The sequence below is a fragment of the Pholcus phalangioides genome, unplaced genomic scaffold (assembly GCF_987345545.1).
Source record: "Pholcus phalangioides strain wild (caught in Gottingen) unplaced genomic scaffold, Ppha-v1.0 ptg000004l_1, whole genome shotgun sequence".
NCBI classification, from domain to species: domain Eukaryota; kingdom Metazoa; phylum Arthropoda; class Arachnida; order Araneae; family Pholcidae; genus Pholcus; species Pholcus phalangioides.
In genome coordinates, this window is record NW_028301597.1 from 25,334,050 (window position 1) to 25,406,138 (window position 72,089).

The window sequence follows — 72,089 nt, forward strand, 5'->3', positions numbered from 1 at the left end:
GCAAAGAAAGGGAGAGCAGGACTCTGTTCGTTTTTGAATGAAGGAGGTAATAAAGTCATTTGGAGTGTCGGTAGGAAAGTTTCAGAGAGAGTGATCAATTGGTTCACACCGATACACCATAAAACAGCGTTTCTCAATCTTTCTGAATCCAAGGACCAGTAGAATGTCTGAAGCGATTTGACGGACCACCTATGTCCCGTATTACGGGACATTCCTTTAATTTTGGTTTTGTTCCGATTTTTTTATACAACAAATGCTTCCTCAATGAAATATGATCATGTGAACATTTGAATATTTTTTTCCCGTGAAATACATTTTCTTTACTACGATTTGTAGCAGTCCTTCATTTCTCTCACTCCTCAGCAATTGCAGCAGCAATTAGCAAATTCTATTTCAATCAATAAATTGAATTTTTTTCCCCTAAATTTAGCGATAACCCTATTTATTGCATCTTCGCGTAGGATCACAATTCCCGATATTTCCCCACGATGATGTATTTTGAAATCAAGTATGCAGGTATAATTTTTATTTGAACCCTATGGAAAAAAACTAACGGTAATTGCAAAGGTTGAATAACTTTTCATTCAATCCGAATTAAATTTTCTTAGAATTAATTATATCAAATCTGCTAGCGGAACACCTCTGGTTCGCGGATCGTTATACTATAACTACCATAAAACATTGTGCTGTCCGTATGTCAAGATTTCAGTAAAGAATTACTAATGGTAAAGAAGTTACTTCAAGTTTTGCCCTGTCTTGAGAAGCAGAGAATGGCAGGCCGTCTGGAGAGAAAGAGTTTTTTGGTTATCTAAAAAGTGACAATTTGATAAAAATGTTCGACGTGTAAAAGACAAATTGCTATAAAACTGGGATTACACACCATAAAAGTTTAAGAAAAATTCATTTACAAAACTTGAAAAATTCAACCAATAAGGTTATCGGTTACATTCGAGCAAATGCAACCGATGCCCTTACTGGTTGCATTTTTCAAGAGTTTTTTATAAAAAAAATTTCAGCAGACTTTTATAGTGTAATGCCGGCCTTAGGCCAGAATTACACTATAAAAGTTCTTTTGTAAAACTTGAAAGGTAGGGTGTCCTACTTTTCTTTTATTGAATAAGATTGTTCAATCTGTAAATGTGTTGAGAATTGCTGGTGAAGAATTTTTGTATCATTTGATTGCGATTCGAGTTTAAATGCACGCGCTCCTAGAAATTTTCTAATCTTTTGGAATTAAATTCAGTGTGAGAGAGCTCTCGCAAAACTGACATGTTTACCGTTCGTTCTGTGTTATTTTTCATACAGGCTTAAAACACGTAATGAAAGAGTTCTCTCTAATGCGCTCTCATTGCAAAAGTCGTCGGCTTTATACCGGAATGGCAACCATCAATCTATCTTTTTTCTTGTTTTAAATCCTGTTTCTCTCTGAGTGCGTATACTGATTCACAAACGGTCTTAAAATATTTAGAAAGTGATGAGTTTTAAACGTTAAGCTTAAAAACGTCCAACAGTATTGCGGCAAGGGGGTGGAAGATGATGGCAAACAACCGCCTGGGCAGACAGTGTTTGTGTCGTGCTAACTTTGACAGTGCTAACTTTGGATATAAGTTTTTCCCGAGGGCTTTAATAACTCGTGGTTCACGCTAGAGTTCAACGTTATAAATGGTTTACTCACGTGGAAGCAAACACTACTACAGAATAGATGGGATGCGTCACAGTGACGTCACAGACATCGGTCGATTGAAGTGAAATTTCTTTAATCCCTTCGTATGGTTCAAAGATGAGTATCGGCAGTGCGAAAATTTTGCTGAATAACGGGAAAGATGTATTCAATTATTTTATCTCAATTATTTTTCTTAATCCCTTCATTGATCATTTATTCGCAATGAAAACATTTAATGAACAAACATGTAGGGTTAGTCACCATTTGCAAGTTTATACTAAGCGCATTCCTTATATACAGGGTGATTATAACTAAAGTTTTCCGTACTGTACTCTGAATAGTTTTTCCCAAAAACTGTTTATCCGAATACAGCCAAATTTGCAGAATATCTTAAAGGGGGGGGGGGGGAAGAGAAAGATTTATTAAATAAATAAATTTATTTATTTATTTATTACGGGACCAAAAGGGGCCGTTCAAGTATTACGTCATCATCGATGGTGGGGGGGGGGGTTTGATAATGCTTACGTCATCAACCACCCTTTATGAAAATATGAGTTAGGATTCAAAGGGGCAGAGCTGATGACGAAATTTTGCTGACAAGGGGGGGGGGGGGTCAAAAATGACTAAAAATTTGCTTACGTAATACTTGAACGGCCCCAAAAGAAACCAAAAAGTTTCCAAGCGCAATATTCGCTGAGATATTCGAATTCAAAAATCGGAGGAAAGTTGGGAAAGGACAGCAGAAATGAGAGAAAAGGAGCGTTATCCGTTAGTTTTGGACGTCTTTTCATAACTTTTCTTCGATTTTTGAATTCAAATATCTTAGCGAATATTGCACTTAGAGACATGGATTTTTTATGTTGGCCTCAGAAGAGACAAGGAAACAACTTTCTAATTGGAGGTTAGAAGACGGGGAATTATATAAAAATTCAGATTTTTTTAAATTTTGTTACACACTGTATTTTCACTCTCGAAACTGGTACAGGATAATTTTTGAACGCTTTTTGAGCATTTTTTTTTTTAAGTTGGAATCATACTTTTATGATGGACGGTTGATGAGCTAAAAACCGCATTAGCACTTCCAGGACACCCTGTATAGAGAAAACAAAACACAATCACCATGAATGTGAATTTTCACTGATCCAATTTCGTTGGTTTCTTCGTAAGATGAATTATACCGAATAAATATTTTCATATGGTGAACATCAGATTTATGAGAAGGCACATAAAAAACACTTAAAGCTCAGCTATCGCTGAACACGCACATTGATCTTTAATACACATACAAAAAAAAGAAAGAAAACGAGAAAAAAGATTCGGGATCAGACACAAAAAGTGTTTAGCTTTGCATGCACGTACTAGTACATGCCGCGCAAGAAGGCATTAATGAACCATTTTCTTGAGCAATCACGTTTGCTTCTCTTCATGTGATCATGATCTTCTTCATTAAGAACGAGACTCGGATGACGTCTCCAGGGACTTCTTTTGCGGCGCCATCAAATATTTAGGATTTGTCCCATGCTTCCTTGATGTTCGTATTATGAGTCGAGATTTTCATTCAATATTGATCGAAAAATGAATGTATTTATGATACACAAGTTACACATCATGTGTATAGAGCACAGCCATTTCTTGAGAGTGGTTTTTTATTTACTTTACTTCTTTGTATATTTTTGTATGAATCTCATAATAAATTTCACGGAAATTTTCCTTGATATTAGAGCTTTACTTTTTCAAAAGCGTGGGGTTTTTTTTGTGTTTTATGTAGAGTTCCGTGATTCATTAAAATTTAATTTCGGAATCAGATTCAGGCCACAGACTGACGTCATATCCGTCGAACATATGACGTAAATTTCTCATTATTAATAACTCAGATAATTACGCACAAATATTAGTTTGAAAATTCCACTCAATAATGCCATTTACTAAAACGAAAATCCCATCTCATGGAATCGTTGCTTTTCCCATAATTCATTAAAGAAATGTATTCAAGCTCGAAGAAGATTTCACTCACATGAGTTTTGATTTGAACTGACTGCATATCTTTCATGAGAAATTTCATTTTTTTTTGTTAAGGAAGAATATGATGAATACACATAATTAAATTAAGATATTTGCCATTTCACTTCAACATAAGGGAGTCAGATGGCAGCACGAGTATAACGCGAAACAGGCATAACGTTGTCAGAGTTACGCACGCACGCACGATTTGCAAGTACGGTCAAGTAGTAGCAGTGGAAGGAATTTACAGGGTGGTGTGAAATTGATGGACCCATTTGGAAAACTGTCGAAAAAAAGAACGGACGAGAAGTGATAGAAAATCTCCGTTTGCTGCATCGTGCTTCGGAAAACAGTTAATTTTCAGTCAGAATTTCAAAATTAGTTACAAATCTCTGAACAGATGTCACTGCAGTCTGAAAAAAAATATTTTCAAAATATCCACCACTTACAGAAACAACGTGGTGAAATCTCGGGACAAAATTCACTGAAACCCACGCGAACGTCTCAGCCTTAAGAGAGTTTAGACAAAATTTCGAAATGAGTTCGAACCTGAGTTGTTCTAAGTTCCTTAGCAGATGGCGCTTCAATCTGGAAAACTATAAAATACAGTACTGAAAAAATCCCGGCTGAGACATATGCACACACAGGTATCTGCAGCTTTCGTAATGCGACTACACCATTTACATTGCTGCAAATGTAGTGAATCTGAAAATATTGTACTCGAGTTTTTAGACTACAGCGTCATCTATTTCAAGAATTAGTAACTAATTTCGAAGTTCTGTACGACTGAAAATACACTGCTTTCCCAATCGTTTACGGTGCATTTCTACCGCTTTAGCTCTGTTTTTATTCATTTTTTTAAATGGACCTGTGAATTTCGGGACACCCTGTATTTTCCATTCCAGCGACAATTGCGATTTATCAAAAAATTGTATTTTTTATCTACAATTATCAATATCATTCCTATTTTCCCGTAGATTTAGTAACTTTTACAAATTGTGACAAGTTAAATCACTATAGTGATATTGTTTCATCTCCTGTGGTGTAGTTGGTAGAGTATAGGACGAAAAGGTCATAGGTTTGAATCCCGTTGAAATTAAGCCAAACCTATCCTTTATTTTGCATGATGAGATCCTATATTTTGCAAAATTCACCTTTTGTTCTTAAAAAGTGTGTTTCTTTGTCGCACCCCCTTCTGGTTCACGGAAAAAGAGTGTGATCTTTATATGGCAAAGAAAAAAAGCATTTAGGAAGTATAAAAGTGGAACAGATGACCTGTCATCATTTATCGTAAAAATAAAAAAGCATTGAAGAAGGTGATTAGGGAAAGTAAAAATAGGAAATTCAATCAAAGTTGGAGATAACATTGGTGCTGACCCAAAATCATTTTTCAAGTATATCAACAATGGATGTAAGGAGACACTTGGCCCTCCCCTCTCGATAGAAGAATCTAAGGTAGAGAGCAATGTAGGCATGTGTGGTGCTTTCGATGGCCTTTTCACGTCTGTTTTAAATAGGGAAGATGATATCCAAAGTACGGGTGTATAATGGGGTGATAAAGACCTCAACCTCAACGATATTCAAGTGGAAGATGTGGAAGTCCTAAAACTTCTAAAAATGTATTTGCAAGTAGAGCACCGGAACCAGATGATATTTTTCCTAGGGTCCTTAGGGAATGTGCTAATAAACTGTTCGAGCCAGTTGCACAGATTTTCAAAAGTAGTGTCGCAGAGGGTATTGTCCCCGGGGATTGGAAGGATTAATCGTCCAGTGAGTTTCACGAGCTCCGTCTCGAAAATTTTGGAAATTATTATCAAAAAAGGAATTTGTGAAGTGGATAGGCGGGAATAACGTGCTGTCAGAAGACCGGCATGGATTCAGGAAGGGGAAGTCACGTGTAAACTTTGCTTCTGTGATCACGTGGCCAAAACCTCGAGAAATGGCTAAAACGTTGATGTAGTTTATTTGGATTTCCAGAAAGCATTCGATCGGGTTCAACATGTTAAACTCTTGAAGCATTTATATGAGAAAGGGATCGGGGGCAACTTTTTAAATTGGATACAGCCGTGGTTAAGAGATAGGCCACAACGGGTTATGATGAACGGGGAATTCTGTGATTGGACAGATGTCACAAGTGGAGTCCCTCACGAATGTGTTCTTGGCCCCATACATTTTTCACTTTTATCGATAAAGTCAATCAGGGTATCGATGGGATTGTTAACAAGTTTACAGATGACGTGAAGCTAACGGGGGCAGTCGAGAATCCAAGCAATAGGGAGATGCTTCAAACAAACTTCAATATGATTGCAGTATGACCTTTAGTGTTGATAAGTGCATGGTCTCTGATTTTAGTTCGAAACACCCACGTTTTCTTTATGAATTGAATGGTTACGCTATCCCGGGTGCAACTAGGGTTAGCAACAGGGTCACCGATTTGGAAATTCTCATTGACGAGCGGCTTAGGTTTTTTGAACATTGTTCAGCGGTGGTAAAAAAATCGAATGGAATGCTCGGTTTCATTTTTAAAAATATTTCTGCGCGTTCTCCTAAAGTCTTTCTTCCGTTTTCCGAGGCTTAGTTCGTCCTGGACTGGACTCGTCGTAAGGTTTTGTAGTCCATACCTACAGAGGGACATAGACGTGGCTGAATGGCTGCAGAGAAGAGCTACGCATGCACTTGTTAGCACACAAGGATTGATCTGTAAGGAAAGACTTGATCTCTTTAATATGTTTACACTGGAGGAACACAGGTGTCGGGGAGGGGGGGGGGAGGCTATGATCGAAGAGTTTAAAATTTTCCACGGGATAGATAGGATGAGTTATTAATTATGAGTTATTAATACACCGTCGATCAACTGCTTCAAGAAGGTGCCACCAGTATTGTTTAGTAAGGCACAATTCCAGCTTGTGGTGGTGTCTCATGGAGTTTCTCTCTAAATGATTTGTTGGTCTTGAATTCTAACACAATTGATACGTTTAAAAAGAGGTACGATAAACACAGTGGGATAAACCGAGAAGCTGTCCATACGTTTGATAAGACAAAAATAATCTTTGTTATGGGTAGTGTATTATATAGTATTAATTATTGATTTTTTCTTCCGTGGAATATGCTTTTACATTCTGTTGCTGTATTTTGGTAATACTTGACATCCATATTTTTTTATGGGTATCTTTTTTCAGTCATTTCCTTGGGAATTTTGCCTGTTGTGTTTGTATTTGTATTATTTAATATTGCAGTAGTGAGAATATTTATTTAAATACATTTATTCACTGAACTGATTAGTGTAAAGTATTGATGACATGACATAACATATAACATAACATAAATGCGAGGATAACGTCACTCTCCTCTACCATACAAAGATTTAACAACTGGCTGTTGCGAAGATATATTTTGGAAAGAGAGAAAATTCAACGGCCCATGTACGGTCCCTTTCAGTGTACACGAGCTCCAAGGAAAGTGAAAGGACGTGGGTTCGATTCCCCGCAGGGGCAGTTGAATTTTCTCTCTTTCCAAAATATATCTTCGCAACAGCCAGTTATTAAATCCTTCATAACATAAATGCTCTGCAAATTCATATAACTATTTTGCAACCTTGCACCGTGGCTTATTTTTGTTTAATATAACTACCAAATGTTCAACCTTATTCATGCCTGAAGAAGAGGGTTTTATATAACATATAAAAGTCACCAATGGCTATTTTTAAACTACCATCTTGCCATTGACTGATCAATATCTCTACGTAAGTAGAGAAAACCAAGACGAAGAGGACGAGAGCTCAATGCCAAAGGCAACAGCATACAATTTTGCGCATTTTTCTCTAGATTTTAGCATGAAGTTCTAATTCTTATATTTTAAACTTTTAGGATATTTTTAATAACAATTTGATAATTTTTATCGATTACAATTAAATTATCAAGTCTGCTTGTGCCCCCCCCCCCCGTAAATCGAGGAACGCTGCTATAAGGAAATGGAATTTAATTCGTTTAAGAGATTAGAGAGAGATTCGACCCTTTGAAATACCATCATATTCGTGAATCACAACGCGTCAAATTCAAATCGACAATCCTTTAGGTGTGCATGAATGGGTGTCATGGCCGCTGCGTTACGTCTCCGAACAAGCGGAAACGTTTTCCAACTCGCGAAATCCCCTCCTCGAAATATAATAAGAAAAGAATTGCGTTATACAAAGAGGGAAAATAAGAAGTTCTGACTACAGCAGATGGCGTGTGCTGTCAAAAAACTCTCTTCCGGCATTTTATTTATTTATTTATTTTCTATTTGAACTTGGGAATAGAAAAATAAAATAAACGGAAGTTTGAGGGTTGGCACAAATATGGACTGTGCTTTGACATTCTGATGCTCCAGAACCCATGAGTCTTCCAGTTGAATGAATGGCTCTTGATGATTATAATGTCCAAGCCAGAGAAAATCGGGAAAATACGGATTTTTTTTACACGAGATTGTGAGTCAGTTTTTCTCCAAATTTTGGAATCACGATTCCATTGTGGTTTTATCACCCCCCCCCCCTTCCCAGTTGACATACTTGGTGATCATTTACCAAAAAAAAAAAGCCCTTACCCTAGGAATTATTTACCCATGCTCACTGGGCCTAGTGGTAATTTAATCATGTCTTAATTTCCCAAGTAATCATAGAGTGGCCTTAGTGACGGACTGGCCACCGAAGTTGGTTTCCTGTGGTTACCAACTTCCAGGCGCGAATGCGGGTCGATCTCCCCGTTAAAAAGTCTCGCCACAGAGAGCAACACACAGGCCTCTACAACGATACAATTATTCAATCATTACACTTCGTTCATAGTTAAAAAAATTTACGACAGATTGCAACACTACACACAGTAGTAACGGACTTGCATCGCGGCGGGGACCCGGGTTCGAGCAGCACCTCCTAGAGATAGAAGGTCTCCGCAGTCTAGCATGGCGCAAAGCTGCATTAAGTACTCTTAATGCAGCTTTGGCTGCCCTGCTTGCAACTTGGATTCTTGTGCTCTGGGAATTTCGACGGTGATTGGTCAAAGCGTGGAAACATATGGCATATATATGGCGAACGGAACCGTGCAATGGACGGTGAAACCGATCAGCTAATAGCTCATGGACGACGAGCCACCGGATGGCTATATATATGACATGAATGTCGCTCTTCACTTGTTAATATAAGATATATGGAAGACTGGATGTTGTGAAGATATTAGTAAATTATAATTTAGATATTATAAATATCTTCACAACATCCAGTCAACTGTATATCTTGTATTAACAAGTGGAGAGCGACATTCATGTCATATATATAGCCATCCGGTGGCTCGTCGTCCATGAGCTATTAGCTGATCGGTTTCACCGTCCATTGCACGGTTCCGTTCGCCATATATACGCTCTAGCGAAGGAAAATCTCTATCTCCTCTGTAGCTTAGTGGTCAGAGCACTCGTCCGGCAATCGAGGGACCCGGGTTCGACTCCCGGTAGAGGCAGAGATGAGTTTTTTCCTTCCTTTAAAAAAAAAAAAAAAAAAAAAAAATTAACATCTAAAATAATAAATATCTTCACAACATCCAGTCAACTGTATATCTTGTATATTTTTTAATGACCCTCAAAAATAATTATAAACAGTGGCTGGTCAAGCCGTTAACAAGACCCGTGAAGAAATCTCAATGCTATGAATGATTTCGCGCGACCCAAGGAAAGAGAGAGGTTCTTCTATTTCCCCAATTCGAAGTCGGCAATCCTATTGACGTAGACGAAGTCTGAGCTTCTGTATCTTTTCTTTTCATGCAAGGTATGTTCAACCCTAATCTCACGTATTAATGAATATTTTATAAGTATATCAGTACGTTTAATGAGATCTAAATCTCATTATGAAACGCATTCATTGTGAATCTCATATGGTAAACAAACCCCCCACCCATGTTAGCGTAATAAATTTCAGGTTAGGAAATGAATCAAGCCTTTAAGCGTCTCTGCTATCGAGGATCTAGATATAATTGCAGTCAAACTCGGCTATAAATGACATTGAGGATACGGCGAAATTTTGTCGTTATAACAGAGTTTGATGCTTTGACGAAAAATATTATTAGATTCAATCAAATATGCGCAAGAAGTTATTTTACTGTGATTATTAGGTTGGCTATAATCGATCAAGAAAAGTATGCAAATTAGGATGATAAAATATGAGTCACCGCTAATTCTTGCTAAACCAAATATTGGTTATAAATGTTGCTGCCAAAGACCGAAGTGTGGCCACGTCGCGAGTTGCCCGAGAGTTTTAGCCAAAGTCCGATCTACAGAAATGAATCGTCTGATTCGCGAAGTGTCTGGAGATCCTTGGCCAATTTTCGATATGCTGATGTAACACGGTCCGGTAGGCCTCGAAGCCATGTTTTTTCATCGCCAACGTGTGATTTACATGGCTACATAGATAGTAATTGTATTGGGTGAGCTATATGTGAGAGAAAAAGAAAGGAAAAGAAATTTGAGACAAAAAAAATATTGAAATAATTAATATAGTTAATAATAATAGCTAAATAATATATATTTTTTTGTCAAATTTTGGAGGAAAAAAAAAAGATTACCGCTCATTGTGATAGCGATATGATTGGTTGCCATAGCAAATACAAATACAATACAAATACAAATACAACGCCACAACAGGCAAATTGCCCAACGAGGTGGCTGACTTAAGAACATCATGGATCCCCTACCTACTACTGCTACACCACACATGCAACCCCCCCCCCCGCGGAACCCCCCAACGAATCGGTACATGCGGGAATGTGCGTGTACGTGTAGTGCAACCTGACGTAAAGTGTGTTTCTGTGTAATGCTTGTTATGTGTAGTGCTGTCATCTGTCCCCAGTTTTACAAACTATGAGTGAAGTGTTATGGTTGAATGATTCGCCGTTGTAGGACTGTTGCTCTCTGTGGCGAGACTTTTTAACGGGGAGATCGGCTCGCATTTGCGACTCGAAGTTGGGAACCACAGAAAACCAACTTCAGCCGACCACCACTGTGGGGTTCGAACCCGGATCCTCGCATCACGAGTCCGGCACTATAACCACTCGACCACCACAGCGGCAAAATGTGGACATAATTATCACAAAAAATACGCCAAATGGCGATAAACCCACGAATCAGGCTTTTTCTTTTCGGACTTTGGCCAGGGATCTTCAGCCACTTCGCGAACAGGTGGGCCAAACCCAAAATTCCAACACTGGCTGGGTCAATTAACAACGAAACTGGCACCTTCGCTATTTGGCGGATTGCGGGCTTTGGCAGTAACATAAGCAACTCTGGCGAAAAATACGGTGATACAACGAATCTAGGTAGTGATCTAACGGTAGTGATTTTAATCATGTTTCAAGGGAGAATAGAAAATTGGACATGGCAAATATACAGGAAATGAATATTTTCAGTCATATTCATTATAATCTGGAACTTCCCATAACGGACAGTATTTACTATTATACTCCCATAAAGGAGTATTTACTAAGTGTTAATATGCAATGTTTGTCAAACTTTTATTTCCCCACGGCTCCCTTGCCTAGTCAACATGCATGTTTCCATGGCTCTCTAGAATATGCCTCCATTCTAATGAAGAAGTACTCCATAGACCGAGCAGGCATAAATCAATAATGCTAGCTTCCCACGACGCTCCTAGGAGCCACGACACACAATTTGAGAACCATTGTGTTAAGGGATTGACGCTGGGCCGGAACTGAGGGAGGATAAGGGGGAGGGGACAACCTCCCCTGACGGTAAATTTTAAGGGGTGGAAAATTTTGAAACGAACAAAATATCAAATTTTAGAGTTCATGGGGGGGGGGGGGTGGCGAAATTACGTTTGTGACGACCACTTTCACCAAAATCGTGGTCACGGCCTTGGATTAACGTCCATCTTTGTTTTGGCGATATTTTTTTTTTTTTGCAGAATTCGATCTTCCGTGTCCGAATTTCTTGATGGAAAACGGTAATAACTATTCTTGGAGGTCTCGTCACCACAATCACCATCGTAATCACCATCGCGACAACACGCCGTCGGCTACGGATTGCGACGACGAGAGCGACGACACCAAGATGAGCAGCAATCGGTACTTCCAACCTTCGGAGAAATTCCCGTCCAACGGCAGCGGTTCCAAGGCCGGAAGGTGCAATGCAACTGCGTGTCTCGCCGAAGCAGGTAATAAATGTTGCAAATTTTATAAACGTGTGTGTGTGAGTGGAGTTGTGTGTGTGTGTGTGATGGCACTCTCCGCTGTTCATGTACAGATTTTAACAACTGACTAATGTGAAAAGGAATTTGGGGGGAATAAGACAGCTGCGTCGGGGAATCGAACTCACTTTCAGGAGCGTATTTACGTGTGTGTGGGGGGGGGGGGCCTTAGCATGTGGGTGGAGTATTAGAGGAATGAGTTCTCAAGTAAACAAGAATGGGGGGGGGGTGAGGGAAACAAAATTTTTTATGGTAACAGGCAGCAAAACCATGTATCTGCTTCTGACTAAAGAGCAAGGACCAAGGGCCAGTGAGTGATCAAAAGAGTGACCAACAATGTGTGCACACATGTGAGCGACCAAAACAGTGTAGAAGCGGGTGCGTAACCTAAAAATTGACCTCGAGAGTGGGGGGGAGGGACCAAGCTTAAGCCAATGAATGACAGAAAGAATGACCTAAAGCGTATTCAAGTATGTCAGTGATCAAAAGAGTGATCTAAAGATAGAAGGACCAGATCACTGAGAGATCAAAAATGTGAACTGACTGAAAAGTGAAATGACTTGAAAAGTGATAAGCATAGGAGTGACCAAAAAACTTGATTCAAGCGTGGTAGTGACCAAAAGGGTAGCTTTGATACAGAGGAGTATTTTCAGGGACCGGGGATAAATGCACAGGGTGGTTAATTTGAAGAATGAGCAATCAAGAAAATTGGACTAGAATAGGAGAAAGGCAGCAAAATTTGCGTTTCCCATAAGCTGCAGAACCTTAAATCTGCCTCTGCCCACATACTCTCACATGCCGGGAGAGCACGCTAAACCACTACGCTACAAAGACAACGAATCTCTTTACATAGATAAGTCGCCATCTGGTGGGTACTGTCAGTAATTACTAGTTGTTGGCTGAGTTACGTCTGACTACCCACGCACGATTCCTCGCGATTCCTCCATGCGAGCTCTAAGGGAAGAGATTCGCTGCCTTTTTTAGCGTAGAGGATCTAGCGTGCTCACTCCGCAAGTGGGAGGATGTGGGTTCGATTTCGTTAGTTGAATTTTATTTCCTGGATTCATCTCATCCTCATATCAGCCAGTTGTTAGAAACCATTCTTATGAAATATTTTTTGACACTCATTTTCCCCACGATTAATTCTTATCTCATGGCGAAAAAGAGATAGATATAGACAGATACATATTTACAGTACAGGGCGGCAGGTTTGGTGGAACGGCAAACTTTGAGTTACGAGTGGTTAAGGAAATTAGTATAATAGAAAGGCGGCAAAATTTGTTTGGCTCGTGGGCGGTAAAAACATAAATCCGCATCTGATAAAGAACGAGGAACTAGGTGAGGGAGTGAGCACCCAGACGATTTGCAAGCATGTAAGTGACCGAGAAAATTACCAAGAGACCGAGTCAGTGAGCCATAAATGACTATGACTATGGAGAATGCGCGGCCAAAAGAGTTACGTAGAGAGTTTGCGACCAAAATAATGTTCAAGCATGTGAGTGGCCGAAAGAGTGACCTAGAGAGAGTGAGAGGTCGTAAGAGAGACCTACAGCATGTGTAAGCATGTGGAGCAACCAAAACATTGTGCAAGCATGTGTCATTTGATAAAAAGGGTGACCTAGCTCGTGTGCGAGCATGTGAATGACCAAAACGATGTGCAGGCACGTGATCGACAAAAAAAAAGTGACCCAGAGTGCGTTCAAGTCATTGAGCGACCAATAGATTGACCTAGAGAGCAAAGAACACGTTACTGAATGACAAAAAGAGGGACTTAGAGAGTATAGAGTTTTTGCAAGCTTCTAAGTGACCTAGAGAACAAGCGACCAGGACAGTGAGCGGCCAAAAAGTTTCCCAGAGAGTTTATGACCAAACTAGTGTTCAAGCATGTGAGTGAGCAAAAGAGTGATCTAGAAAGCGTGAGCAATAATACGAGTAACCTACAACGCGTGTTTTTAAGTGGTCGCAACAAAAGCAGTGTACAAGCATGAGGATGATAAAAAGAGTGACCTAGAGAGCATCTAGGTTATAGTTGCCTAACCTTTTTGTCCCATCGTTTTCTTCAGAAATTTTTTTCCATCGTCACCCCAAACGCAATCTAACCCATAGGATCCTATGTTATACCCGTAGCTTCTATCATCCCCTGGAACATTCCATCACCCCTCTCCTCAAAAAATTTTATTTTTCATCACTCCTCAAATCAAGTTCACCCATAGGATCCTATACTAATTCAATACCCTCCGAACCACTCCATCGTTCCCACGGATGCCCACTTTGGTCAGGTTATTGAATGACCAATAGAGTGTCCTAGGACCAAGTTAGTGAACGACCAAAAGAGTGATCAAAAGTGCACAATGTTTGCAAGCATAAGAGAGACACACAAGAATTTCACAGAGAGTGTTCAAGCATAGAAGTAACCAAAAGAGAGACCTTGGGAGCGAGAGACTAGGTCAGTGAACGATCAAAAGATGATGGATCAACAAAAGTGACCACGAAAATGAAGTAATAAGAAAAAAGCACCAAATGTGCAAGCATAAGTGTGAGTGTCGACAAGAGTGACTGAGACACAGAGGTTTATTTACTAGGGCTGAACGGGGCGGTAAATTTCAGGTATGAGTGGTCAGTAAAACTAGATTAAAATAGGAGCAAGGCTTCGCAATTTTCTGTCACCCACAAAATAGAAAATTATACATTCGGTGACCATATATCAACGAGAAAATGACGGGATATCGTGATCCTAAATACGGGATATATAATTGTAGCCAAAAAATACAATTTACGACGAATTTGCTGGAGATCACGGATGTAAAGAACTGCTGCAAATCGCTGTAAACAGGAATTTATTTTCATGGGAAAACATTCATCATGACTTGGGTGATCACATTTCATAAATAAATAAATAAAATACGGAAAATCGGGAGCCTAAATACGGTGGAAATACCGAAGATGGGAACAATTTTCAGCAAAAACGTTGTCATAAGTCGGCAAAATCACTAATTATTTTCTAAAAATTATGAATTAATGGAGAATTATTGGAAATCGCAGTAAAATTGAAATGTGGTCCACGGAAAAATACATAAAACATGAGAAATATTTTTTGATTTATAGTCATAATCACCATAATACAGTATAAGTGATGAAAATGTATTAATGCAATTTGCACGGTGCGGCGATTGCATCGATTAAGAAACAGATCGTAGCCACAGTGCTTCTAATAAGGTGTTCTTGGATTTCTTCCGATTCTCAGCAGGTGTAAACAAGGAAATCAAAAGTGGGTTCTCAAACTTTTGTCACCTACGGCTTCCTTGCCCAATCCATTGTTCCCCTGCGGCTGTCTAGAATAGTCTGGTAGACATTTTCCGACATAAAAGAGCTACTTCAAGCATAAATAGGAGCACAAATCGATGTCTACAGCTCACCGTGACGTCCGTGACAAAGGTTGGCCACACCTATAGGAGCCGCGACGCACACTTTGAGAAATACTGAGATGTAGGGAAAAATACTCCATTGGGAAAGCAACTTTGAGCGAAATATCTCAGCATGGCAATTCTAAAATAAGGGGCTTTTAAGGATGACGCTTAAAGGGTTAATGCAAATATCAGATATTTCTATCACTTTGGTTTGTGTTATTTTTCAAATAACGTATAGTGCAGACGTACCATTTTTTTACATCTAATACATGTACTATTTTTTCAAATGTCATCTATATTCCGCCGCATTTTGTAATTCCTTGTACGTCCGGGTATAACGGATAAAATATCGGTTTTATCTGATTCGTTAAGTCGGGGTTCGATCTTTTTAACCCCGTTTTTTGTTTTTTTTGATCATCTTCAGTGACCCGCCTGTCGTTAAGTTCGTCGAGCGATAACGAAGATGAAGAGAAGTGCGACACGGACATGAAGATAGATGACGTCACCGAAGACGAAGAAGAGGAGGAAGAGGAAGAGGAAGAAGAGGAGGTCAACATCGAGACTGGAAGAACTCAGAGCAAGAGTGCCGAGATAATGTTTATGATGCTCGCGCATTCGGTACGTCATGGCCTTTTTTACTTGGTCTCACAATAGCTAATCGCATGTATCATGTTTTCCAATGACCACATTAGACTTCGGAAGAGGGTTCACTTCGTTATGGAGAGAAACGGCGAAGAATAATTTGGGTGTTATTTGCATACGCTGTCAAATCGGTTTTTGTCGCCATGTCGTTGCCAGTTTCAAACCTCCAGGTGCGCGAGTAGGGCAGTGTTAAGATGCTCGTCTACCACCATGAAGGTTACTGTCAGGTTCATGGGTTTGATCTCGGGGAAGAGGGTAGAACATAGATGATAAGTTCTTTCGCTATCGAATCTGAGGCAGGCGAACACCGATAGATAGTGCCATAATATGCTCTCGCCAGATGTCCCCTCAGTCCAAGACGAGGACAGAAGTAAAACGTGACTTTCTTCAGAGAGAAAGATTTCCGACCCAAAACCCGATCGGTAGTAAATTGCTGTTTGGCGATATTACCGAAGTTGCTTTGCGGAAAAGTGGTAGTAGTTTCAAACTGCTTTGGCACCACAAGCCAATTTAGGATGCCAAATAAGTACCAAAGGAAAAAAGTTTGATGCGAAGTTGCTATCAAGGTTCTCTCAGATTGCTAAACTATTCTCAACTGTTTTTCTTTTCTCAATAAAAAAATGATCTCACGTGACGTGACATGACGCAGGCTTATATCCTTGTCTCTTCTAGCGATATTGTGCTGCAGTGTAGGCATCATGGTGGACTCTCATTGTGAGGATCCAGTTTCGAACCTCGTTGACGGCACAGTGGTGGTTGGCTAAAGTTGGTTTTTCTGCGGTTTTCTAACTTCCAGTCGTGAATGTGCAATCCAGTAGTCCCTCATTTAAAAATGTCTGTCCCCGCTGAGAGCAGGCAGACCTATGACACAGTACTTTCATATAACATGGTAATTCAAGAAGTTATCATATTTACTTCGAAATATGGAAGTCAGATGGCAGCACCAGCAGAAACAAGCACAATTATAACAACATAAATAAGGTAGAGCCATACATGCACTGAGAATGCACATTCCGGCATGTACCAGTTCGTTAAAAATTCCGTAGAAGAATATGTACAAAGTGCCTGTACATATAATGGTAGTCTATTCAAATTTTTCTGAGAAATTCTTGAAACCATGGCCGACTCATCCACCGTCTTTTTGCGGAAGTGTGACGTCATGACGTCAGTATCATCGTTATAGACAATCGCTGCTCTCCATCCTTCAGTTTTTTGCAACGATTGCATGTCACTTAGAGTGGCAAAACCAGTCTTTTGTTCAAAGATGGAAGACGCAAAGATGGTAAGTGCCTTAATCTTTTGGATTGGCTCTCTGGTTATAATGCGCGTACCTATGGGATTTCAATATGAACTCTTCGATATCTACCCGGAGCTTATCGACATTTATACCATGTCTCTTTTACCCAGACTCACTTTTCAATAATAAATTAGACTTCACGCCTCTTTCAATGCAGAATTCCGAGTAGTTTTGTAACACCAGAACAAAGTCAAAAATAGCGTCCGCAAGAATTCACGGTCGGAAAATTTATCGACCAACAATTCACTGACAACAGATCGACATGAGTGAGTGAGTAAGTATGCAAATGAGAATGACAGTGAATGAGCAAATTTGCGAGTAAATGGATGGTCAAATGAACGAGTAAATGAATGACAAGTGAGTTGGAAAGGGAGGGAGTGATTGGTAAAGGGAGTGAGTGAGTGACCAAGGAAGTGGGCGAGGGACCAAGTGAGTGAGTGACCAAGGAAGTGGGTGAGGGTCCAAGTGAGTGAGTGAATGAGCAATTAATTGAGTGAATGTGCAAATCAGGGACTGAGTAAAACCGGCCTGTAACTAGAGCCAGCCACCTCCTAGAGATAGGGTGTTGTTCTATAGGTGGTGTTGCACACTAAGTCGCTCGCTCACTCCCTCATTAGGTCACACAATCACTTATCTCTCCTTCAGTCACGCTCACTCTGTCACTCTCTCAATTGCTAGGTTGCTGACTCACTCAATCACTAGGTCACTCATTTTGTCACTCCCTATTCACTCCCTCACTAGGTCATTCGCTTTGTCACAATCTCTCACACACACTGAGTAGCTCACTAGATCGCTCATTCTATCACTCACCCATTAGTTTGCTCACTCATTCACTCTGTCACTCATTAACCCCCCGCTGTTACTTACTAACCATTTTATCACTCACTGACACACTCACTCGATCATTGCTCGCTCCCTTTATTGCTCAATTACTAGCTCACTCACTTATGTCGAACTGTTGTTGGTGAATTTTCTTTGCGGTAAATTGTTATCAGTGAATTTTCCGTAAGTCGCCAAAGTTATACACTGGAAAAACGCGACTCTTATACTTATCACAATGAATATAAGGATGCTTAACTTGTGATTTACTCTGAGGTTAGTGAATGCTATAATCAATTCCAGGATCGGGTACAGCAGAAAAACTCATCCGACACTAGCGTCATAAGGAAGAATACCCAAGTGTCCGATCACAGCAAAGCCAGCAGGTCGTTGGAGCACATACGTGCCAGGTACGGGAGGAATCGGACGGATGAGAAAGATTCGGCGTCGCCTCCTCTCGCGTCCGACTTGCATCAGAATGATGACGATGACTACGACCGCGATAACGAAGGGAAGCCGTTTTTGATACTCAGCGACAAAAAGGCTCCTAAAGTAGTGGACGGTGCCGCGGACGAAGAGCAGGTCAGCGCATCTTGGGCCAAGTCAAATCTTCCAAGCGTCAGCCTGACCGAAACGACGAGGGATAAAACGGCGAGACCTTCCAGTGTGATAGCCGACATTCGCAATGCTAGATCAGGTACATAATTCATTCTATATTCTACGGGGTTCTTAACCCTTTTTTTCTTCAGCCGCGACCCCAAATCCACAAAAAGATCATCTTCGCAACTTATGGGACCGTTTGTTTCAGGAAATCATTGATACCAGTGACGCAATAAGTGCATCGCTGGTATGCACTTGTAACAGAACCGTATGTGGACTTGTACGACCCACACACATCTCAAAAGTCCATGTGAATCAAGTTTAGGTCGTGGCCAATAGCTCGAGAATCCCTGGCTGTAAATGGATTTGTGACACTTCTTGGAAAACGTCCTGTGAATCGAGTTTCGGTCGTGACCCATAGATCCCGAATCCCTTGCTCTTAGTGAGTTTTCGCGCTTGTGATCAATCAAGACCCTGTGAATCAATTTTGGGTCGTGATCCATAGCTGATGTCCTCCCCTTTTCCCAACTTCGAGGTTCAAATGCGAGCTGGTCTCCCCGTTAAAATGTCTTGCCGCAGAGAACAACAGGCCTACACTCAACGGTATAATTATTCATTCATTACACTTCACGCAGTGTGAGTTGAGGAAAAACTCATACACTGCTGGCCACCCGAATTGCAACACCAAGAAAGACAAGATATCGCAACAATATTTATTTTGTAGATAACATGTTGACCAAGCATCAAATGATTAAATTTATAGACTTCTGTGAAGTGTGGTTCCTGCCAAAATCAGTAGCCAGAGTAGCCGCCATTGTTGGAGATCACCGCTGCCACACGCCTCGGCATTGATTCAAAAAGACTTTGGATGTGTTCTTGGGGTACAGCAGACCAAGCAGCTTCCACGCGTTGCCAAAGTTAATCTGGTGTGGCAGCTGAGGATGTAATCTGGGTCAATCGTTGAGCAACCATGGACCACATGTTTTCTATCGGCGAAAGATCCGGAGAGCGAGCTGGCCAGGGAAGCAATTCAATCTGGCGATTGACGAAGAACCTTTGGACAATGCGTGCCACGTGTGGTCGCGCATTATCCTGTTGAAATATGGCTGTGGGCAAGTCCTGAAGGTAAGGAAGGACAACTGGCTCCAACACCTCGGAGATGTAGCGCTGGCTTTTTAAAGTACTGGAAATGCGTACTAGAGGAGTGCGAGAGTGATATCCAATACCGCCCCATACCATAATACCCGGTGCAGGACCAGTGTGGCGGTGCATAACGCAGCTGTTCAGCATCCTCTCTCCACGGTGTCTCCAGACTCGAATCCGACAATCGTGGTGTTGCAGACAGAAGCGTGACTCGTCAGTAAAGACAATTTCATTCCATTGTGCCGTCCACATTCTTCTTTCATCGCACCATTGGCGGCGGAGACGTCTGTGGTTCTGCGTCAAGGGTAGACGAAGCAATGGACGTCTTGCGAACAGACCACTCTGCTGTAAACGGCGTCGAATGGTACGCGCAGACACTGGATGATGCGGTACAGACTGAATGTGCTGTGCTATGGTTCGTGATGTGGCTGAGCGATCCGTCACTGCCATACGCACAATACGCCTGTCATCACGTGAAGTGGTGCACTGAGGTGGACGCGATCGAACACGTCGGTCCATCGTACCCTCCTGCATCCAACGATCACATATCCGCATTACAGTTGTTTGGTTTCGTCCAACACGACTACCGATTTCCCTGAAAGATAATCCACAATCTCGGTAGGCCACTATCCTTCCTCTGTCGAACTCGGATACTTGATCAAAAGATGATCGCTGTTTTCTACGAGGCATAATTGATCGTTTTTTTGAAAAAACCACAAGAAAAACACAATTGCCGTACTTCAAATCGTCGAAATCTCCAAGCCTTAAATAGCGCTTTGAAGTGGCGCCACAGGCGCGTGTGATGTGCGTCTGCGCTGAAATTCTAATCATTTGCATATCTCACCTCCGCTAATGCATATTGTAAAATTCATATTATTTCCATGCTTCCTTCAGGGTGTTGCATTTACGGTGGCCAGCAGTGTAGTTTAAAAAAATTTATTGCAGATGGCAGCACCGCACATAACAAGCATTACACGAAAACAAACTTCACGGAAGGTTCACTATACATACACACATATTCCAACATGTACCAATTCGTTAGAGGTTCCGCAGAGGAATATGGACGAGGTGTATGTCTGGTTTAGTAGTAGTAGGTGATGTCCCCGATTCCCTTTTATGTAGTTCTCAACTTCAAAACGCGAATGCGAGCCGCTTTCCCCAATACAAAGTCCCGCCACAAAAAGCGACAGCCTACGAAGTCACAAATATGTTCAATCATTCCACTACACCCGCAGTTTCAAAAATTTACAACAGACGGCAACATTATAAGAAGCATTAAATAGAAACAAACTTCATGTTAGGTACGCAACACGTGCATGCACCTTCCAACATGTACCAATTCGCACGAGGTTCCATAGGTGAATGTAAACGCGAGGTGCATGTGTGGTTTAGTAGTAGCTGAAGAGTCTCTGGTTGTATTGTAATGGGTTCGTACGACCCTTCTCGGAAGACGCTGCGAATAAATTTTAGGTCATGACCTAAAGCTCAAGAGGCCCTGGCTCAAAATGGATTTGTATGATCCATTTCCGAAGAGAATGAATTTTGAGTCTGGATCCATAGCTCCAGAATCCCTGACTTTAAGTGGATTTGTAGTGGATGTGTACCAACTATCTCGGAAGCCCCTGCGGATCAAATTCGTTTAGTGACCCATGGATCCCGAATCGCCTGGATGTAAATGGATTCATACGATTGCTCTCGGAGATCTTGCGCATCAAATTTCGGTCGTGACGGAGCAGAAGAGCTCCTGGGTGTTGGTTGATCTGAACGACCCGTCTTGGAAGACCCTGCAACCCATAGGTTAAGAACCCCTGTTCTATTCACTAGATGTCTCGATGTTAATATTTATATCTCTAAATACGGGACATGACACGTGTATTTGACATTCGATCGATTTCTTAGGGAGCTGCAGGAACAGAGGGAATCCCTCGCCCGCGTCACCGACGGATTCGAGAAGGCCAATTTTCTACTTCGACGAGGATAAGAACTTGGTCATCTCGAGTAACGGACCCGTCAACGTTTCGATATCCGTGCACAGGGTGGCGAACAGCTCCGGCGAACAGGGCAACTCGACCAGGGTCCTACCGATCGGAGGAAGGGACGCGAACATACAATTCGAAGACAATAACGACGACGATGACGACAACGACGAATGCGATAACCACCAAAGTCGTGCGGTTGGAGAATATTGGCGATTGGCACCGAATCTTCCCGAATATTCAAAAAATCCGTAAGTACGGGGCGTTTTCTATATAAATAGTTGGAAAAATTCATAAAAAGTGAAGGAATATTGGTATACATTAATAAGTTCGTAGTTGCAGAGATATCTGCTGTGCAAGCAATTTCAATAAGCCTGTGCAGTGAAATAAGTCGTGCCGACCACGTTATTCTGTCTTTCCAGTTGGTGTAGTAGCGATGTTAATGAAATGGCTGTCAAGTGTATATCCATAGTTGCATTTTTTTTCTTCGAAACTATTGAAATCGTTTTAATGCCGTTTTTAACAAAGCAACGATTTCAGTTACTGAGTGAAGACACACTTGCTAAAAACCTCTTGCGAAAATGCAAACTGTTGTCCCTGGAAAGTGGCTTCTTACTCATAAGGGTATAGTTGCAGAGAATCATCTGCGAAGGTTTTACAGGGGCGAACTTCATATTAAAATGTAAAAAAAAATCAAGTAATGGTCTCGCTTCGGTATATATCGATATATTTCTGAAACTCCTCGCTAAAAGTTTCTTTTTACCGAATTATTTGATTCCGAATATGCACCGGAAGACGATGAATATTCCTCTTGTTTTTCTCACTGAGTCTTTCACTGAAATGACTTACTTGAATCTAGTTTATGTTGTTTTCGGTGGAAATATACAGGGGTTGAACGAGAAGTCGTGTGCACATTTTAGAAATTACCAACAAATCAATATATTGACATAAAAAAAAGTGAGGTTTGTACTAAAATGCTTATCATGACATAGAGGGTTTTTTTTGATAAATCAAAAAGAGGTTCAAATTTCACTCACGAGTGGTGCTGTAAAACGAAAAACTCAGACATAACACATAAAAGGTAACACAAACAGTGCCTAATGAATAAGCCAATTTGCGTACCGTATTTCAACATGAACGCCCTTCTATCCTTTTAGATGTAGCCGGAGCTAAAAACGGCACTTTTAGCTTTTATTGCAATGTGATAGTTCCGGCCACCTTCATTCACTATTTGTATTTCATTTTATTTGTATTATGTCGAATTTTTCGTTTTATAGTGCCACCTGCGAGTGAAATTTATACTTTCAAAGAAACACTAGACCATGGCAGTGTTATCCGAAATTTAATCATGACGGGCAATGTCACTCTTGTCCAAAATTTTGAGGGGTATTTTTTGTATCAGTGAGAAACGACTCTACTAAGAAAATTACCTGAAATTCGAAAGAGTATTTTCACGCCTCAACGAAATTTTGAAGCGTTAAACTGAATTTTGATACGTGATTGGCACATCTAGATCTGTTGTAGTGAAAACTGGTACCGAGGAGCTCCAAGGAAAGATGGAGATATTCGTTGCCTTTCTGGCCTAGTGCGTTCACCCGGGAAGTGAAAGAACGTTGGTTCAATTCCCCGCGAGGGCAGTTTGAATTTTAAAACATTTCATCAATTTATATTGCGCTTTTGTCAAGAGAATTTCGCAGAAAAACGCCACAAGAAATAGAAAATACTTGAAAAAATGTGTCTTTATATTCACGATATTCACAGCTTTGTAGTGTCGAGGTTTAGTCATAACTAATGTCTTCATTACTAAGTTTTGCTATGGTTTGTATCTACTACAGTAGAGTCTCAATACTTCAAGGAAGGTTCCAGATAATCTCTGAGGTGGGCTGGAATTTTTTGAAATCTCTCAGTTTTTCGTTAAGCATGAGTTTTGTTTCATTTTGACCCATTTTTCTCACGCATTCGAATAATTTGAGTTGGATGGGCGATTCTTGAACCTTAAACTGAGGCTTTCGGTAGATCCCCAAGCCCCTCTGTAGTAAATTTACAGTGCAAAAAAAATATAATAATATCAGACAAGGGCCTGGACCTCCTTTCAGTCCTCCCCCCAACCAGAGTCTATGGGTCTTGGCAGAAGTGTAATGAATGGAGCCGTTGAATTAAGGGTAAAATGGGGGGGGGGAAGGGGGAGTGGAAGCCCCCCTCCCACTTAGTAAAGTAGTAGTAGTAGCGTAAAGTGTGTGGCGGAGAAGCCCCCTATGTATAAAACTACTACACTTCTAGTAGTAGTTGTATACATAGTGGCTACGCTCTCCGCTATTTTACGCTTTGGTATATTGAAAACGATATGAGGCAGAGTAAATCTGGGGGGGGGGGGGTGTCTTGTCATGTTGCTTATTGGAATTTATTTATTTAAATTAGATGGAAATTTATATTGATGAAAATTATTATCATTTTTTTCATACACTTCCAGGAAGTATCAGCCTGATTTAGTCGACGACGATCGAGTGGATTTGCCCGAATACGGCACGGCTCCCTCATCAAGGATCCAATCGCGCCAGAGGTCTCCGTCTTCTTATCCGGACACGACAGAGAACAACTCTATGGCATCTGCGACTGTCAATTCCCAAGATATACGGATGCCTTTCTACGATGCATTGATGAGCACTGGTTAGTACTTAGAATTTAACAATTAATATATTTTTTTAAATACATTTCCAAAATACAATAACTTTTGACCTTTTAAGTGTCATTGACGAGATATGTAGCCTCCTTAAAGGCCACTCATTTTAGCATCAACAAGCTCAGATATTTTGTAATGTTGGTTTCTCGATAGAACAATCAACCCCCCCCGCCATTACTCCGCACTTGCTGAAAATCTGAAGCAAAGCTACCTCATTGAAAAAGGTATGGCATTTTAAAGAGGATAGTTAGTGATTTTTGGCATTCGATTACGTTACTTGGCAGTTTTCTATAAAATGGTACTGCAGTGAACTTTAATGACATTTTTTGATAGAACATGTCTCAAAATGGCGAAAATAATAATATAAATTTTGGAATACTAACGTCATTTTCTACGGAAAAAAGTCATTTTTATGCCAAATTTTAAGCAAAATTCATGTAATATTCGAAAAGCGATTGCTAAAACTTTTGTAAATCAAATGTTTTGTTATTTTCACAGTATGTTCAGCTAGCAATGATGCAGGGGATAAGCTAAAACTCAAAGGGGTTATATAGTATGTTCATAAGTAAACCTTCGGCACAATTCTAGATCACTGCTTGAGTCTTAAATGATCCATCGCACATTCATAGATCACGTACGTAAGTGGCATGGGATGTCACGACGACATCCCATGGGTTGACTTAAGTTAGGGGGGGGGCGAGAAAAAAAAGGTTACTGAAAAAGTGGGGGGGGGGGCAATGGATCAAAAAGTCTGGAAAACCGTAGTCGGACAACTCAATTTTTTCCCGTTGGATAACCTTGACAAATGTATTGATAATGCATGCACAAAGGAGCGCATTTTAATGCGATGTTTCCTCATAGCATTGTTCTGTGATTGAACGGACATTTAATGAATTAGGTTGCTGTTCTCTCTCTTTTTTTTTAGCCCGTCACCTATTCTCCGACGAGGACCGTACGATTGACGAGAAAGAGCTCCTGAAATCGATCGACTTCATGCCACGGGAAATGTTAACACAGAGGGTCCCCATCGATGATTATTCCTGTGTGGATTCCCCGAAGAAGAAATCGGTGACGTTCTCCCGACGCAACTGCTTTCCCGAGTGTGGCCAACGCCGTGTCTTCTTCAAGCCCCCTTCGTACGAGGACATCGACGGATCCCGGACAAGTTGCAATAGTGGCGGTGGATGTTCCTCTGCCGGACGGGACGAGCGGTCCAAAGATCTAGAACATGAAGAGGGATGTCCGGGAGCGCGACGCTTTTCTTGTAAACAAGACCCACAGATACGTTCCGTAACGGGCACATTGACGAATCCATTGAAACCTGGCGGTGAGATGGGCTACTCCTTCGGTGAAAACGAGCCGGCGTCCAATGCCAACAGCAACAAATCGGAGGAGTCTGCGAGTGGTAACGTGAAGAGTGAGTTTATAGTTGTTCATGGATCTATATATTTCTGCGATTATATTATCAGCCGCAGTCACGAGCGGGACATTTAAGAGAGGAAAAAAAATTACTTCGAATACACACTTCTCTAGGCCGGGGAAGCAGAAAAACAAATTCTAACACTTTTTTGGACAACTTTAACAAACAATTTGACAAGCATTCGTCGTAACATTAGTTTTATGAGGTTATGTAATAACTCAACGCTTATTTTTAGACAAATTCGCATCGATGTTGCACAAAAAAGTCCTCGGGAGATCCGAGAAGAGTCGAATGACTCTAGTTCCCATTGTCTGAGGCTCATGGCGCTATTGAGACGGACGTGCCTGTCAGATAATTTGGCATTATAATTGATAGAGCCCAGAAAGTTTAGGCACCTCTCACATGATATTGTCATTTCTATGCCCAACACCAATTTTCCTATCTCTCGGACACTTATGCCTATTTTTGTTTGAAAGGGCCGGGGGGATGGGGAGTTCTGTTTCATAAGAATTTTGAGAAAGAGTTCAGGATTTTAAAAAGAGGAATACTTAGAAGTTCTTATTGCCAAAAATATCTAAGCTCTATGTGGCCACTAAAATTCACGAATAAACACAAAACAATGTTGGAATTGACATTTACGGCAGGGAAAATTTAAAAAAAAAAAAGAGCAATATGAGAAAAAAGCATGGCTTTCTGCCTGAATTTCTGGGCTCCAATAATTAGGCTTGTAGGGGGCACCCATGATGCTGTTTATAAAGCTCTGGATCAAAACCGTAAGAGCTTTTGCGATTTTGAGGTCTAAAAACTTTTACTTGGATTTAAGAGGGTATTATTGTAGGAAACAATCCAAGTGTCCAAGACACATCTCTTTCAACTACTCCTTAAAAGCTTGAGACAAATCATCATCAATCGTCATTCTGGAAAGTGCCATCGCCTTTGGAGAAGAAAATATAATAATAATAACGTGATCCTCACGTATTCCCAAGAAATCAGCATGATCCGTCCAGGGAATTTGTTAGTGTTAGTAAACATCCATGCCTGAACCGGGATAGATGTTTACTAACAAATATTTAAATTCATTGATAAATGGTGATAAGTTGATATTCATTGCGAAATACTCGGAAGAATCATCAAGATTCCCTACACTTCATTCTGAGGCTTGTACAGTAGTCACAGAAAACTATATCCTCTTCAAACTTGACCCATAGGTTTAACCTATGGGTCAAAGGGGAACTATGCTGCAGAGTTGACGATACAGACAATTTCTTTTCAAGGGAAAGAGCCAAAAAATAATGATCACACGCCCAAAACATATTCTTATGTCGATGTTTCAAATTTCGTTCATGAATTGTAATCATTGTTCTTGCTTTGCTCTGAATTTAAATATTCAAATATCAAAATTTTCGTGAGTTTTGCGGTTCAGTTTCACATTCTATTGTAGCTTTCCACCATCTTGTTTGGTGATATAAATTTGCCCGATATTCCCATAAATGTATTTCTTTTGCGTAGATGCTAATGCAGACTGTCCCAAGTCCTTTGCACAACAGATATCTCTGAACCCGTTGACTTTAGAAACACACTTTCAATTACAAAAAGTTTTCAAAAATAACGTTACTTAAAATATAAAAATCAGTTCAAAATGCAGTTAGTTATACATCAAAATTTTGTTGAGGGGTTTTGCACGTAAAAATGAAGACACTATTTTTTATACCGGTCCCTTGTTAGCTGAAAAACTTCCAATTATTATTGAAATGTAGATCCCATCCCGAAAAGTCATTTGCAAAATATTCCATATTTTTAAATGCAGTGAAAATTCACTATGTTTTAACATCTTATCGTCGTATTGGTAAGTTTCATTGGCTCAAAAGTTGTCATATTTAGGGAGTGGACACAAATAGAATGAACTCAACCATTTTTTTGTTTATTCACAATAAATAACAATTACGTATTTTGAAAACTACAGAATTTTCACACCTTTGACATTAATTTACGCTCCGCAATTTGTGAACCACATCCACAATCATTGGTCATAAATGCTGAAAACTTGAGTCAAACATCTCCATTAACAATGCATTTAAAAATATGAATTTTTTTTTGTAAATCTCAAATTTTGTTCTCAGAGCCGCATTTACATTTCACTGGCTAGAAGTTTTTGCATACAGGGTCTACACAAAACTTTCATTTTTTTATTGTTTTATGACCTCTTGGAAAATTCAAGACATTCTGAGTAACCGGCACGTTATTCGAAAGCTTTTTGTTTGAAGGCAACGGATGCAGAGATATCTGCTGTGCAACAATTCGAGACAGCCTGAGGATTCGCCCATAATTAAATTCGTTTTGAAGCGAAGAAAACAAAAATTCGATCCAAAAATATTTATTACACGCATACCACGTTTAAATACAACAAATGATGATCTGTTTACCATGTAGGATTCGAATTCGCTTACGGGACGGACAGTTCTAGGAGGAAAGATCTGGTCGAGTGGTCAGTCGAGACGTCGATGAACTCAGACGATGAAAGCGACGACCCGAAGGCATGCGGTCATTTCTTCCATCCTGAGGAGAAGATCGCGGTCAAGGCGATCGAACCGGCGGACACTTGCGACGATGCGACTAACTTTTTGGTTAATCCAACTAATGGTAAGCATGAGCGCTTACGATTCATTGTCCTCCTCCTCCTCCTCCTATATGATCAAGCTTTCGAAAAAAAAAAATTATTATATTTAACCTCATACAACCCTTTTTCTTTTTTAAACTGTTTTTCCTTTTTTTTCATATGAAATTTCATCTGTAAAAACTTCACTTACAAAAAGTCATTTTATAAGCTTACATTTATTTTTCCCATTTCCGTTAAATGAGAAGATTTTAATACAATGGTGTCGAAAAAACGTGAGCACGGAAGATATTCAATGTAGTTTAGAAAAGGCGTGTTTTTGTTCGAGGCCCGAGTGAAATGCATTTATTTTCAGGCCGGGGGGGGGGGGAATTGAACTATAAACTTTTTATAAAAAGTAATTTAACAAAACTTAAAAAGAAAAAACAACCAATAAGCCTGTTTGTTACATTCGAGTTAATGTAACCGATGCGCTTATTGGTTGCATTTTTGAAGTTTCATAAAAGAGTATTCTTTTGCAGTGCAATGTTGGCCTTACAGTGCAATAAATAATACACACGAGATATATACAATGCTGCGTTCAAAAGTTCCGAAACTTATTTTATTACGAAAGAATGAATACAAATGGAACCTGTTTTTTTATATGTCCTTCGAAGTAAACTACTCTGTGCATTTATTACGCCTTTTTGCCATTGTTCACAAAAAGATGTAGATTCAGATTGCAAGCCTTTTTTTTTGTCAGATCCTCCAGTACCTTCATCACTGCTCGTTGTACTTCTTTGGAACCTGAGAATCATTGCCCCCTTGAGAAAATTCTTCATCCAAGAAAACGGGAAAAAGCCATATTGGGCGAGATTAAGGGAATAAGCTGGCTGTGGAAGTATCGGAATGTGATGCTTTGACAAGTAATCTGACACCAGGAGGGACCCGTGAGTTCCTTAAACATCGGCGTGATTCGATGAGACACGTGCGACCAGATCTTTCGAACGCCAAAGCGTGGGGGGCTCCATCACGATAATGCGGTGGTTCAAGGGTCCTTCCTAGTGTCATATCACCTGTTGAAACATCACGTTCCGATACTTCCACAACTGGCTTATACCCTTGATCTCGCCCTATTAGACTTTTTATTTTTCCTCGGATAAAGAATTGGCTTGAGTGGCAACGATTCTCAGGTTCCGAAGAAGTGCAGAGAACAGCGTCGAAGGCACTGGAGTGACAAAAAAAAAAGCTTGCACTCCGCATTCCCATATTTGCACGAACATTGGCAAAAATGCATAATTGCCCTGGGTAGCTATTTCGAAGGAAACATCAAAGAAACAGGTTCCATCTGTATTCATTCTTCCACAATAAGTTTAAATAAAAGAGTATAAAGTAATAAGTATATAATAAGCATAAGTAATATATAATAAGTATAAATAAAAGAGCTTTTTGAACGCAGGTATATCAAAAGGATTTACATCAAAAAGAGCGGTTATTTATACTGACTCCGAACGAACTATGTTAGCGTGTCCTAATCATCGGGCCGTGAGTGATTCGTCGTTTCATTTCCCATCATTTATTTTCCATTAGTCGAAGACCTGGTAGCTATTACTAGCTATTACTAGGCCTTTCACTTATGAAAAAAAAAGAAAAAAAAATCAATCTCCGGGCGTTGGTTTCCTTTCAAAAAGTTGAGAACCACTGAATATATATGGACTGATTGAGTGAATGAACGCCAGATTATACTTGCTGAAAGCACGAAAGTCATGTCGATACGGAATATGGCCACCTGTTGTGGCTATCCCAGTGTTTCTCAACCTTTATTCACCCATGGCCTCTTTTGAACTATATTTTCTTCCCGTGCCCCTCCCGGTCTTATCCATGGCCTACTTCTTTATCCAGAAGTGAGGTCATTTTCATGTATTAAATGTATTTATTCGGGCAAATCAATAGGGAGAAAAACATTTTGTAAATAAGATGGACCTCTAGAACCCCTTAAGCTATACTCGAGTGAGCTTCCCCTTTTTGGTGGGGGGTCCTATGCCCAAATAGAGCCGTCTCAATTTCATTTTCTCATTGAATCTATGTTCTGGGGGGCACTATACTTAACTCAAAGTAAAAGCTTGCATATTTGCATGCTTACTCTTACACTTTTTCCCACCGTATTTCACGTAAAATCTTATAAATTCTTACATTTCCAGTTTATTTCTTCACATCGGAATTTTTCTTCGTAGCTCTCTATGGCCGCTTAATCACCACTAATGGCTCTTCTTCTGCTTGTGTTTTACCCGTGCCCCCCTCCCCCCAAAATGTCCCAGATCGCCATATGGCCCTAGGTTAAAAACAACTGAATTAACCTTGTTTCCTAGTAGTAGTGGTGTTTGATCTCTGCGTGTGAAGAAAACATTTTGTCATGGAACCATGTCCTATACATACACATACGATATCAATCAAGTTTGTTTTCCCAACACATAATAAATCCTAATCTAATTTTTGTTTCAGAATCGGAATCGAGATCGAAAAAGAAGAGCAAAGTCCAGAAGATTATGGGTTTCTTCAAAAAGCAAACCACTAATTCTAAGAAGAAGAAAACTTGATTCCCACAGATTCTTTTACAGCGTCTTACGTTTCCAGTTTTCGAACATTGAGACGATTTGTTTTAGTCGAAGAGATTCAATATGAACTGAGATTGAGATTAATTTTGTATACGTGAAAAAGCTTTGTCATTTCGATTGTAAGTATTTCCCGAAAATTTTGATGATAAATTCATTTCATGCATAAAATGTTGTCTTTCGTGCGGTAGATTATTCCTGATATTTATTTATTTACAGATAAAATAATGGAAAATTATTGATTTTTTTTTTCGTGAATTTATTCCATTATATTTCTCCGATGAACCAACTAATAGTATAAAGTGTGTATTTGTATATTTGCATATATTTGTATTTGTATTTGTATATTTGCATATATTTGTATTTGTATATGTATATTTGTATATGTATATTTGTATATATATTTGTATATATATTTGTATATATATTTGTATTTGTATATATTTGTATTTGTGTATATTTGTATTTGTATATATTTGTATTTGTATATTTGTATATATTTGTATTTGTATATATAAAAATTAATTTTTTCCTATATGGTATAGGTTTCGCATGTACAGGGTGATTCCATAATTCCCCCCTTGCCGCATTTTACTGGTGAGCTGTCGATCCTAGAGGCATGCTTCCAATTAGAAAAATTATTCATAATTATAAAGAAAAATAACTCATAATTATCTCAACTAACGTGTAGAACTCAGACGCGTCATTCATACTGCAACGGGGGGTGTAGTTATTAAAATAAAAATATTGACTTTTCATTTGGTCACCCTCTTCTAAAATTTTTGAGCACAGGGTGTCCGTATAAAAAGTTAGTTTTAAAAAGTTTTAATAACTATACAACCTCTTGCAGTATGAATGTTTTACCTGAGGTCTATATGTTATTTGGATACATTTTCTGAATTATGCCTCCACAATCAACGGTTCACCAGTAAAATGCTGCCGAGGGAATTAAGTAATCAATTTTATTATACAATACATACAATACAGTTTTCCCTGTATAGTTCAAGTGGATGATAATTTCCATGAAATCTGCGAAATTTACATATACTTGAGGGTACGTGAGTTTTTTTAAATATCGGACGTAATACTTGAATGTCCCCTAAGATTAAAAGTCCCTTTATACATGTCCATGGTCTTGGTCCGTGAGATTTGAAATCCGTTTAGTGGTTCGTGATTCGTGGGAGGTTGGCGATCACTAGTCTAGACTAGTAAGTAAGTATGCGTGTTGTGGCGAAGTCATTCGTGAGAAGAGTATATATCTTATGGCCAGTGCTTTTGAAGCGACCGGCCATTTCAGTGAGTGCTCGAATTTAAGACGTTTGTCACCCCCCAACACCACCTGGCCCCTCAATGAGGAAAATAGGCAGAGTTGGAGATCGTCGATAGAGCCGCAGCTGAGGCTACATAACCAACAACATTAACATTAACACAAGGAACATTAGTCATCGTGACATAGGTTCGAACCCCACCGCCGCCAATGTGGTGGTCGGCTGAAGTTGGTTTTTTGCAAGTCGGAAGTCATATCAGTCAGTCAGGTCAGTCATTTCCTAAAAAATAGAAAACAAGTAAAAATATCCGTCATTAAGAGTAGCATGGGTTCGAACTCCAATGGCGCCACAGTGGTAGTCGGCTGAAGTTGGTTTTCTGTGGTTCCCAACTTCAATTTGCAAATGCGAGCCGATCTTCCAGTTAGAAAGTCTCGACACAGACAGCAACAGACCTGCAACGGCAAAATCGTCAACAATATTACACTTCATTCATAGTTAGTAAACTTTATGGCAGATGGCAGCACTACACATAGCAAGCATCACATAGAAACAAACTTTACGTTAGGTTCACATCACATACACACACATTCCATTTCATTGATCATTTTTGTCGCACCACGGTCATTTTCTGCACACGAGAGCTAATTAGACCGGGACCTACAATTTATTTCCGATTCCGAACGGCAGACTTGTTTTTATATTCATCGAGGGGTCGCTGCTCTAACCCGTTGTGATGTGGGACTCCTTGCGGTAGCAATATTTTTCTGTGGTCATGTGCCGGGCCACTTGAGTGATCTGGAACTGTGTCTCAATTCACTATGGTGATATGTAAATGTGTCGCGTGCCGCTTGAGTGATCTAGAACTGAGCCACAGGTCACTTACGTGATATGCAAATGTGGCGCGGACACCTGAAGTGTTCTTTAACTGCGCCGCGGGTCATTCAAGTGATAAGTAAATATCCGCGAGTGACTTAAGTCATCTAGAAATGTGCCGCGGGCCACTTGAGTGATCTGGAACTGCCCCCACAATTCACTTGCGTGATCTGTAAATATGTTGTTGGTTATTCAAGGGAAATGAAAATCTGTGGTGTGTCGCTGAAGCGATTAAGGAATGTCTGCGGATCATTCAAGGGATCTGGAAATGTGCCACTTAGTTCATTTCAACAAAATTTAGTTTCCGGTCACTGACCACGTATGCCATATAGTATAGAGTTAGTGGCATATAGTACAGTGATGTCTCTTCATTCTGTTTCGAATAAATGACTGGAGACGTCATCACGTAAAACGTCAGAATGACAGTATGGTTCAGATTGCTTCTGAGTGGTGAGATAAATTGATACCTCAGTTGATTGCACTCATTGGTAAGATGCTCGTCTACCACCATGAAAACTACCGTTAAGCCTGCGGGTTCGATATATCCCAGAAAAGAACATTAACATTCTTTCCCTACCGAGGCAACTTACAATAGATGGCGACGCCATTTCTTCGTCACCCAAATCGATCGGAAGTACGTTTCTGAATGGCGATATGACCAGAGCTGGCGTGTGCGCTGAGTGGCGCAATGGTAAGATGCTCGTCTTCCACTATAACGGTTACCACTACTACACCCATACATGCACCTCGTCCATATTTCTCTGCGGTACCTCTAACGAATTGGTACATGCGGGAATGAGCGTGTACGTATAATGAAACCTGACGTAAAATGAAACCTGACGTAAAATTCGTTTCTCCGTGTAATGCTTGTTATGTATAGTGCTGCCATCTGTCACCAGTTTTTCCAACTGTGAGTGAAGTGTAATGATGGAATAATTTATCGTTGTAGGCCTGTTGCTCTCAGACTTTTTAATGGGGAGATCGGTTCGCATTTGCTCCTCGAAGTTGGGAACCACAGGAAACCAACTTCAGCCGACCACCACTGCGGTGAGGTTCGAACCCGGATCCTCGCGATGCGAGACCGTCATTATAACCACTCGACCACCACAGCGGCACTATGACGGTTACCGTCAAGGCCCACGGATTCAAATCCGGGCAAGAACATCAGAAACAAGTTCTTTACCTATCGAGCCCGGGTGAACACCGATAGATGGCACCTTCATTTTCCACCTAACTTCTCTTGCCCGAAATTGCCATATGGCGGTATATGACCAGACTTGGTGTGTGGTAAAATACAGCTAGTATGCAGTTTCGATTGCCATCACCAACCATTAATATGAAAACACGTCGGAACATTTGATAAAATGCTACAGCTTGTTGCATTATTTTATCTTTGGACAGAGAGACGAGACCATGTTTGGACCATGTTTCCATGTCCTGTTTCCATGACGTCTCCAGTCATTTATTCGAAACAGAATGAAGAGACATCACTGAACACTGTACTATATGCCACTAACTCTATACTATATGGCATACGTGGTCAGTGATCGGACCACGGCTCCATGTTTGGACCATGCAGAAGACCGTTTTCGACAAAATGATGTATGCCGCTTCACAGTTAATGATAGCATGTCTCTAGCCAAAGCAACACAGTATAATTGAATCTATAGTTCTTTATAGCAGTCCCTTACTTACATGTCATAATGACAGGGGTATCCCAAAACTGACGGACCTGTTTCAGTAGATATATAGTAGTAGTACCAAATACAAAGTAGTAGATATATAGTCAGACAAAATTTCAAAATCAGCCACAAGTATTTGGCATCAGATGACTCAGCAGTCTGGAAGATATTAAAATACGATATTTTCGAAATTTCCACCATTTGCAGAATCACGAAATTTCCGACTTCGTGGAGCAAATGCGAGAAAGAACCGGGAACCGGTCTCCCCTTCAAAAAGTCTCGCCACAAAGAGCAACAGGCCCACAACAGTAGAATTATTCAATCATAGCACTTCACTCATAGTTAGAAAAATGATGACAGATGGCAGCACTACACATTAAAAAGTAACAGACTTCACATTAGGTTCACAACACGTGTACGCACGTTCCAACATGCACCAATTCGTAAGAAATTCCGCAGAGGAACTTGGATGAGGCGCATGTGTGATTTAGTAATAGTAGTAGTATCACAAAGTTCGCAGATGCCCATTTAAATTTCTCAGCCGGGATATTGAAAATATCGTGTTCAAGTTTTCCTGACTGCAGCGTCATCTGTTGCAAAAAACTTGTAACTAATTTTGAAATTCTGCCTGACTGAAAATTTACAGTTTTCCCAAGCACCAATGCAGGAAACGTTGTGTTCCTATCGCTACTCGCCAGTTCTTTTTTATAATCATTTTTCGATAGGCCCCATTCAGTTCTGGGGCACTCAGTAGAAGTCCAGAGGTTCTACACGCGCAAGATTTAAAAAACAAAGATCACGTGCTCAAGAAATGCTGTATCCGTGTTTCAAAAACCTCGTCGTTTTTCAATGTATTTCAACACAAATTGCATTTTGATCATAAATACATTAAAATAAAACATTTCGAGTACATTATGGTTGTCATTTCGCATCCATTTGAAAGCTTTGATTGTCCGTGTCTTTCTATTAGAGTAAAAATAATAAATAATTCATGTGCCTCAATGTGCTTCTGGACCGAGTTGTGTGTATTCAGTGCGGATATCCTTTTAGTTTTGGAATAAATCAGATAATGTTCAAGAATGATTCGAATGATGCATTATTTACAGATGCTTTTAAATATATATCCAGAGGAAAAAAAGAGGTTTTTCTCCCTCTTAAATATTCCGTTTTTATTTTGTGCCCCAAAAGATCTCATAACGTTGAAAACGAAAATTTAAATTTATGATCCAGTTGATTTTTGATTCACCCACCCATGTTTTCCTGAGGAAAAAGGGGGAAGAAAGGTACGAACGATATAAAAATGCTTTTAAAAAAGAAAAAAGTAGGAAAAAGGTTGAATTTTTTACCGTTTTACTTAATGCACTTCGAACAGATGTTTCGGATGAATCTCTTCAAAATCGAAGCTATTTGGATGCTGTAACATACAGATGCCTTGAAATATCAAAAGTTGGGAAAAGTATGCATACACAGTCGATGTTCTTCGAGTAGAGTCGATTGAGGCAAAATGTAAACACACACTGGGTAATTACAGACGCACATTACACGCGTGAAACATATTCGATAATTTTTTTAGAAATGGGAAATTCGAGTGACAAGGTCAGAGGAAAAGCCTATAAAATTTGTCAGGGGAAATTAGGGGGGGGGGGGGGAAATAGCCCATTTTTTTAGTCTAAAACCTGGAAATTTCTTACAAAGGACTTTGAAAATCCTCGCGATTGTCGTCTGATCGAAGGCAAAAAATAATAATATAAGGGGGAAAAGAGGGAATATATATCGAAAAGGGAAATCAGGAACGTAAATTGTTATCCGATAACATGGCAAATATGGATAATCCGTAAATCTCGCTGTGGAACGCAAAAAAACCTAGATACTACCGAGGAGAAACGAGGATTTTGTAAGTCCGTGTGCAAGAGCATATATTGCTGCGACCTGATCGTAACACTGTGTGTGCATCCGTCGTCATACCATACAATCTGCGTCTATTTCGGTCGCGCGGATAGTAGCGAGCTCTGTTAAAATTCACTCGCGGCGGTCAGTTCCATTTGGACGTTAACACAGGGCAGCAGGTACACAGAGACAGGCACATCACTTATTCATTCTTGTTAGATCTTCCCGAGAACCTCGTTCGATCATAACATCGGTGACGATGTTAGCTTAATTGCAGGAGGGAAATGCACTGTTTCTCGTCAATCGCGGATCTCGATAAAAGGAAATGACAGTCACATACACACACACACACACACACACACACACACACAGAGAGAGCATATCTACACTTTAACATTGCTCCAAGGAGGCAAGTGTAGTAGTATTTACAGCATGCATGCTGAACCGTGGGCCAAGTGTGGCCCGAAGACATCTGATGTGGTCCGCGACATCAAACTTAATTTTGTTCGAATTAACTGAGCCGCAGATTTACAGATAACTAAAGTGACCAGCAACACATCTCCAGACCACTTAAGAAACCCAAGGCATAATTCCAGGGCACTTGCCTGCCGTGTTCTTATAGATCAGTTAAATGACTTGCGGTGCAGTTACACATCACTTAACTGGCCTGTGGGTGATCTCTAGATTACTTTAATGACCGGTGGCATATTTACAGATACTCGAGTGACCACCGGCATATTCACAGATTACTTGAGTAACCAGTAGAATTTTCACAGATCAGTTGAGTGAACCGCGGTGTGGTTCCAAATTACTGAAGCAAGTAATCGGTGGAGTAAAAAACCATGAATGACATTAGAACGCCGGTGGAGACAAAGAAACATGTCAATGTAGGTCACGTTTCTGCCGCAGGAAGTCTTCCACGGAGGGGGTTGCGCACCACTTGGTGAGATCTTCCTTTGTTTTCGTTTTGTGCAAGCGTTTATGGTGATACAGGAGCCGTTCTAACGCCATTCGTGACTTTTTACTCTGCCGATCACTTTGCATTGCGTAGAAGTATGAGTGTCACTATTTGAATTCTTCGAAATTTTGTTGCTGTGGCTGTAACCGCGAGAGCTAGATTTTCGTTTCTCTTTTCATTCTCTAGCTCATATTCCGAATCAACATCTCGATTTTCCTTTTCACTCGTTCATTTTTGTGGCCGCTAGGGGTTCGTACATCGGAAAAGTTAGTTCATGATCCCCCTGAAGAGACCACATGACCACCCCCCGCCCACATGATTTTGCCCACTCACTCCAGGATCCATTCAAGTATTACATAAGCACCCATGGGTATGGGGGAGGAGTTTAAATGACAATTATTCAAGCAATAGGGTATGAAAATATGAAATGCAAATTAGAAGGCCTCATCATTCTGCTACTTGTAATCAGAACATCACTTGACCTGGGCACCGATCCATGATGCTGTTAACTTTTACAGACATGGGCCATAGCACGATCGCTTCTACTTGGGAGGGGGGTGCAATGGATGTTACATATCACGGGTTGAAATTTTAAGGAGACCGGGTTGGTTTCAAGTGTTCCTTGGAGGGGCGGGGGGAGTGATGACTGGTGTGAGGAAGAGGTTAATTTTTCGCAGAAGAGAGTTTTAAGATAAAGCATTTGAAATTAACACAGATATTGATTAAAACAATATACAGGGAGGATGAAAAACCATGGACACATTTTAAAAATGAATAAAAATCACAACTGATATAAGGAAGCTTGATTCGTACTATATATAATTATTATTACTCCATAAAAAAAAGAGGTGCAGAGTTTGCTCCAAGATACTTTTCATGGCATAGAGTTTTTTTATGAATGAAAAAATTTAAAATTTCACCCACAGATGGCTTTGTAGAACGCAAAACTCGACAAAACACACAAAAGTAACAATGCATAATCAATGTTTATGTCAATGTAAAGGATGTCCTGTTAGTCCTAACTCGACCTCTTCCTCATCAACCGTTCACCGTAGAGATATATTTCCAATTTGAAAATGCTCGAAATGTGTTCAAGAATCACCCTGTACCAGTTTCAAGAGGGGGAAAAAAATAAATTAAAAAATCTGAATTTTTAAATGGCCCCCAACCCTGTCCTTCAACTTCTAATAAGGAAGTTGTTGCCATGTCTCTTCTGAAGCCAAAAAAAAAAAAAAATCAACGTTTTGAGGTGCAATATTCACTGAATTATTTGAATACAAAATTCGGAGAAAAGTTGAGAAAGAACATCATAAACTAACGGAAAACGTTTTTTTCTCGCATCTATGCTTTTTCTGTGTTTTGAGCACAAGGTGTCCGTATAAAAAGTTAATTCTTTTTATTTTAATAGCTATACAACCCCTTGCAATATGAATGACGTATCTGGGGTCTACATGCTATTTGGATACCTTTTATAATTGGAAGTCTGCCTCTAATATCAACGGTTCGCCCGTAAAATGGGCGAGGGTAATTAAGTAATCATTCTGTATATGTAAAGGTTTTTTTAACCTATATTTAATTTTTTTCTACTAAAATATTTTAAATTTTTATGCTTTAAGGGGTGAGGGTCCCCCCATGCTCTTGCGTACTCCTCTGGAGGGATAAGAAAGTCCAAGGACCAGTACTAGTCTAGGAGGGTTTGCTCCAACTTACTTAACTTTTCTGACAAAATTGGGAAAGGGGGGGGGGGTGTCAACTGCTTTGCTTCCTTTTTCTGACATAGGGAATCGAAAATGACCAAAATTCTACTTATGTAATACTTGAATGGCCCCTGAGTCTTCGTCCTGAGCAATAAATCTATCTGGGATTCCTTGTTTACTTGCTCCGGTCAATGAGTTATTTTCTACGTTTTCCTCTTAAATACTTACAGAGAATATTTATGTCCCGTTCCGAGAAAGCCGTCGTTTGGAATTACTCGGGACACTAAGTCCCCCCCCCCCCCCCCCCCCCGAATACGACGATTACGTATGTGATTCCGTATTTGCGAAATGAGATTTTTGTACATTAGACGTCTGTCGTCCCTTTAGGGGTGAAATATGCGCAATATTCATAGGAGAATACGGAATGTTTTAATGCGAATTATATGAGATATACATCGCTGACGAACAGCATGATATCTGAATGGTTCGTCCGGATTATAGTAATTGCGATTAAATATTGGTGTTTCTCATATGACTTTCATACACGCTTCAAACATAGCTTCCAATTGGTCTCCTGTGACTTCTATAACACAAAGAGGACGAGAAGTACTGAACGCATTGTGAAAATTAATCACAAATCAACCAACTGACACAAAAAGGTGTGGTTTGCACTGGAATGGTTATCATAGAGTCTGTTTTTTTTTTATAATTCAAAAGAAAAGTTCAAATGTCACTCACAGGTGGCAGTGCAAAAGAAAAACTCAACACAACACAGGAAATGCAACAAAAACAGTGCGTAATTAATGTTTATGACAATCTGTGTTAGATAAAACTATCGCATTTTAATATGAGTACCCTTTTTTTGCTCAGGCTACTTCAAAACGGGTGATAGATAGATTTATTTGCACAACAATACAGATGAAGACAGAACACCAGAAATTAATACCTCACATTCATGTTAAATGAAATGGTGCTCATGTTGAAATGCGATAGTTTTATGTAAGGCAAATTGTCATGAACATTAATTATGTGTTGTTTGTGTGGCATTCTTTGCATGAAGCATGTGGTGGCATTCATGCAAATTTTCATGAAATTTGAGCTTTTCCTCTAATTGAAAAAAAAGAAAGAAAAGAAATTGTGTGGGTTTATGAGTATTTTAGTGTAAACCGCAAATTTGGTGTCAATTGATTGATTTGTTATTAAGTTTTTAAATGTTTGGGGGGGGGGGGTCTCTCGTTCCACTGTATGTTCAACACATTTTTTTTGCAAAAGACATAAACTAATTTCGTCCACCATTAGGATAAGACAGACATGAAAATAAACAAAGACAAAGGAAAAAAATATTTACAGAAAAGGGATCTGTGTACGGGTATATAATGGAATATTTGGGTAATATGAGATATACAGTATACTCCACTTTCCATGACTAGCCGCCAAATAGCGCAGTGATAATTTAATTCATATTAGTCTGCAATAGAATATTTGCTTCTCAATTTCTCTCCAGAAATTTACTCAGGCAGTTTGGAAATTCATGAAAATTGAAGGAATTGGTATATTTAAATGCGGTTTGCGAAAGATATTCTCACGAAAGTGGGGACGGAGGCTTTCTTCCGGTACCAGATCCACTTAGTTGATACTATTTTTAATGATATTTCTATTAGACCATAGTGTTTCCACCATCGTGAAGATATAAAGTCCCTCTTAAGTCGCGTAAACAGTCCTTAAGTACGTCTCTAACAGCTATAAAAGTGTCCTCTATCCGATAATTTTAAGACTATTTTCAATTACAGAACCTTTGTGTGTGTGCATCCGTCGAGTAGTATAAACTGATTTTGTTACCTATTCAACAACTGCCTGCTGCTGCAGAAATCCCTAAATATACTAACTTATTTTATACTCACATGGTGTACAGGGTGATTCTAAATTCACGGAACAAACTTAAACAGGTGATATAAGACCCCACTAAACAAGCATTTTTGATCATAGAATGGGCGCTCGAATCTCAATAGCAAAGGCGGTAGAGGTTGCTCGTAGAGAGTGCACGACAGTACTTCATCAAAAGCAAATATTTTTCTGACGGATTTGCTGCAGAAAGTGCAATAAACTATTCGATGATGCAGGGTCAATTGTAAAGTGGAAGGCCTTCTCATGGTGCAACCTGAGTTACACAAATTCCACCACAAATCATAATATCGTTTGATTATTGTTTATTACAGCATAACCTCAATGGTCCTTTCACCAATAAAAAGTAAACTCCAATCCAATCCTAAGATGCATATGCACCTTCGAATGATTGATGGCACATATATCGCAGCAAATCCGTCAGAAAAATATGATACTTGTCTTTGGTGAAATGCTGTTGCGCATTCTTTAAAAACACCATGTACCGCCTTTGCTGTTGTGATTGGAGACCGCACATTCTATGATCAAAAATACTTGTTTAGGTGTCTTACGTCACCTCTTAAATTTTTCACATTCACGAAACCATCTAAATACTCTGAGCAAACTTTCCAGCAAAAATTAAAAAAATTTCCCGGTCCGTTAGGATAATTTTTTTCGATGAGCCAAAAGATAACCAGAGAAATTACTCAAGTAGCAAAAATGTACAACGTCTTTAGAAAGTACATTCCTCGTGTTAATTGTATAAACGTAACTCTCGAAGTCTTTAGCTGCTTCATTTGCTTAGTTACAAACGAAAACAATGGAATCCAAGAAACAACTACAACAACAACGACGACGACGGCGGAAGGCTTAATAATAATAGTACATACTTACAAACGTGTCCCGTACTTACTTTGCCACTCTTGCAAAAATGCCCGTCTCTCTCTCTCTCTCTCCGGGAAACTAAGTAGTATATCTGTCCTAACTCCGTCTCGTGTGGAAATAAATCCAGATTACTGTGACAGCTTTGGATCGTCTCCCTTTTCCCGGAACTATTCGGTATTTTTACCAAGCTCGAAGAGGGAAATAGAGAAAGCTGCAATAATTACTGCTTACGTTTGGGAGAAATGCTCTACTTCTAACAAATGTCCACGCTGGGACTGGAACAGAAAAAAGAAAATCAGCCCATGTGTATTTTGTCGGAAGTGGAAATAGAAGAGTTAAGCAGCGAATGACACAATGAAATGCTTCGGGCCCGAGCTATTTTTGAAGCCCAAGGAGCTGCTGCACCAGAGGAGAGAGAGAGAGAGAGAGAGAGAGACTGGCGACTGCTGCTTCCAGGGATTATTAACTCTTGTATCTATAGTACGAAGATATATTTGACATTCCGATTGACCGTTGATGGTAATGAAATCCTACGTTAACTTCCTGATAGTAACGCGACTATCTTGAGTTAGAGGTCGTCCGTGTTCATTCAGCAAAAGGTAATAATGTGTATTGTGCTATATAACATTAGCATGGAGATGGATTACTTGCAAAAAAATGAAGGAGACGGTAAATTTGAAAGATAATACAGTCAAAATTGGATAATTCGAAGCTCAAGGGGACAGCATTAAAGTTTGAACTATCCTAAATCCGAATTATCCGTATCATAAATATAGGATAGCAAAACTTTCACAAATAATCAAAAATTTGATAATTTTATAATGCATTGGATGCTATCACTTGCTGTGCCAGTTTCCTGGTTGTTGCAACTCATGCGGTCAATTACACACTCACTTGGTCAATCTTACTTTCATTCATTCATACGGTCCCATACGCCTTCAATTGGTCACTTATTTGTCCACACATCCACTAATTAGGTCACTCACCCACTCACTTGCCCACTTATACGGTCACTCATATGGTCTCTAGCTTGATCAGTAATATGGTCACTCATACTGTCACTTACTTGGTCATCCATATGGTCACTCATACTGTCACTTACTTGATCATCCATATGGTCACTCATACTGTCACTCACTTGGTCATCCATATGGTCACTCATATGGTTGCACACTTGGTCATTCATAGGGCCATTCACTCATGCGGTCACTCACCCAGCACTTGGTCAGTCTTGCGGTCATCTACTCATACGGTCACTTACCCACTCACTTGGATATCACAGTCACTCACTTCATCTTTCATATGGTCGAGGCAGGCGAAATTGCCGGGACAACATGTCAGGAGCGAAATTTCTGTAAACCCCGTCAGTTTAAATACGAAATTATTCCAATATACAATTCCTCTCAAGCAAAAAAAAGCAGAGAAAAAAAAAGGGAGGGAGGGGGGGTAAATTATCTCGGGTGATATAAAAACATGTTTTTACTTACGCACACAAAAATTCTTACCTCGAATCGGTGCACACACACACTTAGCAAGCTAAAGAAAGCGTGTGTGCGTTTTGTATTTCTCCCATAGAACTTCAGACGTAATATTACGTCAGAAACATTGGACCACTTAAATAAAAATTACTCCTCGAAACTAGATTGCCATGTCCAAAATAATCGAAAACCATTGTGGCAATGTCCTATCATGACCCGCAATACAATTTAAAAATTTTATTATTAATGATTATTCCCAGCGTTAAAAAGTATAACGCCGATAAGATTGTTCAAATATTCTAATTCAAAATGAGAAAGTTTCGATACTTTTTTGAAGTCTCGTTAGACAATCTTACAGTTGAATGTCCCTCATTAAATTAATTAGTCCGTCACGTGATCGAAAGCAAAAAAATTATGGAGTTAACTAATCTAATGAAATTAGGTATTGACAGAGCTGATTAATTAATCCGATTCCATCGAATAAACACCCAATGAAAAAAGATTCGTTGACGTTTATTTTTGCTTTAATTAATTACGTATCTTTTAAATAAAATTCTCAATTGTATAAACTATACTTGAAAAACTGAAATTTTTTTTTTGAATTAACATTGCGTTAACCCTGGTCTCGATTAACATTATTTTGGTGAAAATTATCTTAAATGTTCTTATATACATGAATTTGATCATTTTTTGAATCGGAATCAATGGCGTAGAGCATGGGTGGGCAACCTCCAGCCCGCCGAAGGTTTCTACCCGGCCCGCGAAAGTTGTTCTGGTAAAAAAGTATCAATGCTGTCTAACGTATGAATACATAGTACTATGATAAATACCTAGGCTGACCATAGTTCCTTCATACATATACGGAAAACCCGGATCCATACGAGACATCGCCCAATTATCGCTAGAAATATTGTCAAAGGTGTGTAAAGTCTCAAATTATAGCTGAAAAATTGATCCAAGGCAAGTAAAACTGCCAATTACGGAAAAAAAAAAATTTCAGATGCAAGTAGAGCTGTGAATTATAGCCATATATGTTGGAAAGGGTTGCCGATTATAGGGGGGATTTCAAAGACAAGTAAAATTTACAATTATAAAAAAAAAATTCAGATGCAAATAAAATTGACAATTATAGCCTAAAACAGTCAATGGTAAGTAAAGTTGCCAATTAATTATATCAAAGTTTGTCAAGATGCCAATTAATTATATCAAAGTTTGTCAAGATGCCAATTAATTATATCAAAGTTTGTCAAGATGCCAATTAATTATATCAAAGTTTGTCAAGATGCCAATTAATTATATCAAAGTTTGTCAAGATGCCAATTAATTATATCAAAGTTTGTCAAGATGCCAATTAATTATATCAAAGTTTGTCAAGATGCCAATTAATTATATCAAAGTTTGTCAAGATGCCAATTAATTATATCAAAGTTTGTCAAGATGCCAATTAATTATACACAAAAAAATTGTCAAAAGTTTATCAAGTTGCCAAAAACATTGTAAAAGGCAAGTAAAGTTTGCCAATTATAGCCCAAATCAATGTCAAAGGTATGCCAAAGTTGTCAATTTTATCCAAAAAATAAGTCAAAAGTTTTCCAACTACCGCCAAACTAAAAATCGCCAATGACCGGAAAATAGGGCTACTGTAATTCGCGATGAATTAAAATGTAAAAATCACCAATATAAGAAAAGTATGTTTTACAAATATGTGACACGAGTATATACAGTATATATGAAAATTATAACCATTGTTATCATAGTGTAACTTAGTATCATAGTGCTAAGTCATGAAAATAATCTTAATGGTTGATGAATAAAAATTCACGAAAGCCTCGTTGAAAACACGGTTAAAAACGGGACAGTTAATAAAAAAGTCGAGACGACCAGAATTACGCGAATGTGCCGTAAAATACGGGTCATATGGTCAGCACCCGTATATATATATAATACTGCTAAAGCCCAAAGTGGGGCTCACTCGTGACGAGGCTGGCCACTTCACGAATTGGCCAAGAGTTGTTTTGGCCAAACTCCGAATTGCAGAAAGGATTCGGACTTTGACCGGCCATTTCGGAGATCCCTGGCCAAAGCTCGATGTTCTGTTGTAACAGACGGCCCGGTAGGAGCCAAATCCAATTTGTTCAATCGCCAACGCGTGATACATGTCTATATATAGCAGCTGCATTGGATTAGCTCCATGTGACGTGGGGGGGGGGGGGGAAGGGAAAAATTTGAGAGAAAAACAATAAAAATAATTATATATAAACCAGAATTACGCGAATGTGCCGTAAAATACGGGTCATATGGTCAGCACCCGTATATATATATAATACTGCTAAAGCCCAAAGTGGGGCTCACTCGTGACGAGGCTGGCCACTTCACGAATTGGCCAAGAGTTGTTTTGGCGGTAGTTTATATACGGTAGTTTTTTCCTGCCAAATTTTGTAGAAAAAAAATGATTACCACATCGGGACTGAGGTTTGATGGAGTTGCATAATTAACGGTGGACATAATTATCACTAAAAAACACGCCAACTTGACGATGATCCCGAATCATGTCTTTTGCTATCGGACTTTGGCCAGGCATCACCGGCTACTTCTCGAACTGGCTGTGTCAATATGTGACGAAATTAGACAATTTCGGGCTTTTTTTGGCAATGTTAATAACATACATATACAAATTTCTGGCCTCAGGGAGCGGCAGAGATACCGCACATCTTCCCGCTGACTGGAAAAGTTGTGCATCCCTGGCGTAGAGTGCTTTCTAATACCATAGCGATTGTAGATGAAGTAGAGCGGTGATTCCAGCTATCAGAGTTAGAGGCCCCCTCTTCTCCCTTCGTGATTTAAAATGGTGACCAAATCTCTCATAATTGCCCCGAATTTTTCTTTTCCTGCCTACTTTTATCATAACCTGTGTTTTAAGGTTTCATAAAAACATTGAAAAACCTTGTTCACAGTGACTGCATCTTAGTCTAGATAAAAGAAAATAACTCACTTTGCGGTCGTGTGAGCATTGTGCAGGAAGGCACAGTGGTGGTCGGCGCGAGCCGGTCTCTCATTTGAAAAAGTCTCTTCACAGAGACAGACCTACAACGCGATGCTTACATAACATGAAAAAATTCAAGCATTTATCATCTTTACTTCAAAATATGGAAGGTAGATGTAAGCACCAGCAAGGACACGAAACAAGCACAATTCTGTCAGCATCGATACGTTAGGACATACATGCACGTATAACACGCATTCCAGAACAGACCAATTCGTTAGAAATTCCACAGAGGTATGTGTACGAGGTGCATGTACGGTCGAGTAGTAGTAGTCTTGATAGAAGTTTTCTTTGGTAAGTATGCTTACTGTTTTAACTATGGATGGTAATTTATCTGATTGAATCAGTTTATTACATACTGGTTGTTTTATAGGTGAAATGTTTAATGTTTGCGGGGTGACTCACACAAGGACAATATTTTATATTTTTTACAGGCACACACAGATATGCAGATGCTACGAACATATAAGAACATGTTAGGCTCCAAGCCCTATAGAAATTACACAGAATATATTATCAGCTTCTTAATACATTCAAGAGATTAGCGAAACATTTGAGGACCAACACCAAAATTACATAGTGTCCATGATACTCATAACAGGTCTAACACAGTAACAATACCGTTACCGTTGAACATTACGATGCAGTAAGATACTTATAATGCAGCAAATTGAAATAATAACTATAATTTGTATAAAATATTAATTTATTTATAATACATCTTATAAATTTGTAGATGTACGAGTTTAAAAATTTATAAAAAAATTAAATAAATTGGTATATTTGAATGCGGTTGGCAGAAAAATTATTCTCGCGAAGAGAAATTTTTTTTTTGGTATCAAAAGAATAGTTTAAATTGCCCTTAATAGAGGACGCTACAGACAAAAACTCACTGAGAATATGCAAATTAGAGTACTTTCTTTCTTTCAAACCGAACACGGCCCAGGCTATATATATCGGTTTTAGCCAATTTTAGCCATTGCCCCTGTGAAGGGGCGGGAACGTTGTCGGAGGAAACTTTATTATATATAATCAAATATACATAGACAGAATCTCATACACACAAAATTCAGAAAATGATATCAGCACCTCTCTCTTATCATTCCATGTGATGATATTAGAAAGCACTCTACGCCAGGGATGCACAACTTTTCCAGTCATAGGGAAAGTATGATGTACGCATTACATAATGTGTATAGTGTTACAACACTGTGTATAAGTGTTACAACACGAAACACTTATTGGGTTGCTCGGTAATTGCATGCGTGTACGTAAAAATCAAATTTCAAAGAGACTAATTCCTCCTCAAAACTAGATTTTTATGTTCAAATATAATCGAAAGCATCGGAGCAAAATATTCTAGCTAGATCTATAATATAATTTAAAAGTTTTATTATTTAGGATTATTCCCAATGTTAAAAATATATACCAATGGGTTGCTCGAATGTTCGCAGGCAGATTCACATTGTAGACATAAAAAAATAATTCCCAGTATTTACATTCCTAATGTGAAAACAAACTTTACGTACTTTATAGTCCTTTTTTTTATTTGTCCTTAATTATTTCCAGTTGGGTGAGATGGAAACACGTTCCGAAAATTGAAATATCAAGGCAATTATGAGCTGTCACTCCTTCAGGTGGGGTGAGTTTTTTCGTCCGACTTTGCATTCGTTTTTCTCCATTATATGATACAAAACAATTATGCTTGCATAAACCAATAGCTAAAAAATTCTTTTTAGTGGTTCAACTTGTAGTAAAAAATGCTAACTTTTAAGAGAGATAATGAAGAAAATGTGCAAAATCTGTGCATAAGTCACCCCAGTTTTTACGGTAAATAAAATAATATTTTCTACGAGTCACAGTTTTTTGTTTGATTTACCCATCAGAGAGTTTAGAACTGGTTTTTTTTATTCATCAAATGACGTGTCATCAAATACAAGTACCAACACCACAACATACAAAATGTCCAACGAGGTGGCTGAGAAAAGATGCCCATAAAAAATATGGATGTCGAATCTGATAATAAAATACAGCAGCCCAATAAGAGAAATAAAGAACCAATAACTATGATAAAACAAATATACTCCTCATAAAAAATTATGGTTGTCTCATCTAAATATGGATAGCTTTTCGATTTATCTCAATATGCTTATCATATTTCTTTTTAAACGTGTCAATCGTATCAGAATTCACGACCCCCGGAGGTAAATTACGCCATTTCACAACCCTATTAGAGAAAAATTCCCTTCAACACCACAGCCTGGAATTGTCCCTTTACCTGAAAGAAAGGGAAGGGGTCTTTTATCTGAAGTGCCTTCGTCCAAAATATCAGCACCATTCTGGACCAGTAGAAACATCGTAATTTAATTTCAATAAACACACACCAATTCTCTAACTCCGTATCTTACCAACCCAGCACTACACATCAATTCTGTCACTTGTTATGCACTTTACACGATATCTAGAGATTTAGCGATATTCTCGACAACCTCGTCGAGACGGAGAATAATTCAATAAAGACATTGATCAAACGGGAAAAGGCCCATCATAACCAGTGGAGTAAAAAAACTCATGCGTGACAACATGTCATCTTTTCACGCGCCCACGACACGCATTAACATAATACATTAAACATGCCTTCTCATGAAACCGACGATCTACACACAATAGTCAAAAAACATTAGCTTAATGAGATAATCAAATGAAATTCCTGAGAAAGAGAGAAAAAAAAATTGTTGCCGCTCTCTGATCAAAAACGGGCACATTAATCTTCTTATTTAGAATTTCAAATCCAATCAACGTTAATTAAAAAAAAAGAAGGAAGGCAAAAGTATAATAATGACATTATTCAGTGATCTCAAAAGAATACTTCAAGGAAAATTCCTTAGAAAAAAAAAATGTCCGTAGCTTTCGTCGCTTGAGCCAAGTTGATTCTCGTGTACCTATCGGATGACGTTCACTTTCTTTATTCCTTAGAAAATCGAGCGGCTATTGTTAAAGCTCTAAGAAAGATATCTGCGCCTTTTTTTTCCCCCCTTTGCTATCCGTTTGTTACAATAAAAATCTGTCATACATCACTTTGACGTATTTTGGTGAAGTGGAAACTTTGACATCGAAATACCCAGTTAGAGGAGGATAAGAGCTCAAACCCCCCCCCCCCTGGACCATTTATCACGGAATCACGGATCCAACCGTCCTGAATGAAACCACGAACCCCCCTCACATCAGTACTGAACTAAAATTTATCGAACTAGTGAACAATGGCTTCTGTCAACTTTTTAGTTCATCGTACTCGATAAGCATCATCTATCAGTTATTTTTTTAAACATAATTTTTGTATACTGATAGTGCTTTTTGAATCATATCCAAGGTATATATGACTCTCATTCTCTTCATGCTGGTACTGCTAGAATTAATACATTACCAATGTCATTGTAAATAAATATTTCACACAGGACTGCACATATATATTATATTCTCTATTTACCTCAAGTAAAATATTATTTATACCATTATTTACAGATATCTTCATTACCATATTCATGTATTAATTGAATCGCTATTAACATGTTGTACCTTTTTAGCATCTTATTCATCATATGATATTTATGTTACGGTAATGCGATAAATGCAGTTATTATGTGTACTTACCAAGCATTTTGGTAAATTTGAAAATTTTTCCTAAGTTTATCACTTTTACCGGAGATTATGCATAGTACCCAACGTCGTTGGTAAATTGAGAATGAGAAATATTTCTGCATTTAATACTATTAAAAAAACAGAACAACAACAACAATTGTTGCCTGGACTTTTGTTTGGATGCTTGGACTCTTCAGTTTACTAACTACCACATGAATATCCCAGAATTAGTAACAGGAGGACACAAAAGGCAGAGGGGGGGGGGGAAGTCCAAGTCCCCTCCCCCAGAAATCACCTTGTCTGAAAACAGTAAAGGATGTGAAAATATTGAGGCATTGTTATCTACGTGAATTGCTAAAAATAGATTGAATGATGAATCAATTTATAGCGAAATTACTATTCAGAAAAAAGAGGACTGTGGGACCGAAAATTGAGGGATCACCAGGCAGCCTTGACTGGACTACATGCCTAGCTACGTCATTGTTTTATGTTTCATGAATATTTTTACCTTTTGACATGACAAGAACAAGTCTGGTGTCAATTTTATATGGACATTTGTTTTGGCCCAGATTGACCTAGATGGTCCTTGTGCAAAAACAAATCGAAATCAAAATCCAATTCAATCCATGCCTAGCTTGAAAGAATTCTTGAACATTTTATTTTCAGCTTGAAGAAATCGGAAACGTCAATAGGATGAAAAAAAGGTTCGGAAAATAAGAAAATATGCTTGAAAATGATTAAAAAAATGAAAAAATTCCTTAAAATGATTAAGAATTATGAAAAACAAGTTCTATCGCGTAAAAATGGGGGAATATGTAAATTCATTAACAAATATGCAAAGCCATAGAAATCCTCGCCCCAGTAATCGCAAAACACTCTCAAATATCTTATACAGGGAAAAATGTTAAAAACGTAAAAATTATTTTCGGAGACACGCTCAAAAGATTAAGTCTATTCCACTTATTTCGTTTAACTATCACTCGAAACATTTCAATAATATTTTTAATTGGTATCCCAATGACTTTTGTTTTTAGGAAATCACTTCCTTTGATAATCCCGTGTTTTCTCATTAACTGCACAAGAAAGTCCTATTTTTTCTCACATTCGACTACAGACATTGTCTTTTTTAATCCTCTCTTTGTTTGATCCGGACACGATCACGGACAGAATCGAATGACCTACAAGAGAGGTACAGGAAAAGGAAAAAAAAAATAGAATGTGCCTCTCTTTAGAAATAAATCCCTCTTGGGGCTCGAAACGCTCTGGATTAAGTACAGCGGGATTACTATTTGATCTCTCGAGAGCTCGAGCATCAATTAGAACTCGAGATCGTGATCCGCTATTTGTAATGTGATCGTTAAAGGACAAATTTTCTTCTTTTTTTTTGTGTTGCTGCTTTCTTTTCAATCAAGCTAAAATTTTTTTTTTTTTTTTTTAAACTTTTCGCTTTCCTTGATTCTTTTTTCGGATTAATTGTTGCTAACGTGGGACTTTTTGCTTATTTCCTCTTTGAAGTTCGAAATGTCAAATGTCAGAACCATTTTCAAATTTTTATCACTATGTGATACAGCGAAACCACGGTATACCGATACTCTGTGGACCAAGGAGAGAAATATCGTTGTAGAGAGAGAGGCTATCGAGAGAGGTAGCACTATATCATCAATTACCACTTTTTATGCTGTTATTGGCATCTATTCCAAATTGACGTTGTTATTACCAACATAAAATGTACTGAAAAGGATTTATGTATTCACAAAAAAAAAATATATATAATTGATTAAGAAAATTCAGTTAGTTGATTTATTTGATTATTTCTTGTCGCACCAAGGTCATTTTCTGCACACGAGGGCTAATTAGACCGGGACCTACAATTTATTGCCGATTCCGAACGGCAGGCTTGTTTTTTTATTCTCGTCGAGTGGGTGGTGCGCTAACACCTCGACGGGGGACTCCTTGCGGTAGCAATTTTTTCCTGCGGTCTTGTCGCCGCTTCTGTGTTTTCCCCTTGTGTCAGGACATTTTTCTGACAAGGACGAACCGGGTATCGAACTCGCGACACCTCTAAACATCCTCTGGTATTTTAGGCGAGCATCTTATCGACCTGGGCTACCGCGCCCTAGTTTCTTCATACTGTGAAGTGGTTTACCGTACGGTAATTTTGTATACTATACTGAAAACAGATTCGCGGCCACTTCATCCCAGCGGCAATGACGAGATACATTGTCCAACTTAATGCGCTGAATTTCGGCAATAACGAAATATCTCGGCTCCTTATTACCCTATCATTTCAGCCCAGCTAGCTCTGTACTTCGTTAGAAGAAGGAGATAGAGAGCAACAAGCCTACAGCGGTACAAATATTCAACCATCATACTTCACACATAATTCGAAAAATAGATGGCAAATGGCAGCACTATAACAAGCATTACACAGAAAAAACTTCACTTTGGGCTCACAACACGAACACGCACATTCCAATACATACCATTTCGTTAGATGTTCCACAGGGTAATATGGATGAGGTGCATGAGGGGTTTAGTAATAGTAAAAGTCTTTTACCTATTAACATGTTGTCCACCCCCCCCCCCCTCCAACCTGTATATCAATTGCCAGCAGGCGGAGTCACCTTTGGTTCAAAATTTGATAACAGAAGGAAGATACGGTGTTTTCCCCCCTTCTTTTCGGTATAGCATAGGAATATGCGTGTAGAATAAGTAATGGAAAAATATTTTAGAAGAATTTAGTATTATAATTCTCGGTTTCACACAAGGCGCGGTAATATCATCGCTCAAAATGTTACATCAAACTAGTGTATTTGATATTGCTCATTAGTATTTATGTATTTTTAAAGTTTGAAAAAATATATAAATTTCAAAAATCTGAATTCAAAATTTTTTTAAAAATTACTTCCTATTGGTCAATCGATAAATCAAAGGAAGGTTCATTTTACTATCACATGTCGAACAACATTTTTGCAAAATTTTAGAATGTTTGGTACAGGCGTGAGTTTTTATCTTACAGATGAGCTCAAAAAACTGCAATCAGAAAAAATCGCTTTTAAAGTGTTTTTTCTTGTATGCATTTGCAATATAATTCATTACTTCCCCCCTTTTATTTTGAAAGAACAAATTAACCGATTTGCACGAAATTTTTTACATATAGTTTGCATTTCGAAGAAATATTTTCTAAAGTCATTTCTAAAAAAAATCCTCTGAGTTCGTGACAGCCCCCCCCCCCCCCCCCCATTAACGACAATTTTGATTTTTTTACGAACAGAAAATAATGAGTGAAACCACTTCCCCTATTTATTGGCAAAGAAAAAACTTAAAATTTAGAATGGCAAATTTTCTTACCAACCAGCGTTAATGGGTTAAATTAGGACGAACAAAATTTGAATGTTATGCAACCCGAATTGAGCGGTATGATTGGAATTGCTAACCTCTCGAGCACAAAATCGGATGAAGAATCGAATTTATAAACTTCGTTATGTTTGGGGAAGAAGAAGAACCAGTCAGTATCATTGTGCTCGCGAGCAACAATTGAAGATGCCTGATTCAGAGGAATCGGCTTAAAACCACACGGTAGTCCCTTTTGATCTGTTTGACTACCATGACCATGTATTGACCATGAAATGAAATCTACGGATATGTAAAAATTAGCACAATACAAAAACAGTTACCATTTTGTCACTTCTATCTAGCAGATGCCTGAGACATGTCTATAATAAAATACATCTAAGTACACTGTTTTCAGACACGGCCGAAATTTATACTGTATTCAGACAATGCTTAAACGTCATTCATGTTGCCAAGTACATGTCTTTTATCCATACCACCGTCTTTAGAAAATTGTTTTTAAATATGTCTAAATTGCAGTAAACAAATATAGATTAAAAACCACAGCTTTTCATTTTCGATTAATGTCTAAGTATTTTTTTTCCAGAAAAACAACACAATTTTGTTAAAACCTTGTTTTTTATTTCTCGAAGAAACAGAATTAAGTTTGAAAATCCCTCTGAAAATTAAATTTACTAGTGAAATTTGATTTTGCAATATAATCATTACTTTGTGCTTCACTTGCGTTTACCAAGACTGCACAAAATTAATGAGCTCCCCGTCTAATAATACGCACTTTTCGCCACAAGAAAAAGACATTGTAATCATCTGCAATGGATTCTAAAATTCACTACGAATTTGCAACAGGAAAAATCATGCTTTCATTTCATAGTGAAAAATATACAGGGTGTCCAATAAACTCGTGGGTAGTTTACAAGTTCATAAAAATTAAAATAATCGGTATAGTTGAATGCGGCTTGCGAAAAAAAGTTATTCTCACGAAGGGGGAGGAAATTTTGTTACAGGGGAAAAAAAACTAGTTCGTTCTTTTGTCGCTAGGAAGCGCTGCACGGAAACAAATCACTGGATATTTGCAAAAATGAGACTCCTATAAAATGCAGGGTGTACGCTTAACAGCTCTTTTCTGAATTTTCCTGTTACTGGCGCTTATGTAAGGTTTTCATTGTGATGTCATTGGATGATAAAGCACTATATTGGTGAAGTTGTCTTACCTTTTTCGCCCGAATCATCGGCTAAGATTTTACGAACATTTCGGACACAGAAGAGTTTGAAGAAGGGTTCAGGTGTCCAATCACTAATTCTGTAATGACATGCAGCTCCCTTTATCAACAAAAATTCTAATTTTTAGCCAAAAGAAAATTCCCTTTTGTAAGAATAAGTTCCTCACAAACTGCATTCAAATAAACAAATTCCTTCCATTTTTATGAATTTTTAAACTATTTAGGAATTTATCTCGGTCCCCCTGCGCATGTACGTGCAAGTAGATCTTCTTCCAAGTGATAAGTGTGTATTACATCACGTACTGGGAAAAATAACAGCGCATGAAAAGCTTTGTTCCCATTTACAAAGGGATAATACGCCACGCGATTGCATTCTGGATACTTTTCATGGTCGTGAGCGAACTCGGATTTTCAAAAGGAGAAAAAAAAAATTAATATTTCACGCGTTTTCCACAATTTACACCGAAATAAAAGCGTCTCGCGTGGAAGCAGAAGTAGTGAGTTTACGAGAAAAAAAATTTAGCACATATACTAGAGAATAGCCTTCTCGTGCATGAATATTTCAGCTCGATTTTTTTTTTGTTTTCTCTCCCTTTGCTGCTGCTGCAGTATCCCTAATGGTCATGCCTCCGGAAAATATTTCGGATCCCATTAGAAGAAGTCTGCACACACGCGAGAGTGGAATGCAGTGCGTAAAAATAAAAACAGAAAAATTTATACTTTACACGTCACTAGGGAGTACTGCAAAGATGATGCGCTTGTACTGTACGTAACATTTTGTTTTTCTCGGTCTGCTTTAAATTCCTTCTTTTACGACTTTTTATTAATGTTTCGTCCCTCCTTTTTGTGGGCTTTGAAAAAAAAAAATAATCGAAAGAATACCTCCTATAGAGCAATGTTTCAGGCTATAAATACGAAAATGATGATCAAAGTATTTTTCTATTGGACACGTTTTTCTGGAGATAGCCACTTTGGAAGTTCCAATCACAACTTTTTTTGTAATTTGGAACCTCATCGTTGAAGTCTTAGAAATCTCGAATATCCACTGGAAATTCCAGCAGAAGTCCAAATTCATACTGGTATTAGTTTTTAGTGAATAGAAGAAACTTGTCTCGTGTTTTGGACAAACCTATACTCATCTTGGTTTCTGATGGAATAGAAAACTCATCTTAAATTTTGGGCGAAGTGATATTCATTTCAGTTCTTAGGAGAACAGTTTCTCGTCTAGGTTAATGTGAGAGTGGAAAGTCATTTTGGTTTTCAAACAGACTGAAATTTTTTGTTTTTTAAAATAAGAAAACAGAATCATCTCGGTTTTCGGGAAAGTAGAAAAACTCATCTTTATTTTTGGGAAAGTAGAAATCAACTTTGTTTTTCGAATACAAACTGACCCTAGTAGTTGGACGAACCGAAATTCATCTTATGTTTTGGGTGAACAAAAACTCGGCTTATTTTTTGGATGAATAGAAAACCATTTCTTTTTAACAAAACAAAACTCCAATCTTGGTTTTTTTTTTATCAAATCGAATCTAATCTCGACTTTTGAATAACTGTGAAACTCATCCTAATTTTTGAAGGAAAAAAACGATTTTTTGGTACATCGAACCTCACCTTTTTTTTAGATAAACAAAACTCATCTTGATGTCTAGGCAGATTGAATCTTATCTTTATTTTAGGTATACGAAGCTCATCTTGGCTTCTTAGCAGATCGAACCTCATCTTTGATTCTGAGCATATCAAACCACATCTTTGTTTTTCAGACAACCGGTACTCACCTTGGCTTTTGCGCAGATGAACTTCATCTGTTTTTTAGATAAACAAAACTCATCTTGACGTCTAGGCTGATTGAAATTCATCTTTATTTTAGGTATCCGAAGCTCATCTTTGCTTCTGAGCAGATCAAACCTCATTTTTGTTTTGTAGATAATCGAAACTCACCTAGGCTTGTTGACAGATCGTCTCGATTTTTAGCCTTAAAGTTGGGAACCATAGAAAAACAACTTCAGCCGACAATCACTGTGGCGTTCGAACCCGGGTCCTCGCTATGCGAGCCTGTCACTATGACCACTTTACCACCACAGCGGCTCTTCTTCTTCATTTCTGAAAACAGAAACGCTTCTTGGTTTTGGATAAGCCAAACTTTTTGCTGTTTTTCTGGGGCAAAACAAAACTCATCAGGGTTTTAGAAATAACAAATCTTATTTTAGTTTTTGTGAAAGAAAACAATACCTTTTTTTCTATTTTCTTTCAGTCAAGCAAAAACGTGTATTCCTGAACAAACACAAACTCAAACGTGCTTGATAAATGTGACGAAGAGAACTCACACATCACTCGACGCATTCCATCCAAAAAGTAAAGTCCGAACAAAAGAAAAATGGGTTTTGTTTAGATTAAAGGTTCACTGTAGTTGATTCTGGCAACGCCATCAAGTTCCTGTATAAAAAGAATACATAGCGGGGTGCGAGTATTCTCTCTCAGTATAGCTTGATTCTGGGAAGATAGTCAAAATAAATGTCTTAAATTTAAATTATTAATTTTGTTATATTTCTTCTAAAAAAAATATATTTTTCTTTTCAGCGTCAAATTGGGGTGAAACATTTGTTCAAACAAGAAGTAAATTAGTTTTTCTCTTCTTGAGTTTTTCCTTTAAATTTAATTTCATAAAGAAATTGCCTGAGAGTGGATACAAAACGGCGAGTTTATTTCGTAACTTTTGCGCAGTAAATGACGTTATTTTTTTCACGTTTAACGAGACTTTTTTCCCAAGAATATCAAGAAAATGAATTTTTTTTAGCAGTGAAAAATATTCTAAAAAAAATCTAAACAAATTCAAACATATATATATATATATATATATATATATATTTTGTTGTCAGCTTATCAAAAAAATATTAACATACGAATCGATATTTTTGCATGAACAGAAGAGGAGTTTATTCCTCTCGTGTGAATCGTTTAAGCTTTTCTTAAAGATTTCTTTTTTTTTTAATGGAAAAACTCTTAGAAAGCTAATATAAATATTTACATACGCTCTTTTTCAATATTTTCATGTTGACAAACTGAATTAAGTTCGAAAAAGTAATGTTCTAGAAATATGTTATGCATAATTAACGTAACATTGATTGTTATTCTGCTTAATAATTATGTATAAACATAATTATAACAAGTTATCCTAGAATGGATTAATGGTTTTTAAAAGCAATATCAGAAAAAAGGGAAGTTAGATTAAAAAAAAAGGCAATTCTCTGGCAGTAGATATCTGCAACAGGCCACAAAATTGATTTATATAAGAAGCTGTCCTGTTGTTTGTGCAAGATATTATCGACAGATGGCGCTTCGGTAGCAGCAACTTTTGAATGTATACGGTTAGTCGACGTCACGAGTAGTATTTGTGAACTGAATTCAGCCAACATTGAGTGAGTGACCATATGAGTGAGTGAGTGACCGCATGAGTGAGTGAGTGATCGTATGAGTGACCAAGTGAGTTGATGAGTGAGTGATCATATGAGTCGCCAGGTGAGTGGGTGAATAATCATATGAGTCGCCAGGTGAGTGGGTGAATGATCACATGATCACAGTGATCGTATGAGAGACTGAGTGACCATACGAGTGGCCGAATGAGTGGGTGAGTGAATGGGTGAGTCACCATACCAGTGACCGAGTGAGTGGGTGAGTGCTTGCATGAGCCACACCATGAGCAACCATACGAGTAATTGCTCCACTCGCTTGGTGACTCATCCGATCACTCACTCACTTGGTCTCTCATGTGATCATTCACCCACTCACTCACTTGGTCTCTCATGTGATCATTCACCCACTCACTCACTTGGTCACCCCTACGATGGCTCAAGTCAGTGGGTGAATGACCATATGAGTGACAGCACGAGTTATCGTACGAGAGAGCAAGCCGGTGAGCGAATTTGTCTTTAATATATGCCTCAATTCGTAACTCACCCACTCCCGGTCACTCACTCTAATAACTACTTGGTCATACACACGTTTATTCACCCACTCACTTAGTCACTCAATCTCGTGGACGGAGATACGGGTGGCAGGGGGGCAGGTGGGTCAATCCCCCCCACCCCTAGTGTCAATAACGGAGCCAGTATAAACATAGTATATGAATTGGCATCATCATCACCCCCTTCCCTTCCGTCCCCAGCTTTCATTATGCTCAAACATATAATCACTCGGTCACCCACTCACGCGCTCACTCACTCATACGATCACTCACCCACTTAATTGCACCCCGTCCCGGGCGAAATGCCGGAGAAAAGTTTTTCTCGGAACTCATTTCGTGAATGGTAATAATTCTTATGAATTTAAAAGAAAAAATGATTTTAATTTAAGCGCCCACAAAAGCATACTGGTGTGTTATAGTTACTAGCATTGTTAGTTAGGACAATCTCATACGTCCGTCCCGTTTTATCAAGCTTAGCTGTTCGTTAATAACAAAATTTCAGAAACGCATCAACTGGCTATCACCAAGAAGGATCAAAATGTTTAATAATAAGGATGGGTGCGAATATATTATTAATTGATTTATAAGTCAAAACACAAAATTAGATGGAAGTTTCACTTCGATTCCTATCCTTTTGATATTCATTGTTTACGATATGAAATCAAGGAAAAAATAACTATTATTTTTCTAATTATCGAAGATCTACTTAATTAATTAAAAATTAATATTTCTTGTCAGAAGTTTTCTTCTCAGAAAATTAGAAACTTTTCATGCCAAGAGAAAGCTCCACTTTCCCTTTGATGTTGAGAAATTTTCTCTACGTTAAGGTTGGAGGCTCGAATGAGAATTTTGTTGCGCATTCAAATTCGCAAATGTCATTTATCATCAAGTTTTCATCTTCGATATGTGAAGGAAAATTCCATCGAATCGAATTTGAAAATTTGATTTGCTTTCATTAACTCCTTTACGATCGTGGAGGCAATGTTTAGTCCAAACGCCAGTGGAATAAATTCACGAAAGAATTCTCTATGTTTTTCCCTCTCTCCTCACTTTCGCTAAGCTTCATTGTAACCTTTTAAACCGAAAAATTATATTTTTTTCCTTCCCGTTATTTCTAAACTCCTATCAGTGAGTTATTTCTCCACATATTACGTATCTTTCTACTATATACATGTAAGAGAGAAAGAGAGGATTTTCACCCCCCTTTAACCCTATGTGAGGGGTAAAACGAGAAATCTACTGTGTACGTACTCTTTTATCTCCTTACCTATTATAAAGTTTTTCCCTTTTTTCTATTTAGTTTCCTTCTTTTTCTTCTATAGTTTGCTTTATCTTTCTTCTTCCTTTCTCTAACGTGCGGTTAGGTTAGGACATGGTTACTAGATTTATCGCCGATACGTCAAATAGAGATAATCTAAATCTGTTGTCAAAAGCCTGTATGGGAAAGAGTTAAAAGTAATGACAGTCCCTTTATCGCAAATTATTGGCGAACCGTTGATCCCAGAGGCATACCGTATATAAGCCGAGTTTTTTTTGTGGAAAAATTCGTTATTCAAGTGTGGGGGGGGGGGGTCGGCTTATACTCGGGTCAGTTTTTGATGAGAAAATATAGACCCCCGCATTATTGGTATGGGATATGTTCAAACCCCACAGAACCGATAATGTCAAAGCCAAGGCAAAGAAATCGAAAACATCATTGGCTTTGATACCACGTGGGCTAACGTCGTTTGCACAGCCTTTACATGTGAGTATCAAAAAGCCTTTCAAAGACAGGAATTTATGTATCGAAAGGATGAGTTCCGATGATCAAGAAACTAGAGAAAGTGGTGCTTTGAAGAAACCTGATATTGGCATAGTGTGCCAATGGGTACATGAGGGGTGGAATTCTGTTTCCGCCCAACCTCAAAAAGTGTTGCATCACCAATGCGATGGACGGAACTGAAGATGGTATCCTCTTTGAAAATGACAATGGCAATGACAGCCCAGATGAGGATAAAAACAAAGATGCCGTATCCTGCGAGGATCTGACGAATTACGATGAGTTTGGAGACTCAGAAGATACGGATTAAAAAGTTTGAATCATTTTCTGTTGAAAATTTCCGCAAGAGCTATTCATATTTTCTATGAAAATATAAGAATTTTCTTTTCCTCTAAAATGCACGGACTTTTTGGGGTCGACTCATACACGGGTTTTCAATTTATTACTGTTTTGGTGGTTCTGAAGTGGGGGGGGGGGGGGTCGGCTTACATACGAGTCGGCTTATACACGAGTATATACGGTACTTTAGATTGGAAAAAATATCCAAATAACGTGTAGAACTCAGATACGTCATTCATATTGAAAGGGGTTGTATAGTTATTAAAATGCAAAACTAACATTTTAAACGGACACCCTATCCTTAAAACCCAATTAGAAACATTCTGCCCGTTCCGTCGCGTAGTTTTGAAAACACGTGAATGATCTTGATACAGTAAAGTGCCACGCGATTAGGGATAGACAAAAATATGCATAAGAGATGGTATTTTCTCGGCCCGATATATACTGAGAAATTAAATTTTCTTAGGTGTTAAGCAGAAACTAATATTTGGAAAGAAAAGTGATTTCTCTCCTCCGGGAATCGAACCTGGGTTCCCTTGCATTCAGGGAAAGTACTAACCAATACACCAAAGACATACGTCTCACTTTCTTATAACACGCATTAGTAGCGTGAAGCGCTTAAGGGAGACACCGGCCTCCCTGAAGTGGCGCAAATGCAAGCCGATCTCCCCGTTAAAAAGTCTCGCCGCAGTGAGCAACAGGCCTACAGCGTTATAATTATTCATTCATTACACTTCTCGGTCTATGAGTTGAGGAAAAACTCTTAGTTTAAAAAATTGATGGCAGAGCAAGCACTACACATAACAAGCATTACACAGAAACAAACTTCACGGAAGGTTCACTATACGTACACCCACATTCCAACATGTACCAATTCGTTAGAGGTTCAGCAGAGGAATATGGACGAGGTACATGTGTGTGTGGTTTAGTAGCGGTATTTGTTATAGAGGATTGAAACGTGTGTCTCTGATGTATTGGTTAGCGCACTTGTTCTGTATGCAAGGGGGCCCGCGTTCGATTCCCGTTGGAGACAAACCACTTTTCTTTCCAGGTATTAGTTTCGGCATGACAGCCAGAAAAATTCAATTTCTCAAAAATATGCATATCTTGAAGCATCAATCACCTGAATCTGTAAATACAGGGTGGTCCAGAAGTCATTACCTGTTTTGAAATATAAAAAAAAGGATATATTTTTAGATAAAAATAGACAAACGGCTTGAAGCATTTGAAAGAGGCTTCAAGCCTCCCCTTTTTTTATTTATTACAAAATTTCTACATGCGCACTTTTTGTGACGCGAGGGATTTCAAGCCTATATAGCGTTTCTTGCCCTGTTAACCCGTGTATAGCCTCGTTCACATGTGCAATAAAACATCCCGGGAAGTTCCCGGTAACGGGGATTTTCGCTACGAACATTCACATGACGTTTAGTTTATGCCGGTAATCCCCCTCTTCTTTCCGGAAGTCGTCATTGGTTATATGGGGTGACCGGAAGTGGTTGATTCAAGATGGCTGACGAAGGAGCTTACAGTAGTTTTCGCGGCGCAAAGGATTATGGGAGAGAAGGTCGGTGTCGACCACCAGTCCACCCCAAGAAAGATGGGTTTTTTGATGAGCTTCTCTTCCACCTTTTTTTCCCTACGAGGGGAAAAAAGTTGTTATGCTGGTAATTATCCCCAAAGCGACCCCCTGTCTTGCACATGTGGACGGGATTTAACAGTGTGTTACAAAGAAGGGAAGTTAAAAATAAATGAATTTGAAAATTTTTTCAAATGCTTTAAGCCAAGGGTGCCATTTTTGTAAAACCTTTTCAATCCGCGGGCCAGAAACTTGTACATATTGGTGCCCTTATGACCCGTATTTTAGAGGACATTCCGTAATTTAGGCCGTTTGGCTTTTTTTTTCTGTATGAAATGTCCCTTTTTTCCCATACCATATTTAGCAACGAAGTTTGAATTTTTCATTCCTTACTGAAATATCATGGATTCAGATTATTTTTATAATTTATAAATCACACACACACACACACACACACAATGTGAAACCTCGCTGCAACAATATTCGATATAAAGATAATTCCTCTACAACGATATTATTCTTAGTCCTCAGGGTATCGTTACATCGAGGTCTCACTGTGTATTATAGTAATTATGATTAATATGATTAATTATCATAATTAGTTATAGTCATATGAATGTTTTCATATATTTATCAAATATATAATTTTTTTGCCGAATGAAATCTTAATCTATGACATGAATGTCGCTCTCCACTTGTTAATACAAGATATACGGAAGACTGGATGTTGTGAAGATATTTATTATTTGAGATGTTGATTTTTTTAAGGAAGGAAAAAACTCATCTCTGCCTCTACCGGGAGTCGAACCCGGGTCCCTCGATTTCGACTCCCGGTAGAGGCAGAGATGAGTTTTTTCCTTCCTTAAAAAAATCAACATCTCAAATAATAAATATCTTCACAACATCCAGTCTTCCGTATATCTTGTATTAACAAGTGGAGAGCGACATTCATGTCATATATATAGCCCTCTGGTGGCTCGTCGTCCATGAGCTATTAGCTGATCGGTTTCACCGTCCATTGCACGGTTCCGTTCGGCATATATACGCTCTAGCGAAGGAAAAAATCTCTATCTCCTCTGTAGCTTAGTGTCCAGAGCACTCGTCCGGCAATCGAGGGACCCGGGTTCGACTCCCGGTAGAGGCAGAGATGAGTTTTTTCCTTCCTTAAAAAAAATCAACATCTCAAATAATAAATATCTTCACAACATCCAGTCTTCCGTATATCTTGTAAATCTTAATCTATTATGACTTGCAGTAGCCCTCCCCCCACTTTCCATTTCCCATCATTGGTAATTCTTCAGAGATTTTTGCGATTGACTGCGAGACTGCCCAACTTCGTCAACCTTTCTCAATAATTTTGAAAATTTTTTTAGTTATGATTGGCAACTTTTTACTTACCTTCCACAACTGTTTTTGTGTGTAATTGGCACTCTTTGGCAGTGTTTTGGTGATAATTGAATATTGCTTCATATAGATTCTGATTTCCCGTATTCTTAGGAAGGAAATATGACGAGCTTTAAATATTTTTTTTTCAAAACGGGTCAGGATTTCTGGACCACCATGTATGCCAATATGTCATAACATACAGGATTTGTGTAACAAATTTGAACGATATGTAGTTGGAGCACCTGCGATGAATCTGTGAAACGGTATCTTTTAGGAAATCTTAGGATAAAAAAAATGAAACTCGCAGGTTTTTATGTGCGATTTTTAGTTTAAAAAAATGCAAATTGGTTAAATTTACCTCTCAATTTTATAGCGAAGGAAATTCACCCCGTAACAATTGAAGAAAATTTGCCGAGACACCGATGTCCGAGTCCAGGCCACCGAAATCTTTGAGACACCTCTGAAATAAGTGGTGCTATACCTATGTATAGCGGTATCTCTCTCCCCAGAAGGGTAGAACTGACAGCGCTCCAGCCCGGGACAAATCTCATTATTATTTTTTTTTATTTGTTTCTTATTCACTATAGAGGGGCCCGTCAGAAATTTCAGCCCAGAGGGTTTATATTTAAGATTTGGGGGATCATAATACAACAAATGGACAAATAACTAGATTGCAAGCATACTAGTCCGACCAATCTTAAGACCCCTGTGACCCATAGGTTAAGAACCTCTGGTGTACACACTCTGATTAAACATTCCGAGTTGAAACTTATATGTTTCATACCGTATGCAGATACTAAAAATTCAAGATATAAGTCTCCCCTACATAAAAATAAAAATGAACTTTTTATACAGCCTTGTGTGCTAAAATTTCCAGTTAGTCTCAGCGTCCTCTATCGATCAAAATTTGAACTGAATTTTTTTTCTGAAAAAAAAAAGTAAATAAATAAATATATAATAGTAATATATCCATCTTCTGATAATAACTTTTTTTGCAAACCACATTCGAATATACTAATTCCTTCAATTTTTATAAATTTTTAAACTACACACGAATTTATGGGTCACACCCTGATTATTGTGACATGAAAGCATTTCTCTCAAATTCCACGGGAAGGAAATACGTATCTCGGAATGTACGGGAAAAAGCGAGATGTGTTCTCTTCCTAAAACCGAGTTATTCTCTAACAAGTTCATTAGCATATTTCTGAGTATTTTGAGTTTCGTGGGTAAATACGCTCCAGGGGGAGGAATTCTAAATCACGGACACGCTTCTGTTTTCGTTTCTAAAAATACTCACATTCCTCCGGTTCATTAGTTTACTGTAATAAAACATCATGATATTACAAATAGAGCGAAAGAGAAGAAAAAAATATCTTATAAACCATGCATGACAATAGATATTTGATATCACACCTCGTAGAGAAATATTTCATTACCTTTATCGATATTATAACGAAGATGAACCTAAATTTTTGCATATGAATGGCGATTTTCCCCTCTGGGGAAAAATTGAACGAGAAAAATTTCGTTTGCGTTCACTTGATGAAGTTAGTTTTCATAGACTGATTATAATATTATTAGATTGAGTTTTGGATTCGAAAAATTATTGGAATTTTTTTTTGTATGTGCAGTTTCGATGTTTCTCTGCAAAATTTCCGTCGTAAGAAAATTGAGGATTACGAGTGAGAGATTCAATTAACGATGCCAGTGAATTTATTATTTATACAGGGTGGAAAGTGAAGACCTTATACCATCGGTTCTCAACCGGTGTTCCGCGGAGCCCCAAATAGGCCTATGAGGCTCCGCCATAGAAATTATAGACCACAAAGGGTTCCGCGAATCGGAAAATGGTTGACAACCGCTGCCTTACAGAGTCGATTCCCGTTGTAACGAACTCCAAGAGACCGAGGAAATCACTTTGTTATAAAGGAATTCCAGATTTTTACATAGTTCCTATGTAAATTTATCTGGGGGATTAGAAAAGTGTTCGTTGAAACGAGATTTTCACTATAACGGTATTCGTTAAAACGGAATTCGACTGTATCAGTGTTCTTCAACCGCTGGCGCCTGTGGACCGGTGCCGCTCCACGAAGCGTTTCACCTAACTCATATAGCCCCTGCAGATAATTTTAGATCTCTCCCATTTACATGTCTTTTTGTCTATCCGCAAAGGTTTTTCTCTCATTTATTTATTTTTTGCTGCTTCGCAAATTTTATCTAATATTTACGGCATTCAATTTCTTGCTGGTATTTCCCCCATTTATTTTTTTGCCGGTACGAAAATTATTTCTCCTATTTATTTATTTTTTGGCCATTCTTCAAATTACTTTTTATTTATTTTTGTTTTTTACTTGATAATTAATTATTTATCTTATTTATTCATTGGTTTGATGCCCGCAAACCATTTCTCCTATTGATTTTGTACTCTGATGGCGCAAATTAATTATTTTATTCATTTGTTTTTTCTTGGTGGTCCAACACTCCTATTTATTTATTTTTTTCCTTGTCCGCAAATTATTTTCTCTTATTTACGGTATTTATTTTTGCCTTTGTTTAAATTATTTCTCCCATTTATATATTTGTGACTGGTCCGCAAATTAAAATTCTCTCATTAATGTATTTCTTTGGTTGCCCGTAAATTATTTCTCTGATTCATTTGTTCTTTTGCTGGCCCGCAAGCCATTTCTCCTATTTATATTTTACTGGCCGACAAATTATTTATCATATTTAGAGCATTCACTTTTTTTTGCAGGTCCTCACATTACTCTTCTCTCATGTATTTATTTTTGGTTGGGCCGCAAATTATTCCTCCCATTTATGGTATTTTTTGCCTTACATAAAATCATTTTTCCTATATATTTTTTTTTTTGCTTAATTATTTCTGATATATGTTTTAGGTATTTATTTTTTTCAAGGTTCGCAAATTTTCTTTCCTATTTCCGCAGTTTCGAGAAATTGCTCAACTACTTTCATCGGTCTGCAGTAGTTCTAAAAAGGTTGCGGAGAGAGAACTCTGCCTCATGCAGCATTTAACTTTGTTTTTTAATGAAGGTCTAAGATACGTCATATATTTAACAAGGTGCCTATATATGCATTGGAATAAATGTATGTTATTAATTTAATTAATGGTAATAATTTATTTCATACTATCATATATAAAATAATATTAATGAATACAGTCGAACCTTGCTATAGTGAATCCGGGATATAATGAACTCTCGGTTATAGCGAACTTTTTCAGTCGCCCCAACTGAACGCTTATTTAACTAATTTTATTTTAAACGCTTATAGTGAACTGCTGAGAAAATGAAAGTCCGCTTATAGTGAGCTGACATGTTCCTTCTGCAGATTCTTTTTCCAGTTTTTCAAGGGATCAGGGCGTTATTCGCAGCCTCAAATCTCACCACAGGAAGCAGTTTGTTATGCGTATTTTGGAAAGGTATGAAATGTGTGTAGGAACAGCGAATGTAACATCTCTCTTTTGGAAGCAATCGTTTTGCTGAAGAAGTCTTGGATATGTGGCGCTGCGATCGTCACGAGAAAGCGCGCGCGTCCGTGGAGAAAGAAAAGAATTATTGCTTCTTCTTCCGGCGCTCGACAAGGTTGTAACACCTCTGTGTGAATAAATTTCTCTTTATCTATTTTGTCGTTTTGTGAACCACAGTTTGGTGACCCGGCATCGAACGATAACGATGTCCAATCCATCGGAGCAACCAACGATGCCCAATTCATCAGAGCAACCACCTGCAATGTTCCGAGTCGCTGTCAAAGCCCCACCGTTTTGGGCCAAACAACCTCATCTATGGTTCAAGCAATTGGATTCTCAGTTCCTGGCGAGTGGAATTACCTCCGATGCCACTAAATACCACACAGCCGTTGCAGCCATGGATACGAGTGTTTTGGCACATGTGAGTGACCTCATCATGAATCCACCGGCGGCAAACATGTACGACGCACTAAAAAGACGCCTCCAAGCTGAATTTGCTGAACCAGATGAGCGACGCTTACAACGTTTGATGTATGAAGTCGAGCTGGGCGATCGTCGACCTTCGGCGTTACTCCGAGAAATGCGGGATCTGTCCAGTGGCCGTCTCAGCGATGAAATACTTCGACGTCTATGGATACAACGGTTACCATATCAAGTTCAAGCAATCCTCTCCACAAGTTCAGAAACGTTGGAAAAGTTATCGGAGATGGCAGACAAGATCATCAGCGTCAGCGGCAAAGCAGAAGTACAGAATATTTCACCAAATCTCGATCACCCACAACAACTTGACGTGCAGCAGCTGACTGAAAAAATAGAGACATTGCAAGTTGACGCGCTACGTCGATCTCGAGAACAACGTGGAAACCCTCAACGTCCTCCCAATCGAAACCGCCACGAAGGTGCAAAATCCATGAGGTTTCGAAACGATCTCTGCTGGTATCACCGTGAATTCGGACCCAACGCCCGTAAGTGTGTGCAACCATGTAGTTTCTATTCGGGAAACGACCAAACCGACAACTAATGGCGACGAGGGAGTCGGTTTCATTCAGCAGTCGCCTTTTCATCGCAGACCCACTAAGCAAGCTTTCGTTTCTCATCGACACTGGTGCGGATATTTCCGTAATACCCCCTTCTGCAGCTGATAGAAACAAACCACAGTCACTACTCACGCTTACCGCGGCAAACGGTTCTACAATAAAAACATACGGAAAGAAAATGATAAAACTAAGTGTCGGATTAGCAAAAACTTTTTCATGGGTGTTTACCATTGCTGATGTATCCCGACCAATAATCGGCGCCGATTTTCTGAAAAGATTCCGACTCACGGTGGATTTGGGAAACCGAGTTTTGGTCAACAACGGGGGTGAACGGTCTACAACCGGAACAACTGTTTCTCCAACTGTTTCCCCTGCAGTAACTGTGACATGTGGACATGAGATTTTCCACAATCTATTACAAGAATATAAAGAGCTCATGGAAGAAACATCAAGTCCAGTGCAAGCAACACACGAAACGGTGCATCACATCGAAACTACAGGAGTACCGGTTTACGCGAGAGCCCGTCGATTAGGCCCGGAGATGCTGCGAGCTGCCAAAGCTGAGTTCAATAAAATGATTACCATGGGTATATGTCGCCCTTCAAATAGTCAGTGGTCCAGTCCCCTCCACATGGTGAAAAAATCCGACGGTTCGTGGAGATGCTGTGGCGATTATAGAGCTCTCAACGCGAAGACGGTTCCTGACAGATATAGCATTCGGAATATTATGGATTTCACTATGGATCTGCACGGTAAATGCATCTTCTCTACCATAGACTTGAAACGCGCTTATCATCAAATACAATTGTCTGCTTCCGATGTACCAAAAACTGCTATTGTCACCCCTTTCGGACTCTTTGAATTTAACGTCCTCAGTTTCGGGTTGCGAAACGCTGCGCAAACGTTTCAGCGCTATATAGACGAAATATTGCGAGGACTTCCATTCTGTTTCCCTTATCTAGACGACGTGTTAATTGCATCTTCAAACCTTGAAGAGCACGTCGGTCATGTGCGTGAGGTCTTGAAACGTCTGTGTACACACGGATTAAAAATAAATATCGACAAATGCGTGTTCGCATGCAGCTCAATCAAGTTTCTAGGACATTTAGTCAACTCTCAGGGCATTAAACCGCTACCAGCCAAAGTCGATACCATTGACTCTTACCCAAGACCCAAAAACAAGGCAGAACTTCGCCGATTTGTCGGTATGGTTAATTTTTACCGTCGCTTTTTACCGAAAGCGGCTGCGATACAATTGCCACTGCATCTAGTACTTCGAAATTGTACGCGTCATGACAAAACACTTATTACCTGGACACCAGAGCTCATTAAAGCTTTCGATGACACAAAACTCGCTGTTAGAGAAGCAGTTCTTTTGACACATCCGAGGCCCTATTCCCCAATTGCACTCGTGACAGATGCCAGCAACATAGCTATCGGCTCAGTGGTACAACAACGAGTCAATGATAGCTGGCAGCCGCTCGGGTTTTTTTCCCGCAAACTGAGTGATACTGAAAAGCGATACAGTGCTTATGACCGCGAACTTTTGGCAATTTTCGCATCGATCATTCACTTCCGATATTTACTGGAAGGTAAACCTTTCACGGTTTTCACAGATCATAGGCCGTTAGTGTTCGTTTTCAATCAGAAAGCCGACAAGCTTTCTCCTCGACAAATTAATCAATTAAATCTAATTTCTCAGTTTACAACTGATATTCGTCATATCGAGGGAAAAAGCAATGTGGTAGCGGATGCTCTCTCGCGAGCAGGAGTTGACCTACTTTTTCCTTCTTCCATGAATTACGACCTCATCGCTGAAGCACAGAAGAATGACCTTGAACTGAAGCAGTTGCTTGACGGAAATATACCATCTTCACTCGCTCTTCAACAGCTCTCTTCCCCATCTGGAAAAACACAACTTTTTTTCGATACCTCGACATCTAAACCACGGCCTTATATTCCTAAACAATACCGTTGGGAAGTGTTCAAAATTATTCATCAACCTGCGCATCCGGGTGTTAAATCCACTGTTAAAATGATCATCGACAGATATGTATGGCCGAACATGAAGAAAGACATCCGACATTGGGCTCAAGCGTGCATCGCCTGTCAGAGGTCAAAAATTCATCGTCATACCAGCCCTCATATTGGACAGTTCGTATCTCCATCTCGACGATTTAGTCACGTGCACATCGACATAGTGGGCCCGCTTCCATTATCAGAAGGTTATCGCTACTGCCTCACTTGCGTAGATCGCTTTTCAAGATGGCCCGAAGCCATTCCTATAGCAGATATTACTGCTGAGACTGTTGCTAAGGCTTTCATACATACTTGGGTTGCACGGTTTGGAGTACCAGAAGTGATCGTTACTGATCAAGGTCGACAATTTCAGAGTGATCTATTCCGATCTCTCGGCAAACTACTGGGGATCAAACAAAATCGTACCACTCCATACCATCCGGAAGCGAATGGTGCCGTTGAAAGGTGGCATCGCGTCCTTAAAGCAGCGATCAAGTGCCATTCATCAACAGATTGGGTGGCAGTATTGCCAATCGTCCTTCTAGGACTAAGAGCGGCATACAAGCCGGAACTGGAATGCTCCACATCTGAACTGGTATATGGTGAACCTATCAAACTCCCTGGCGAGTTCTTCTCAGCTTCCACCACAGACGTCAATGAAAAACAGTTGCTCACTGAATTACGACAACACTTTTCGAAAATTCGACCTGTCCCAGCGTCTCACCACAATAAATCCAAAACATTCATCCATAAAGAACTTGATCATTCCACTCATGTTTTCCTTCGCAATGACGCTGTCAAGAAGCCATTGCAGTGCCCATATGATGGCCCCTATGAAGTGGTCGCAAGGCGCAATAACACTATCACCATCAAATGCAAAGGAAGAAACGTATGTGTGAACATTGCACGAGTGAAACCAGCGCACATTGCCACTAACAGTGACAGTACAAACAGTGAACCCATTGTGACCCGTTACGGCAGAGTAAGTCGTCCCCCGAATCGTCTCATTGTATAAGTGCATTCATAATCCCGTCCTTATATGTGTATATATATTTTTTTCTTTCTTTTGTTGTCAATAATTAGTTCGTGCGATCCGCACTGGAGGGGGGGGGGGTACTGTGGCGCTGCGATCGTCACGAGAAAGCGCGCGCGTCCGTGGAGAAAGAAAAGAATTATTGCTTCTTCTTCCGGCGCTCGACAAGGTTGTAACACCTCTGTGTGAATAAATTTCTCTTTATCTATTTTGTCGTTTTGTGAACCACAGATACAAGTAACATTTGCAACAATTCGCAACTGCTTTCGGCGCGCGGGTCTTTCCAAGAAGGTACCAGCAAGGAAGAGACAGAATTGCGGACGGCGAAGATGAAACCCTACCGATCACCATATGGCTGGAAAAGCACGGTGCAAATGTTTTTTTCTAGAGATGAAATTGAACACTTCAGATCTTGATATAATGAGATGTGTACTTCAGATATTCCTACTGATCGTATCCGAAGTAAAGCAAAAGAACGATGCTGACGAAGAAGATGTTTTACAGAATGCAGAATAAGGTGAAATGTCAGTACCTTCAATCTTTGAAGTGA

At 39.0% G+C, this 72,089-nt stretch overlaps 2 protein-coding genes across 2 annotated transcripts; both read left to right on the forward strand.

Annotated features, from left to right (window-relative positions):
* Positions 1 to 5,137: 5,137 nt before the first annotated feature.
* Positions 5,138 to 31,305, forward strand: LOC149086980 (uncharacterized). Its single transcript, XM_089231890.1, has 9 exons — positions 5,138 to 5,198; positions 11,604 to 11,852; positions 15,717 to 15,910; positions 18,354 to 18,747; positions 21,693 to 22,020; positions 24,240 to 24,436; positions 25,375 to 25,866; positions 28,300 to 28,509; positions 30,965 to 31,305. The coding sequence occupies exons 1-9, from the start codon at positions 5,138 to 5,140 to the stop codon at positions 31,057 to 31,059; spliced, it is 2,220 nt and encodes a 739-aa protein (XP_089088016.1). The 3' UTR covers positions 31,060 to 31,305.
* Positions 31,306 to 67,655: 36,350 nt separating this feature from the next.
* Positions 67,656 to 68,471, forward strand: LOC149086981 (uncharacterized). Its single transcript, XM_089231891.1, has one exon. The coding sequence runs from the start codon at positions 67,656 to 67,658 to the stop codon at positions 68,469 to 68,471; it is 816 nt and encodes a 271-aa protein (XP_089088017.1).
* The last annotated feature ends 3,618 nt before the right edge of the window (positions 68,472 to 72,089 follow it).

Bases quoted from the DNA above. Each gene is read 5' to 3' on its own strand.
- LOC149086981 (XM_089231891.1), top strand. From the start codon at position 67,656: ATGTCCAATCCATCGGAGCAACCAACGATGCCCAATTCATCAGAGCAA.
- LOC149086980 (XM_089231890.1), top strand. From the start codon at position 5,138: ATGTGTGGTGCTTTCGATGGCCTTTTCACGTCTGTTTTAAATAGGGAA. The intron at 11,853-15,716 runs GTAATAAATGTT...GATCATCTTCAG, and splicing joins TGCGTGTCTCGCCGAAGCAG to TGACCCGCCTGTCGTTAAGT. The intron at 15,911-18,353 runs GTACGTCATGGC...AATCAATTCCAG, and splicing joins TTATGATGCTCGCGCATTCG to GATCGGGTACAGCAGAAAAA.